A 72,089-nucleotide genomic window follows, 5' to 3' on the forward strand; every position below is an offset into this window, starting at 1 on the left:
GGCTTTGGTGCCGAACATCGTCGTCGTAGGAGGCCTAACAACGACACAAAGAGTTATTTATTTTTTACAAGTTGCTTTTAGAATCGAGTGCCTTTTCATACGCCCTCGTAGCAATTGTTTTTACGAAAAGTTTTTTTTTGCTACGTATTTTCTTCATGCGTGGGCACCGAGGCTGCTGTGCCTGACCAACAGGTCAGACAGCAACTTCAGCGCCCAGCGAGGGGTGTGAGAAATTTCGGCGCCCAGCCGGGGGCGTTGAAAATGCGTCCCTGGCTGGTTCTCGTTTTCTGTTTGCGTATACTTTTGTTTTTGCGACTTTAGTTTTGCGTGCTTGCCTTATGACGTCCCTTACGCGTTGTGCATCGTTTGTGGGATTCGTTACAGGCCATCCCGAGCGTCGCTTATTTTTGCGGCGATCGTTCGGGCTTGCGGAACACGTATGTTGGTAAAACTCTTTGGCCAATTGGTTCATGAATGTTTGGGCAATTTTTAAGGTCGTTGGTTTTCTAGCATTATTTGTCTAGCATTATTTGTACGCACAGTCATAACATAGTCACATAGTTCGCTACACATAACTACATTACAAACATGGATTTGAAAATTGAATATGTCACGTAGTTTATGATAGGCTTCTATGGTAGTATTTGCGCTTGGCTTGGTACCGCTTCTATCGTAGATCCAACACATGCCCCGGTCGAGGTAGTGTCTTCAACAGACGAATTTCGCCCAAGAGGCCAACCCGCAAGTGCATGCCAAGGGGGCATGCAGGCGAGAGGGACCTAATGGGCGAGCGATTGGGTTCGGGATAGGTGTACTACCTGCACAAGTACCGAGTGGGCGACATGCGCGGCGTATGCACCCCCCTATTGGCGGAAAAAGGTATCCTTAGTCCCAACTCCTGAGGGAGCCGAGATTCGTTATGCGGTTCTACCCGTTCACATTAATATGCTGATTTTCAGGTCGTCCCAACTTGATGGGGAAATAAACGCGGGGTAGGATCGTTTCACCCTTCGGCTATTTTGATTACCTACAAGCACGAGTATTTCCTTCACTATCCCCAGTGGAGTCGCCACTGTGAGGGGGTCGAAAAAGCACGAGGCTAATGCGTGACCTCGTCCCTCATGGGTGTGACGATTCTTTTTATTCAATCAAGTGTAATTGGATTTCCTGTGAGTATACACCCAATTGACTAGTAATATAGGAGTCGCCATTCAGTTTTTAACGACAATGAGAAAAACTGACAAAACCCGGTTATCGTGACATAAAAGGAGTGCAATTATGTTTGACCACGACGGCCGTAGGTTCCCTTGTGATCCCTGGTGTGGGGATCTCTCAATATACACCCGCAAGGTAGAGATTGAGGGTTCGGGGGACTGTAACTACCGAGAGGAGTACTTCTCTCGTCGATAACTCCAGAGGCAGGATATCCTTAGTAGCTCAGCATAAATAATTGAAGGGACATGCGTTAACTATTAAACAAATCTGAGTTGATTTTAGCAATATGCAACATATAATACTAATTCGATCGTGATTATCTGATTTAAATAGCATTAAGGGACCTAGCATGATAATCCGATTTCCCAAAAATATTATATTTGTTAGGCGTGCTAGAACAATCAGATTAGGTTAGTTTAACAGTTCATAAAAAGGGCGAGGAAAGCAGTTAAATCATCGAAAAGGGACACATTACGACGCACCCTTGAGAGGTGCGTCACGGTTCTCAGAAAACTAACCACTTTGACTCCGATCAGTGAGTTTTAATGGATATTGAACTCACAAGTTACTCTTGACTGAACCTACAAGGTCACACCAATGACACGTAACAGATCACCGGATTAAATGAATCGGAAATTCATTTAATAGCTTTTCGGGAATTAGTTGGAAAACGTATTATACGATACGACCTTGCATCAGAATCGTATATCGTATCACGAATATTCGTAAGCTAGGCGAAACGAATAAATCGTATCGTACGACGGTGATTCGTCGTACACGAAACGATAAATAATATATCGGAAATATATTAATCGCGGATACGGAAAGGGGCAACGCTGCCAGCCCAACGAGCCAAGGCGCGCAAGCGCGCAAGGCCCCTTGGGCGTAGCAGCGAGCCAGCGCGCAAGGCCCAATCCTTGGCTGGGCGCGCGCGCGCACGCGAGGTCCAGCAGCAGCAGCGCACACAGCGCGGCCCAAGGCCCAGCGCCTGTGTGGCTGTGCGCGTGTGGGCTTGCACGGACGTGGCTGGCTGGCGCATGGCCTATGTGCCTTGGCCGGTTGATATTATAACCTAAGGGTTATAATATTATTCCAACTCACGTTTTCCAATAACCTAATGCAAAAATCAGATTCTAACCTAAGGCAAGAGAAACCCTAAACTCTCTGGGCCTCCATTAGAATTATTCTTCCCAAAAGCACAAACTCTTAATCGATTGTCTAAGCTACGATAATCAAGACGGATCTGATCGTGTCGGTGAACCAAGTAGAGGAAATACAAGTGGAGTTCTTTGTTCGTGTTCTTTGAAGGGTTATTGTGGAAAACACGCTTCGAATGTAAGTTTGCTTAATCTGTGCTTTATACATGTTTCCTGGCTTTGGGGATTGTTCCGCACATGTTATTATGTTTAATTGTATTCCCCTTCAGTGGTATCACGAGCCTTATGTATTCAAAGCATGAATTAGCATGATTTTTTATTGTTTTTGCATTGTAGAAATTTTTGGAATTTTTGTTGATTTTTTGGAATTTTTTCGAATTATGGGATTAATTCCGAAATTGGCAGTTCCGAAATCAAAAATATTCGCTTTTTCGATTTTTAAAACACTAATCTGATGGAAAACGATTTTCTAAGATCAAATCATGAGAATAGAATTGCGAAAACAGGCCCCGAAGCATCGTTTTTTGGGTGTTTTTGTTAATTTTTCATTAAAAATTAAAAGTGTCGGACAGTAACTCAATTAAAAGGTCGACCTAAACTACTCGGAATTGCTTGAAATTTTGACACAATGTTTCTGGGTACATGCTTGATCTATGGTAAAAATTTCAGATTTTTCGATAAGTATAAACCCTAATTTTTCCTTTCCCTAATTCGTAAAATTTACAACCCTAATTGAATTTTAATTAATTTTGGTTTAATAATTCGGTTAATTGGGGAAGGGGTATAATTTCATAGGTCAGTGGCTAATTTGAAAAATTATTGGATTAAAATTTTAAATGGTTTCGTTAATTTTAATCGCACTTAAACCAAATTATTAATAATCTGAAATTTAATTGTTTATGAACGATATAAAGTTTCGGATTTTATTAATTAAAAGTTCAAACTTTAAAGTTGATTCGATCGTTCTTGAAAGTTTGAATATTGTTAGCCCTTGATTTATTAATTTTACGAAATTGGATTGTCGTTAAAGTTTATTAAATCGTTAAAAATCGTTGTTTTTCGAAAATTAAATCGTAACTTTTTTTTGAAAAATAAATTTAATGCAAGTTCGTGAATTAAATTTAATTTTAATTATGTTGGTCCGTATTACGAACCAAAAACACGAACACGCGCATGGTGGAAGTATGGCTCGTCGAGCCATACGAGGCCATTGTGCTCTCCTAGCCATGCGACACGGGCAGCAGCAGCAAGGCTGCGTGCCTCGTGCGCGCTAGGCAAGGAAGGGGCAGGCGAGGGCGCTTGCGGGGCTGCGACGAAGCAAGGGCAAGCCTTGCGACGTCCAGCACACTCGATGCACAACACACGCAACGCAGGGGCAGCATGGCTGCGGGTACGCGGTGCGCATGCAGTGCGATGGGCCTGGGGCGCGCGGGCATTGCTCGTGTGCTCTTGGGCCGCACGCACGATGGGGCTGGGGGTGCGCGGGCAATGCTCGTGTGCTCTTGGGCTTCACGCAAAGCGGGGCTGGGCGCAAGCCTAGCCCGATTAGGCAATTGAACTTTTTTTAAAATCGTTTAATTCGTTGGGCTTCGTATATTTGCATTAATTTGGGCTAACGGGATATTTAATTTAATATTTTATTTGCTTGGGCCGGGCCGCCAGTTTTAATTTAATATTTCATAATTAATTTTCCGGAATAATTATTGGTTTGAGTGGAAGCCACTAAATGAAATTAAAATGAAATAATTATTTTAATTATTTCGTAGGTCGCATTATTTTAATTAAATTCAATTTTAATTAGAATAAAGTCTAAGGATTAATAATTTGAAATTGATTAATCTTTTAGGACGCGTTTATGTGAACGTGAATTTTAATTAATTCATGTAAATACTTGCATATTAACATGGGCCATTCGTTTTAGCATACGAATGGGTGAATGCGTAGAATATATATTTTATGCAATGCAGGTACACCAAGTGACTAGTATGCCCAAATTTAGGATAGTTAAATACGGTCTGCGCACCGTTCTATCTTTGAATGTAAAGTTTTAAATATTGTCTGCGTACCATGGAAATTTTGATGTAATTTATTATTTTCAAGTATTTCTAAGTTTAGAACTTTAAGTTAGCATTTGAACGAAGATTCAAGACGATGCCAAGCTAACAAGGAGGTGATGAAGATTGGATGCTTCAAGACAAGAAGTTTTGGGCCATACTAGATCACCAATTATTTATGCAATTTAATATATATATATATTATGCGTTGATTATGGTTACAACTCAAACAACAATGGCATTAAGTTGTGGCAATGGGATAAATTATGGCATTAATTTATTAACCAAGAGTAATTTGGAGATTACTAGCAATAGGTTTTGCTTACCTAAAATCTTAAAATACTTAAGACATGCTAAACCTGCTTAAGGATTTAGGACTTTTGGGGTCTTGGAATCGTTTCATTCATTTTGGACCATGTTTTTGCTTTTTGCATGAATGAAATGTTTTAATAGCTTTAATGATTGCATGTTTTGCTTTTATTTCAAAGTTATTGAATTGTATGAATGGTTATTTATTGCAAATTCTTTTCAATTGTAGTAATCAAAAATGGCCGCAAACAATAACACTTTCAACTTGCGTTCAATTCTCGACAAAGAGAAGTTGAATGTCAACAATTTCCTCGACTGGCAAAGGAACTTACAAATAGTTCTTATCCATGAGGAAAAAGAATAGGTCATTGAGAAAGAGTTACCGGAAGAGGCTGTGCCGGAGGTAACTCAAGATGCCCTTAATCGTTGGATTCAGGCCAACAGGGATGTCAAATGTGTGATGCTTGCATCCATGAGTCCTGAACTTCAGAAAACGTTCATTACCTCGGATGCTTACCAAATCATCTCGGAGTTGAAGAACATGTTTCAGGACCAAGCCAGAATCGAAAGATTCGAGACTCAGAGGTTGATCCTTGAGACTAAGCTCAAGAAAGGAGAACCAGTGAGCCCACATGTTCTTAAAATGATTGGACTCTTTGAGAACATGAGAGCTCTAGATTCTGACGTCTCAAATGAAATGGCTATTGACATCATTCTCCATTCGCTTCATAATGTCTATGATCAGTTCAAGTTGAATTACAACATGAACAACATGGAGAAATCTCTTACTGAGCTTCACGGTATGCTGAAAACCGCTGAAAAGACGCTCAAGCAAGAGAATAAGCATGATATGCTTATGGTGCGTAAGGGCAAGAACTTCAAGAAATCAGGCAAGAACAAGGGAAAGAAGGGTAAGGGCAAGGCTTCGCCCTCATCCAAGTCCAATGGCGCCGGTTCTGGTAAACAGAAAAGGGCAACTCGTTCTCCTGCCGACTCTGAATGCTTCTACTGCAAGAAGAAGGGGCATTGGAAGTTAAGAGGGATTGCTTGAAGAAAAAGGAAGATGAGAAGAACGGGAACGTTCCTTCTACTTCAGGTATGTATGTTATACATTGTAATCTTGCTAATTCTACTTCTTGGGTATTAGATACTGGTTGTGGCTCACACTTATGTTCCAATTCACAGGGACTAAGGAGAAGTAGAAAGCTTGATAAAGGCGAGATGGATCTACGCGTGGGAAATGGAGCACGGATTGCTACATTAGCCGTAGGATCTTATTTTATTTCTTTGCCCAGTGGGTTTGTTTTGGAACTAGAAAACTGTTACTATGTTCCTAGTATCACCAGAAACATCATTTCCGTTTCAAGTTTGGATTCTAAAGGTTTTAGTTTTCAGTTTAAAGACAATAGTTGTTCTTTTGCTTTGAATGGAATGTTTTATGGTTCAGCACAACAAGAAAATGGTCTTTATGTGCTAGATACGAGCAAACACATTTATAACATAAATACCAAAAAGGCTAAAACTGGTGATTCGGATCTCACATTTCTGTGGCATTGTCGATTAGGCCATATAAACATAAAGCGCATGGAATTACTTCAACGGAAAGGAATTCTAGAATCATTCGACTTAGAGAAGATTGATCAATGCGAATCTTGTTTACTTGGCAAAATGACAAAGAAACCTTTCTCAAAGGTGGGAGAAAGAGCAAGCGAACTACTAGGGCTAATACATACGGACGTATGTGGGCCTATGAGTACGAAAGCTAGAGGTGAGTTCAGCTATTTCATAACGTTTACGAACGACTTCAGTAGATATGGATATATTTACTTAATGAAGCACAAGTCTGAATCGTTTGAGAAATTCAGATAATTTCAAAATGAAGTAGAGAATCAACATGTCAAGAAAATCAAAGCTCTAAGATCAGATCGAGGAGGTGAATATTTTAGCCACGAGTTTGATGACCATCTAAAAGAATGCGGTATTCTTTCTGAATTGACTGCTCCGGAGACACCTCAATGGAATGGAGTGTCGGAACGGAGAAATAGGACCTTACTCGATATGGTCAGGTCAATGATGGGTCAGGCCGAACTTCCTTTACGGTTCTGGGGACATGCGTTGCAAACTGCAGCACTCACACTGAATCGTGCTCCGTCAAAAGCTGTTGAAAAGACTCCATACGAATTATGGACTGGGAAACTTCCAAAGTTGTCTTTTCTGAAGATTTGGGGTTGCGAAGCATATGTCAAGCGATTAATTTCGGACAAGCTACAACCTAAATCTGACAAATGTTTCTTCGTTGGGTATCCAAAAGAAACTATGGGGTATTATTTCTACAACAAGTCAGACAACAAGGTATTCGTTGCTCGTGACGGTGTCTTTTTGGAAAGAAATCATATTTCCAAATTGACAAGTGGGAGAATAATAGACCTCGAAGAGATTCGAGACGAACAACGAACTCAGAACTCTTTAGAAGCAGTTCAAGTTGATGAACCTCCAAGGTCTTTAGAAGAGCAAGTGGGAGTAGTTCCTCAAAACGTTGTTGCCCCTCGTAGGTCAAATAGAACTATTTTTTAGCCGGACAGATGGACAGGCGTCCTCTTGACTGAAAACTTAGACGTTCTCATATTGGATAGTGATGAACCTTTGACTTACAAGCAAGCTATGACGAGCCCAAGCTCCATTAAATGGTTAGAGGCAATGCAATCTGAACTCCATGTCTGAAAATCAAGTCTGGGATTTGGTTGATTTGCCGGATGGGTTCACACCTATCGGCTGCAAATGGGTCTTCAAGTTGAAGAAAGACAAAGATGGAATTGTATACATATACAAGGCTAGATTGGTAGCAAAAGGTTACAGGCAAGTTCACGGTGTTGACTACGATGAAACCTTTTCTCCAGTCGCGATGCTTAAGTCTATTCGGATAATCCTTGCGATTGCCGCTTTTCATGACTATGAAATATGGCAAATGGATGTCAAAACTGCCTTCTTGAACGGTGTTCTTGAAGAGACTGTGTTCATGACACAGCCGGAGGGTTTTGTCGATCAAAAGAACCAAGGAAAGGTATTCAAGCTTAAGAAGTCCATCTACGGACTAAAGCAGGCATCAAGGAGTTGGAATAAACGATTTGATGAAGCAGTCAATAAGTTTGGCTTCATCAAGAATCAGGAAGAATCTTGTGTATACAAGAAGGTCAGTGGGAGTAAAATTGCATTCCTAGTCTTGTATGTTGACGACATACTACTTATTGGAAACGACATTCCTATGTTAGAGTCTGTAAAGACTTGGCTCGGGAAGTGTTTCTCAATGAAGGACTTAGGAGAGGCACAATACATATTGGGCATCAAGATCTATAGGGATAGATCTAAGAGGATGATTGGACTAAGCTAAAGCACTTACATTGACAAAGTGCTAGCTAGGTTCAATATGATGGAAGCCAAGAGAGGCAATCTACCCATGTCACATGGCATATATCTAAGCAAGAATCAGTGTCCCAAAACATCTGATGAGCGTAGAAAGATGAGTGGAATTCCATACGCTTCGGCTATTGGATCCATCATGTACGCTATGATTTGTACAAGGCTGGATGTTTCGTTCGCACTCAGTGCAACGAGCAGGTACCAGTCAGAACCAGGTGAGGCGCATTGGACTGCTGCCAAGAACATCTTAAAGTACCTGAAGAGGACTAAGGATCAGTTTCTGGTTTATGGTGGTATAGATGAGTTGATTGTTAAGGGATATACGGACGCAAGCTTTCAAACCGACAGAGATGATTTCAGATCACAGTCTGGGTTTGCGTTCTTCCTCAACGGCAGAGCAGTAAGCTAAAAAACTGCTAAGCAAAGCCTATTGCGGATTCTACAACTGAAGCCGAGTACATTGCTGCCTCAGAAGCAGCAAAGGAAGCTGTTTGGATTCGGAAGTTCATCGAAGAACTTGGTGTTGTCCCCTCCATTAAAGGACCAGTGGCTTTGTATTGCGACAATAGCGGAGCCATTGCCGAGGCAAAGGAGCCTAGGAGCCACCAGAAGTCCAAGCACGTACTGCGGCGATTTCATATACTTCGAGAGATCATTGAAAGAAAGGAAATCGAGATTTGCAAGGTTGGAACTGACGAAAACGTCGCGGATCCATTGACTAAACCGTTGCCACAAGTGAAACACAACGCACATGTAGCAACCATGGGAATCAAGCATGTTGGAGAATGGATTTGATTTTCTAAGTATTGTTTTAGAACATCTGTTAGATCTATGTTTAAAACAATTGGTTTAACCATTTCATATTTATGAAATTTATTTATTTCATATTCATTTAATTGTGGTTTAGAATTAAATGATAAGTCCATGTGATTCAAATCATTCAAATGGGATGTCGAGATGGATTCTTTGACAAAGAAACACCCATAAGTGAACTTGAATATTGAAGTCACAAAGGATCCCTAATCCAGGTCATTGAAAGGTGGAGGACTAATGACTAATAAAGATTAGATTGCAAGTAGTTTACTTAGTTCTGTTTCTTGAACTAGAGTGACTGGATGTCAGAATCTTTTGCATAGATACTTATTGGATCTTGTATCGGATTGACCATGAGAACGCTTTTAGAGATTCAAGTCATGTCATAGGTAGTTCTCATTAATGGTGATTAGAAACCGTTCCTCAGAACATGAGCGATTATGTCTGCTCGTTTGAGAATTAGTTCGCTTTGATACTAGCTAAACGTCGCACCGTAAAAGGAGGCTATAAAAGCAGTTATTGGGCGTACTATGAATCAAAGTGAGTATTCATAGATTACAAGAGTGGATTGTCCTCCTATCTTTGATAGGATATGGTGTTGTTGTGTAACAAGGCCTCTCGGAGAGTTAGATACTGTAAAATGCATGGCCGTGCTCAGAATGGTTAGGCTTAACCTTCTGCAAAAGTTTGACAATTGAACTCTGTAATCCGAGAAACACTTCTCGACCTAATAAGGATGGCTTGGATCTTACCTTATGTTCAGTAAGTAACACTAAGTGACAAAGGAATGTGGATGCACACTTGTCTGAATGACAAGTGGGAGATTGAAGAAAATAAGTCTTTCACCCAAGGTGCATTAAGTCTAATACCAAGGTTCAGATTAATTGCGAACAATTAATTCAGTGAGATCAAGTGATCAGAACAGCTAGCTGGAGCAATGCTTCCGATCAGTGAGTTCTAATGGATATTGAACTCACAACTTACTTTTGACTGAACCTACAAGGTCACACCAATGACACGTAACATATCACCGGATTAAATGAATCGAAAATTCATTTAATAGCTTTTCGGGAATTAGTTGGAAAACGTATTATTCGATACGACCTTGCATCGGAATCGTATATCGTATCGCGAATATTCGTAAGCTAGGCGAAACGAATAAATCGTATTGTACGACGGTCATTCGTCGTAGACGAAACGATAAATAATATAACGGAAATATATTAATCGCGGATACGGAAAGGGGCAACGCTGCCAGCCCAACGAGCCAAGGCGTGCAAGCGCGCAAGGCCCACTGGGCGTAGCAGCGAGCCAGCGCGCAAGGCCCAATCCTTAGCTGGGCGCGCGCGCGCACGCGAGGTACAGCAGCAGCAGCGCACACAGCGCGGCCCAAGGCCCAGCGCCTGTGTGGCTGTGCGCGTGTGGGCTTGCATGGACGTGGCTGGCTGGCGCATGGCCTATGTGCCTTGGCCGGTTGATATTATAACCTAAGGGTTATAATATTATTCCAACTCACGTTTTCCAATAACCTAATGCAAAAATCAGATTCTAACCTAAGGCAAGAGAAACCCTAAACTCTTTGTGCCTCCATTAGAATTGTTCTTCCCAAAAGCACAAACTCTTGATCGATTGTCTAAGCTACGATAATCAAGACGGATCTGATCGTGTCGGTGAACCAAGTAGAGGAACGACAAGTGGAGTTCTTTGTTCGTGTTCGTTGACGGATTATTGTGGAAAACACGCTTCGATTGTAAGTTTGCTTAATTTGTGCTTTATACATGTTTCCTGGCTTTGGGGATTGTTCCGCACATGTTATTATGTTTAACTGTATTCCCCTTCACTTAGCAGCAGTCCAATGTGCCTCTCCTGGGTCTGACTGGTATCTACTCATAGAAATGAGTGCATACAAAACATCTGGTTTGTACATATAATAGAATACATTAATGAACCAATCAATGATGCATATGGTATCCCACTCATTCGTCTTCGCTCATGTGGTGTTTTTGAAGGAAATAATGCCCTTGGTCCAAGTATGCATTTAATGTTAAGTCTAATAAATGCGGTTCAGTATTAATTAACAAGTTAATAATTTAGTAAGATCAAGTGAGCTGAATGCCTAGCTAGAGGCCGCTTCAGTTCAAGTGGAATTAATGATATTAATCCACAGCTTACTCTTGACTGAACCCGTAGGGTCACACAAATAGTACGTAAACGGATCAAGTATTTAAAGGCATTAAATACTCCATCTATGGATATTCGGAATCGACGGATCTTGGTTTCAGTGGGAGCTGAGATCGTCACAAGCAAGAAATGAATACTCCGGAAACGATGATATTGCCGGAAACGGAAATATGGATCGTATCGGAAATATAAATATTATCCAAGTCGTAGATGTTGCCGGAAACGGAAACATGGTACGTATCGAAAAATATTATCGGAAATGGAAATATTGCCGGAATCGGAAATATTCCCGGAAACGGAAATATTGTCAGAATCAGAAATATTATCGGAATCGGAAAATAATTCCGGAAACGGAAATATTAAATATTTGTTCGAAACGGAAATTAATTCCGGAATCCGAAATATTAAATATTGTTCGTATCGGAAATGAATTCCGGAACCGGGAAATTAATCGGAAGCGCATCGTACGAATTAGCATCGGACGAGGCTTGCTAGACGAAGGCCCAGCACGAAGCCAAGCCCACGCCCAGCAAGCTGAGCGCCCAACACGAAGGTCACAAGCCTCGCCAGGCCCAGCGCAAGGCCAGGCCCAGTAAGGCTGCTGGCGCGCGCGCTGAGCGTGCTCGTGGGCTGCGAGGCAGCGCTCATGCGTGTGGGCCGCAAAGCCTGCGCGGTGCGTGCTTCCCTCGTGGTCATGCGATGCTCGTGTTCGTGACGAATCCTAATCCTATCGGAATTCGTGCATTGATTAAATCCTAATCCTAAAAGATTAAATTTATTATTTAGAGTTCTAATTGGATTCTAATTAATAAATCCATATCCTAGTAGGATTATAATTCCTTTCCATAAACTCTATAAATAGGTGCCTTGGGTCACATATTTACAGAGAGATTTGAAGTATTCAAAAGGTAAGATTTTCAAGCAAAAATCAGCCAAACACTTGCAACCCATATTAGCCGAAATTCCTAGTAACCTTAAGGGCGCTTCTAGTTGGTCAAGCTTAAGGCGGATCCGGACGTGCTGTGGACTATCTACGGAGGGACGACACTTGGAGTCCTAAAGACTTGTTCTTGTTCGGTTCGGGCGCAGCTAGGGAGGGCACGCTACAAAGTGTATGCATCTAAATTATGCTAAATGATTATGTGTAAATAATATGTTTCCTGGCTTTATGGTTTTTCCGCATGATTTATGTTTATTCATATGTATCATAACCTAACAGTGGTATCACGAGCCTCTTATTATTTTCATAATCTAAATTGCATGAACATGGTTAAATTTTACAAATTTGCGAAGAATTAAAGGGGTGATTAATTTTCGTAATTAATTGCAAATTGCGTTTATTTTATTTAATTGACAAAAACACTATTTTTCGGCCGAACCCAGAATTCCCAAATTTGAAGTCTAACTATGACTTTTCGGAGGTTTTAGTTTTTCGAACGCAAAAGTTTGTAAATTAAGATGTTAAATTAAGTATTTGCGATTCTTGTTAATAAATCTTGAGTTTTTTTTTTGGCAATTAATATTAGGATTATATTAATACCAAAGATCAAGGGAAAAAAAACCCAAGAATTACATGGAAACCAGACCACAAAACCTCAAAGTACAAGAAACAATTAATCTTGCAGCAATCTACTTCTTAGTTCATCAGAACTTCTACAAGCCACTCTAAACAAAATTTCTTTAACAAGGTACTCAGACGATTTTACATGACTCTTGAAAACAACAGAATTCCTCATAAGCCATATGCTGTAGATTGCTTCTGTGAAACACATAACATAAAGCTTAGCAATGCAACCAGTTTTCTTGCTAGCTTTAGCTGCCTCTCCAAGCTCATAAGCAAGACTTGCACTTCTCCTATGAATTCCCAGTTTCTTCAGCACAGCTTGCCAAATTGTAGCAGAGAAAGAACAAGCAAAAAACAGATGTTCTGACTCCTTTCCACCAGAACATAACACACAATCATCAGAACAGTTCAGACCCCAGTTTTTCATTCTATCAGTAGTATATAGCCTATTCAGAACTGCCAACCAAGTAATAAAGATGCTTCTAGGAGTAGCTCTATTATAACACAACACCCTCCACCAAGGAACCTTTTGGAAAGTTCCTTGCAGATTTCTATAGACTGTACTAATTGAGTATTTCCCTTTCACAACAGTCTTAGTCCAGCCACCAATCTGAGATATGAAAACCTGACTATTAAGAATCTTCTTAAGAGACCAGGAACAGGAACTAGGAGCCACAAAATGCAGAGGATCTTGTCCTTTCATATAAAAGCTGTCCACCCATTGAACCCACAACTTATCTTTCTTGAAAGCTAAAGCCCACAGAAGTTTGCCAATTGCTGCTTTGTTCCAAAGGGCTATGTTCTTCACATTCCAACCCCCAGCAGATCTAGACATGTATAACTTGTCCCAAGCCACTAGAGCTTTCTTAGAATTTGCAGTATCACCAGTCCACAGAAAAATCCTACAGAAAGCTTCAACCTCTTTAATAATTCTTTTGGGAAGAATAAAAATCTGGCACCAGAAGGTTTGCATCCCAAACAAAATAGTTTTGATGAGTAAGAGTCTCCCTGCATAAGTAAGGAACTTAGCAGACCAAACTTTTGCTCTAGCAAGAATTTTATCCACCAGGGGTTTGCACTGATGGTAGTTGAGTTTTTTAGAGCAAAGAGGCACCCCTAGATATCTGAAAGGTAAGCTGCCTTCTAGTAATTCAGTTGTGTCAAGAATATCACCTTTTTCAGCAGTAGAAACACCCCCAAAGTAAATGTTGCTTTTGTTCATGTTGGCCTCCAACCCTGAGACAGTAGAGAACTTACTAAAAGCATCAAGAAGCAACTGCACTGAGATCTTATCAGCTCTGGCAAACAATAGCAAATCATCAGCAAACATCAAGTGAGTGATGTTTAGCTTTTCACACCTAGGGTGGAAATTGAAATCTGGATTCAACTTTAACTGATTCATACATCTGGAGAGATACTCCATCCCAATAGCAAACAGAAAGGGTGAGAGAGGATCACCTTGTCTCAAACCTTTTTTTGCTTGAAAAGGAGTACTGGGGAACCCATTGATAAGCACTGAGTAAGAAACAGTAGTGATACAAGCCATGAGTAATTGCACAAACATCACTGGAAAACCCAATTCAAAGAGCACAGTTTCCAAGAAAGTCCACTCCACAGAGTCATAGGCCTTTTTGAGATCAATTTTTAACACACATCTAGGGGAGAGGTGAGCTTTACCATAACCTTTGATCAGCTCAGTTGCTAAAAGAATATTATGTGTGATGTTCCTACCAGGAATAAATCCTGATTGATATTCACTTACAACTTCTGTGATTACTTTCTGTAGTCTTGCTGTAAGAACTTTAGAAATAACCTTGTAAACCATAGAGCAACAGCCTATAGGTCTGTAATCTTTCACATAGGAAGCATTCACCACCTTAGGAACCAGAGTAATAGATGCACAATTCATACCAGGAAACATCTCCCTAGTTTGGAAGAAATAGAACACAGCCTTATACAAATCTTCTTTAATCACTGGCCATGCAGCTTTAAAAAACACAGCATTATACCCATCTAGCCCTGGGGCCTTACCATCATCTATACTATGAAGGGCATCATCAATTTCCTTTATTGTCACAGGTTGGCAAAGAAAATGAGCAGCATCAGAAGACAGCCTAGGTCCTGATCTGATAGTTGGTAGATCAACTTTAGGTAAACTAGAAGCTGTAGTGCCTAATAAGGAGATATAGAATTTCTTGATTTCTGCAGTAATATCTCCTGGATCAGTCAACTTGTCCCCTTGATCATTATACAATAGAGCAATTCTATTTGAGTTCCTCCTTTGCTTAACTGAAGCAAAGAAATATCTAGAGTTAGAATCTCCTTCAGAAAGCCATTGAATTCTAGATTTTTGTCTTAATGCTGATTCCTCTACTGAAAGCCATTTCCTCAACTTCTCAATACCCAACTTCTCATCAGCTTGCAACAACAAATCTGTGGGTTTTGAACTAAGAAGCTGTTGAATACCTTCTAACTCATTATGAGCTTGCTGAATTCTTGAATGAATCCCTGCAAACTCCTCCTTATGCAGCTGTTTCAATTGCCCTTTTAATCTCTTAAGCTTGTACCAGAATCTTTTAAGTGGGTTGCCTGACATAGGTTTACCCCAATCTTGCATTACCACCTCCTGAAATTGAGAATGCTCCACCAGAAAATTGAAAAACTTGAATGGCCTTCCACCCTCCTTCTGATCATCATCAAACTTCAACAATAAAGGGGAGTGATCTGAAATGGAACTGTTTAAATAATCTACTGAAAGATGCCCATATTTCAGCATCCAACATCCATTTCCTAAAGCTCTATCAATCCTGCTAGCAATTCTAGCATCTCCAAGACTTTTATTAGTCCAAGAGTAAAAATGCCCTGTACTCTTTATTTCCCCCACACCAGAGTTGACCAAGAAATCTTCAAAGTCTTGTGTTTCTGCCTTGCTAACAGCAACACCATTAATTCTGTCATGACTGGCTAGCACTGCATTGAAGTCTCCAAGAATAAGCCAAGGTGATTGAGATACACCAGTAGCTAATCCTGTCAAGGAAGACCACAAAGCTTTCCTAGTATCCACTGTGTGAAGACCATACACAACAGTAATAAAACAAAGGAATAACCCTTTATTGTCAATGATTTGAGCATGAATAAATTGCTCATGAGTAACCAAAATGTTCACATTTGCATTGACCATTCTCCACCCCACCCATATTTTGCCCCTGGGGTTGCAATTAGAGTTACAATGCCAACTCCAACCATTACCCAACTTTTGCTGAATTCTAGTAGTCTTATTATGTTTAACTCTAGTTTCTAACACAGCCATTACATCCACTTTATTCTGAGACAAAAACTTAGTAAGAGTTCTTGTCTTATTAGGGTCATTTAGACCCCTAACATTCCATGAACACACTATCATCAGGGAGTTTGGATGTAATTCCAGGGGGATCTTCTTCCACCTCTTCCTCTGCATCCAACTCCTGCCCATGGGATAGAGCTCTAAAAGAGTTCTGAATAGGGGTATCAGCTGTTGAAGATTTCTCAGCCCTATGTTTAGTCCTTCTAGTGTCAACTTTCCAACCTGCATCATCATCTGAATGGATCACAACATTGGTGCCAGGGGGTGTGACTTGAGCAGTTTGCACCTGTTGCCCTTGTTGAACCTTTTTTGGCACCCACTGTTTAGTGGTCACCTTAGGTTGAACATGAACTGCATTACCTTTCTTGTAATTACAATTATGCCCAACCAAGCAGCACTTCTTACAATATGGTGGCTTCCAGTCATATGTTACAGCTTGTTCAAATTGTTGACCAGATGGGTCAGCAACTGTGATGCTATTAGGAAGAGGTTTAGTGACATCAACTTCAATAAGAACTCTAGCAAATGATACCCTAAGCTGCTGAGTAGTGCATTCATCAGCAAACATTGGAACTCCAATCACACTACTCAATCTACTCAATGAATCCTCTCCCCAGCAATTCAAAGGGAGATTTGGAAATCTAACCCATAAGGGAATGATTTTCAGAACCTCTTCATGGAACTTAAAGTGAGGGGACCACTGCTTGATAATAGCTGGCTTGCCATAAAGAATTGAGGGCCAGCAAACAGCATGGCATCCTTATCTTCCTGGGAATTGAATTTCAACACAAAGTAACCTTCATCATGAAGGAAAACTTTGGGGGTTGAAATCTGATTCCATTCCTTAGCTAAGAATCTCATCATAGAGGCAATAGTAGGTGTTTCACCCAATACAAACAACACAACAACATTCATCCATGAGGCAGTACATTTATCGATTTCAACTTGTTGTAACTGGGCAATAACTTGGCCATCCGTACACACAGGGGCTACATACTTCAATGGTTTCCCTTTCATGGCAAGAGAACTACCCTTAAACATGTTAACCCAAGGTTCTTGAGGTTTCTGAGGTGCTGCACTCTCACCTCCCCCCCCCCCCCCCCCATATGCAATTTCCTACTCACTATTCGTATAGTTTCAGGGTTCACAGAAGTGGGTTCATCAATGGCATTCTAAACTCCAGATCCATTTACCAAATGAGAGTGAGATTTTTGGTATTCACGAATTACCTCTTGAAGCCTAAGAGAAACTGGTCCAGCACTTGGATGCACTAACCTCGGGTCTGCCATTGAAACAGGTTCATCAAATGGGTCATCCTCCATAGTCAAAATCGGGGTTTGAGTGTTCTCCAAGTTTTGGGTATTCGCCTGAGAATGAGAGTGAGAGCTATTATGAGAGCCGCTAGCTGAAGGAGAAGGTCCTCCATTGTTGCCGGATTTACTGGCCGGCGCCGTCTTCTTCTTCCTCCCCATTGCTGGAAGTTAGTGCAGGATAGTGGGTTTTCCTAAATGTGCGCCTCGTCCATGAGAGAGAGTGAGAATGAAATAATCTTGAGTTTTTTATTGACCTACTGTATATGTTTAACAATTATGAATGCCTAGACTTGTTAATTATACAACCTAATTTGTAATTATGATTAATTTGTTGAAATTCGAATAATTTAGAATTGATTTGATTTTCATGATTAATTAATAATTTAATTAGGTACCAATGATTAAAATCCACCATAAAAATTGTTAATTCATGTTAAATTTTTAATTTTTATGACCTAGATTTGAATCCATGTTAATCGGAAATTAAATGATTAATAAATTTTTGATTTTTCGCCCTGAAATTATGAAATTAATATGATTTATTAATTTGTCATTAATTTTGGAAATAAAAGTTTTAATTTTTATGCAATTCGCTCATAAAACTTGCACGCACAAAGCAATGGACGCTACGTGTTACCCTTAAGGGGTGTTGTATAGTGCGGGCATGCGACGACGAGCAAGGGAGCTCATCGCCCATGCGGTACGATGCAACGAGCAAGAGCCATGGCACACGAGCACAAGGCAGCACGCTGCCCTGTGTCGAGTGCTGTGCGCATATGGGCGAGTGGGCAAGGGCGAAGCGAAATTTTCTTGAGGATTCACCTCTCCCTCCTTCCATGTCTACCCTCTCATATACAAAAGAAAATCCAGGAAGGGAGACATGGCAGCACGCGTGCTCTGTGTCTAGTGCTGTGCGCATATGGGCGAGTGAAATTTAGAAATAGGACAACTTTCTCAACTATTTCTGCTACTGTTATGATTTTGTTGTCAATAAATATGAAATGATGATTTTGTGGTGCTAGAGTTTGAGTCTTGTTTAACCTTGAATGCTACACTTAGTTAAAGATATGTTCTCCAAGTATTTTTGCTCCTATAGTTAGAATGATACCAATTTCCAGATTATAATAATAAAACCATGCTGTGTATGTATTTCTTATAATTTGGCATTGGGATCGATGCTTGCTTGTTCTTATCATAAAGAGGCTAATCATGGAATAAAAATTCGTGTTCTTGGCAATTGTAAATACAAAAAAGGTTGGTGATTTGAATTCATTTTTGTTTGGACACGATTTCTTGGTAGTTGCTTGAATGTTATACATAAACGACTGAACTCTTTCCATTACGAGTAATGATAGTGTGAGGGTTTGAGCTATGCTAGCAAGAGTCTGGTGGTTCGATCTATTTGAGAAAGGGATAGTGTTATGTAGTGTATGTGAGAGAGTGCAGTGGTTGTATTGTCAGGGAAGTATGCGAGAAGTTGTATGCTTTTAGTTATACCTTTATGTATAAAAGTAACCCTTATGTAGTTGCATTTTTAAGTACAAAAATAATTGGGCATTCTGCATTTTTATGGTAAGACCGAGTTCCATTTTAAGATGGGATTCTCTTCTAAATTTACTTGCATTATGTACAATTTTCTCCTATTATACCTCAGATTTCACCTGTCGTAAAAAAAAGGTAAAGAATTGAAACTGCTATTTTTTTTGTTGAAGTCTTAGTTTTGTTGTTTATGCTGCTGTCTATGCTGGTTTTTATGAGACTCACCTGTAACATATTCTAGAAAAAGTTATGCTCACTACAACTCTAGAAAAATATATTACATTAATGAAAATGTTAGAGTTTTGTCACTTGGCAATATGAGTCGTATGACATGTAAAAATTTCCTGTTCCATATATGCCGTGTGCGATGCAATCATTTTTAATCTTAGAAACTAGTATCTCATTATATCATTCTAATGCTTCCCAAAAATACAGTGGAAAGTGAAACAAATTAGAGGCAATGAAAGGAAAGATAAACGTTTCATACGATAAGTAAAAAGAAATAAACTGACTAGTGAAAGAGAAACTACACTATTCAAAATTTTGGACCTGAATTTTTTTGAGGATTCACCTCTCCCTTCTTCCATGTCTACCCTCTCATATACAAAAGAAAATCCAGGATGTAAGACCAACCACAATTTTACATGAAAACATTTGATCGTAATCAAGAAAGACATGACCTTGCATCCTGTAGGCTGTTAGTATGCTCAAGCTTCATCACTGCCGCTGTTAAAGATCTGAGAAATAGAATATTATTATTATTATTATTATTATTATTATTATTATTATTATTATTATTATTATTATTATTATTATTATTATTATTATTATTATTATTATTATTATTATTATTATTATTATTATTATTATTATTATTATTCATCATTATTGTTATTATTATGTAAGTGAACTTTTAATCAGGAAGTGGAAAAAAATAGACAATTGAACAACACTTGCCTCAGCCAGTACAACTTTTGAGAGCTTAGGCTTGTCTTTTTCAGCTTTCTCTGCAATAGGTTTCTTCTAGGAGAACGGGCGTATTACTTTGTGTTTTTGCTGCTCATTTGGGCCTTCTAAATCCACACCATTTTGGAGTTTTCGTTTCTTAATATGGTTACAGAAATATAGCGGAAGTATTATTTTTACTTGTATTGATATATTTGCTTACTTGGTTAGCCTTCTCTTTTCTGCATCTTGTCTCTCTGTTATTGGCATTCCTTCAATTATTAGTGTTTTTCTATGTCCTTAATCCTTATGTATTTAAGCTTTCTGTTAGTGTTCAATCTGAAGATTACCTTTTACATTGGCTGGAAACTTATCATGATCCTGTTTTAGGCTATTTCAACTGGGGACAATTAGTTTAGTTTTTTATGACAGTGAAAAAGGAAACGTGGTCTCTTTTCTGTGTTTATAATGACCTTGCCATCTTTTTCTTTAGTTGTACTCTCTCCTTTTCTCTATTGATAGGCAATACTTCTTCGATTTGGATTGCCTACTGGCTGAAGCCAATTGTCATTCAAAACTGCAGTTTTCTAAAATGATCAAGTATAGTTTTCAAACTGCATAGATTCACCAAGTTGATCACTGGAATTATTCTGTTCTGATCTATTTTTTTCTTCATATTTGGAAATTCATATGCTTGTAGTGTTTAAGCTTTTTCCGTGAAAATTGAGCTTAAAGTCCCGTTTCCTGATTCAAGTTGGCAATCGTAGCAGTATGTTCTATAAGGGAGTAATTAGAGTACGTTTTAGTTGTTAAAAAAGGTTGAGTGATCAAAATCAATATCCTAATCTGCACCATATGACATATCTAGTTCTGCTTTCTCACATGTTGATTTGTTTTGTATGTTAACTGTTAAGCTCCTCGTGATCCTAAATTTATACAAGATCCTAAAAGCAAAAGTCTCCTACGACTCTAGCTACATAGCTCTTTCTTTGTTTTATAGCTGGACCATCTGATGGTTCATACAGGTGAAAACTGCAGCCGGACCAACTTAAATTGTTTGGGTCACGAATAAACATATGCTTGGTTCGATGGGTTTATCTCTGGTGTTGAAGTACATTGAGAATCATATACAAACAGAGTCCCAGTTATGTGCATTTCATTTCTAAATCACTTAATTTCTTCTCCTTGGATATGTTTTTATTATCCTTTTCTATTGTGGTCTATTGCTTACATGTCATTTTAGTAGTAACTTTTGTCGTATCTAGGTATTGCTTACTTTATTTTTGTGAAATTTCATGTTTTTATTTAAGTAAACATAAAGGTTATTATAATATTCATTGTGTTTTAACTAGTGTACCATTTTTAACTTGTGGCCATTTGTGATTTACACTTGCAGGAGCATGGGAGAAGAAATATAGATCTAGCTAATGAGATGGTGGAGGTTCTTGTTTGTTTTTGGGTCATTTTGTGATTAATGTTGAATTTGTTTCTATTGATTTTAATTTTATGTATTTTTGTCATTAAAAACACTAAATTAATTCTTGATGAAACTATTTTGTAATGTATGTGTCCTATGGGCATTAATATTGTAATATATTACTCTTAAAGTCAATGAAAACTTTTTGTTCTTGGCATCCTTTCTTAAATTATAATAATAATAATTATTATTATTTATTATTATTATTATTATTATGAACAAATGAACCCGTTGCATTAGGTGCCCAAAAGATGTTTTTGACAAAAAAGTACCGTTGCATTAGGGAAAAGGCGTTGCATTATTTCAACAAACCATTGTAGATACCCGTCGCATTAGCTAAAACTTCCGTTGCGTTAGCTCAATTACCCGTTGCATTAGCTCAATTACCCGTCACATTAGCTCAATTACCCGTCGCATTAGCTACAGAACTAATGCGACACTCTATCTATGGCCCGTCGCATTAGGTGTCCACCTAATGCAACGGTATTAATTTGGCGTTGCATCAGGTCACTGAACGTTGCATTAGGCCTAATGCAACGCCACCAGATGCAAGGGTCATTTGGCGTCGCATTAGGTCTAATGCAACGGATTTTCATGCCTATTGCAACGATTTTAGGCGTTGCATCTGATTAGAAATGTAGTAGTGAAATAGTTGTAATTAGTTTAATTATAGCTTATCCTATTTGAAGAAAATGGCGCCTCCCACGGAGATTTTCAAGACGGACTTTGAAGTTGAAGCTTCAAGATGAAGTCGGGCCATACTAGATCACATTTATCTTATGCATGCTTTAAGTTATTTATTGCTATTAAATATGTCTTAAATATGCATGAGATCAAAGCTTGATTATGTTGCATGATTAAGGATTTTAGTTCACTTAAAATCTAACCAACATAGTAAGAGCCTTAAGTTCCAAACTTAAAAATTGAGTTAAAAGGTGCCATGCCAAAATAACACTTACTTGGATATCCTTTACATCGATCTTAGTAATAGTTTTCCGCCATAGCGAGGTGTTACTTATCGATACTAAAGGGATAAGGTACACAAATAATTGTGAGTACAAGTTAGTTTTGGTGAAACTCAACGATATAAGTAAGGAGTCCTTTTATGTCGTGGCAAAATCGATAGGTTTACCTAATAAGTTCTTAGACGTACCTATCAACCAAGAGTAGTTTCTAGACTATTAGCAAAAGGCTTTTGCTTACCTAAAATGTTTTAGAATTGAGTCAAAATACATAATGTGCTTAATTCTTCAATGGTTTTAGGATCTTGGAATCATTTTATTCACACCTGCCGGAACATTAAATTCGAATAAAATGCTAATAACTTGTTTAAATTGCATGAATGCTTTAATTTTCAAGTTATTACTCATGATAAATGTTTAGACTTTGCATGCTTCAATGTATGTTTTAATTATTGTTTATAATTAAATATCTTGCACTGCAGTAAACCCTTTTAGAAAGGTAACAGTAAATTTCCTCGATTGGTAGTGAATCCAAGAACGATTCACGGAAATGAGAGAAAATGAGCAATTTAAAATGTACGTTTCTTATAGCGACTTTTATGGTTGTCTTCGAGTATTAAAATCGAATGGCAAACCAATTGGTGCTTGTGAATTCAAAATACACTGTAGTTTTGAGATCATAAAGCATTGAGCTTAAACGCTCAGCTTTACCAATGGTTAACAACCTAACATCTTTGTCCATTTAATTCTCGAATGAGTCTAGTCCCTAGACATTCGAATAGATCGATGCTTAGAGAACTTTAGAAGCTTCTGGTAATATCATCTAGTTGAAACAAAATATTCAACATAAATTAAAATGGTAAGAATCTTGTTGGAGTGACACTGGACATGTCTAAACAAAATATAAAAGTCAACACTAAAGAATACAATTCTTAAGACTATAAGAAAGGGTACAAGAAATAGGAAAACAAGGAACAAATGAAAGAAATTTTACGATTTCGTTTCTACCTATAAGTTTATGTTTAAAGAGAAGTGACCTAGCGATCAAACTTCCTTGGTATCATATACCGCTTGAGGTTCTTACTTCGGTAATAACTCAAACTATGGAAGCTAGACTACACTAATGTCCTACAAGTGGGAAATGAAGCATGGCAATGTTACATTAGTTGTAGGGTCATCTAGTTTGTTTTAAGTCCTTTCAAAGGCTGGAACTTAATGGCTATTTTGTTCCATAATTAGCATACCTAAATTTCAGCTTTCAAACACAGAAAGACTCACATTTAGAAGAACAAAAACAATGTTTGTTTGTTTGAATGAAATGGTCATTTACGGTTTGAGTCAATATGCTTGATTAAAAACAAATAACTCTTTAACAACAAAACTCTACTAGGTTCAAATCAAACCTTTGATTTGAGTTCCACTAAACTTTGGCATTGTTGCTTAGACCATATCAACAAGTTAACATTCATAAGCTCTATTTTGATGGACTTTTGAAAGTTGATTGATTTCTAGATCAATTCAAGACAAGCTAGTCTTACTTGTTGAAAGTAACAAAAGATATGAACTATTGTTAGAACGCCTAGACGATAGAGTTCAAAGCTAAAGAAAGGTTTTATGACTTTATTATTTCACATAGATTTGAGTGAATATAGGTTTATTTACTGAAATGTGATATAAGTTTGAATCTGTTTGGCTAGTTCAAAGATTCAAAAGTATAAAATCCACTTGGCAAGAAATCATAAAGATCTAAGTTAGATCATGTCGATAATTACTTTAAGACCAAATATGATCATCAATGATTGTGTGTTGTAATTTCACGATCTAGCTCCATAAGATATGGCATATCTAAGTTGGAATGATCGAAGTCAATTAGTACTTGATTCGATCAATGATGAATCATAAAGAACTTTCCTATAATTTCTAAAAACAAAATGCTCAACTACCACCAAATTAAACCAAATTCGTCAAAGCTATTAAAAAGTAATTTCAGAATATCTTTTCATAATATATATCTAGAGAGTTGCTAAACTCAGTGGGAGCTTAGTGTTTTTCATTTGACAAACTAAGGCCCAAGTATAGATATATGTTTCATTGTGATTTATTCAAATGAGACACAAGGTATTGTTTCTACCACGAATTTTTGAAGACGTAATGTTTGTTTGCTCGAAATAATGTCCTTTTGTAGATTCGTTTCCAAAATGACAAGTGGGAGAAAATAGACCTTGAAAGTCTTCAAGGCGAACAACAAACATAAACGGACATTCAGGAGGCTTTTCGAAGTGCTTCAGAAAATCCGAACTTATTCTTTAAGGACTTTAGAAGTGGCTTTAAAGAATAGACATCTCTTAGAAGACTTTACAAGTGCTTCAAGGAGAACAGAATATTCAAAGGACTTTTAAGTGGCTATTGATATTTTATTTGTTTGATGTTATATACCCAAGTAGGCATAGAGTTCAAGTCACTAAAACTATGAGATTCTTATATTAGATAATAAAGAAACATGGAGTTCAGGCCACTGAAGCTATGCGATTCTTCTATTAGACAGTGAAGAAACCTACAACTTGCAGTCAAACTATTATCACGTAGATTAATGAGTTTGTGACTTGTGAGAAACCTATGACGAAATATAGATTCCCTAAAATGGTTAGAGGCCATATATAGACTCAAATGTTTTAAATGGTTAGAGGCCATAAAACATACTCAATGTTTTGATGACAAAATTGAAATTTTGTTGATTTGCAAGAATAGTTTCACACCTATTGATTGCAATTTTGTTTTAAGGATAAAAACCATCAAACATAAAATTGTGTTCACACACAAAGCTAGATTAGTTGCTAAAGGTTACAAGAAAATTCACGGCGTGGATTGTGTTGAAACCTCATGCATAATCGTAATGCTCAAGTCTATAATTCAAGCAATGATTGCATATTGGTACATATGGCAATTGGATGACAAGAACGAATTCCTCAATCAAATGTTGGAAGAAATTATGTACATGGTATGTCATAAGATTTGTGGATCCAAATAAATTCTTAAAAAGAAAAGCTAGCTTATAAAATCTAAGTACAGATTTAAGCAAGCAATTGGGAATTGGAATTGTATTTTAGTGAAGCTAATAAGTATTTTAGTTTCATAAAATGTACATGATTCTTAAAGATATATAAGAAGTTTAGTGGGAGTACGTAAAACTTAATTGGTCTTATGTGTATCACACACATATCTCTCTATTGTGAAATAACATTCAAATGCTAATGACTTAGATTTGAGATTATTCATCAATGATGGACCATGGCAAAACTTAGTACATACTGGGTATTAAGATCTATTTACAAAGATCTTATGATATTGTTTTAGATTAAGTAATGGCATTTACTAAATCAGACACGAAAGACTCCATTGGAGATATTCGACCCATATGAATAAATCTAAGTAAAGAATGTTTGAACTATGTATAAGCATTTACTAAGTTAAACATCAAAGGATCTAGATTAGATTCTTCACGTATATTATATGTCAAAGAATTTAGCTGGATTCAGTACCTACCGAAATTGAATGAGCTAAAGTTACATGAATAGAATTCAATTGAGAATTATTCTGCAAAAGAATTTATCATGTATGATATAATATGAGGATCGCCAAAAATGTATCGTATGGCTTTAGGCATAACGAACATATACCAATCTCTATTGATCTAAGTGAAGATCAACTAGATTGAGATCAAGAAAAACTTATGGTACTTGAAAAGGTACATAGGAATAGTTCTTGATTCAAGGAAATAAAGATATGCTAAATATTAATGCTACACGCATAAACACTGGCAAAGGATCAAGCAAGATTCCCTTGGAGTTAACCATTGGCAAGGACGAGCTATAGAGCATCGTGTTTTGAAATGGCAACATGGATTGGAGACCATGAGTTGTTGCGTGGGAAATTAAAATATTAATTTCTATGTTCTAAGATACAGCTGGAAAGTATTCCACATATCTATGAACTGCTTGGATAAGTAAATCCAAACAAAGCATCACTAGCAACCTAAACAGCTGAAGTAAAAGTACTTATTGCCTAAGAAGCAATAAAACAGAGTTGTTTATATTAATGAGTTCTTCATTGAACTTGGGAAGATCACATGTTCGTTGACTTAATGGTTCTTCATTGCAAAATGCGTAGAACCACTATTGTAGCAAGAAAGACTAGATCACAAAATAAACATACTCAAAAGATCTTATCATCTATCTCGAAGAACATTCGATGAAAAAGGATATTAAGATTGGCAAAGCATGATAACCTAACCTATGCAACAAGTGAGAGGCAACACTCACATTGTAGCACTGGAAATCAAGCATAGCTTTGATTTCCATGAACTGTTTTAAAAATGGGTTTGAGGCCCATGGTTGTAAAACATTGGGGTTGAACATTTATCATATATGAAATGTATTTTCATATTCCATTTAATCTTGGTTTAGTATTAAATGATGAGTCCCTTCAATTTGACGAAATATTCAAGATAGAATGTTAGGACCAGTCCTGTGACTAAGAAATGCCTATCAAGTGAACTTGAATGTCGAAAGTTGAAAATGGTCCCTGGTCGTAGTTTTCTATAAAATTGGACGCATCGAAAGTTATGTTTCTTGAACTATGTGGACATGGCAATGTCGTAATCATTTGCATAGATACTTACTTTGGGAAGACTAGTATCGGACAGACCTATGAAACTTTACTGTAAGAGATGAAAATATGTCATAAGTAAATTTCATTAAAATTATTAGACACTAAATCCTCAATACCTGAGTGATTTGAGATTACTTGTTTGAGAACTGGTTGCTTTGACGTTGACCAACCGTCGCACCGGAAAAGGAGGATATAAAGGCAACGCTCGGGTAATCACCTATCAAACGAAGTCTAATCTCAAGATCACAAGATTGGGATTGTCCTCCCATAAATCGGGATGAGATGCTGAAAGTTGTACAAGGCCACTCGGAGAGCTAGAAACTGTAAAATGCATGGCCGTGCTCAAATGAATCATAGGCTATGATTATCTGTTTTATTTGATCAGTTGAACTCTGAAACCGAGAAACACCTCTGGACATAATAAGGATGACAACTCTTACCTTAAGTTCAAGAGCAAGCATCGAGCGACAAAGGAATTAGGAAATGCACACTTGTCCCTAAGGACAAGTGGGAGACTGAAGGAAATAATGCCCTTGGTCCAAGTATGCATTTAATGTTAAGTCTAATAAATGCGGTTCAGTATTAATTAACAAGTAATAATTCAGTAAGATCAAGTGAGCTGAATGCCTAGCTAGAGGCCGCTTCAGTTCAAGTGGAATTAATGATATTAATCCACAGCTTACTCTTGACTGAACCCGTAGGGTCACACAAATAGTACGTAAACGGATCAAGTATTTAAAGGCATTAAATACTCCATCTATGGATATTCGGAATCGACGGATCTTGGTTTTAGTGGGAGCTTAGATCGTCACAAGCAAGAAATGAATACTCCGGAAACGATGATATTGCCGGAAACGGAAATATGGATCGTATCGGAAATATAAATATTATCCAAGTCGTAGATGTTGTCGGAAACGGAAACATGGTACGTATCGGAAAATATTATCGGAAATGGAAATATTGCCGGAATCAGAAAATAATTCCGGAAACGGAAATATTAAATATTTGTTCGAAACGGAAATTAATTCCGGAATCGGAAATATTAAATATTGTTCGTATCGGAAATGAATTCCGGAACCGGGAATTTAATCGGAAGCGCATCGTACGAATTAGCATCGGACGAGGCTTGCTAGACGAAGGCCCAGCACAAAGCCAGGCCCACGCCCAGCAAGCTGAGCGCCCAACACGAAGGCCACAAGCCTCGCCAAGCCCAGCGCAAGGCCAGGCCCAGCAAGGCTGCTGGCGCGCGCGCTGAGCGTGCTTGTGGGCTGCGAGGCAGCGCTCATGCGTGTGGGCCGCAAGGCCTGCGCGGTGCGTGCTTCCCTCGTGGTCGTGCGACGCTCGTGTTCGTAACGAATCCTAATCCTATCGGAATTCGTGCATTGATTAAATCCTAATCCTAAAAGATTAAATTTATTTTTTAGAGTTCTAATATGATTCTAATTAATAAATCCATATCCTAGTAGGATTATAATTCCTTTCCATAAACTCTATAAATAGGTGCCTAGGGTCACATATTTATAGAGATATTTTAAGTATTCAAAAGGTAAGATTTTCAAGCAACAATCAGCCAAACACTTGCAACCCATATTAGCCGAAATTCCTAGTAACCTTAAGGGCGATTCTAGTTGGTCAAGCTTAAGGCGGATTCGGACGTGATGTGGACTATCTACGGAGGGACGACACTTGGAGTCCTAAAGACTTGTTCTTGTTCGGTTCGGGCGCAGCTAGGGAGGGCACGCTACAAAGTGTATGCATCTAAATTATGCTAAATGATTATGTGTAAATAATATGTTTCCTGGCTTTATGGTTTTTCCGCATGATTTATGTTTGTTCATATGTATCATAACCTAACAGTTTTTGGACACTAAGTCTTACTAAGAGTCATTCCATGAGACATGGGTAGGTATCCTCTTTTGGAGTCAACCATGTAGAACCTATCAAGTACCTTATTGATATAAGTACTTTGACTAAGTACAATCATCTTCTTTGATCTATCTCTGTTGGTCTTGATGCCCAATATTGAAGGAAATAATGCCCTTGGTCCAAGTATGCATTCTATGATAAGTCTAATAAATGCGGTTCAGTATTAATTAACAAGTTAATAATTCAGTGAGATCAAGTGAGCTGAATGCCTAGCTAGAGGCCGCTTCAGTTCAAGTGGAATTAATGATATTAATCCACAGCTTACTCTTGACTGAACCCGTAGGGTCACACAAATAGTACGTAAACGGATCAAGTATTTAATGGCATTAAATACTCTATCTATGGATATTCGGAATCGACGGATCTTGGTTTCAGTGGGAGCTGAGATCGTCACAGGCAAGAAATGAATACTCCGGAAACGATGATATTACCGGAAACGGAAATATGGATCGTATCGGAAATATAAATATTATCCAAGTCGTAGATGTTGCCGGAAACGGAAACATGGTACGTATCGGAAAATATTATCGGAAATGGAAATATTACCAGAATCGGAAATATTGCCGGAAACGGAAATATTGTCAGAATCGGAAATATTACCGGAATCGGAAAATAATTCCGGAAACGGAAATATTAAATATTTGTTCGAAACGGAAATTAATTCCGGAATCGGAAATGTTAAATATTGTTCGTATCGGAAATGAATTCCGGAATCGGAAATTTAATCGGAAGCGTATCGTACGAATAAGCATCGGACGAAGCCTGCCGGACGAGGGCCCAGCACGAAGCCAGGCCATCGCCCAGCAAGCCAAGCGCGCCACACGAACAGCCAAGGCCACGCCAGGCCCAGCGCAAGGCCAGGCCCAGCAGGCCGTGGCAGCGCGCACAGCGCGCGCAGCGCGCGCAGGAGCTACGTGGGCTTGTAGCTCGCGTAGGCCTCGCTGCGTGGGCTGCTGCTCGCACGCACGCATGGGCGGCCCATCGAGGCTGCCGTGTGTGTGTGCGTAAGTGTTTGTGTTCGTGCACGTTTCCTAAAACATGCAGAGTTCGGTTAATGATTAAATTCCTAATTCTATTTGATAAATTAATTAAATTAGAGTTCTTGTAGGATTCTAGGTTTAATTAATTTGTATCTGAATAGGATTCCAATTCCCTTTCCATAACCCTATAAATATGTGGCCTGGGTTCACAATTTATAACGAGTTTCAAAAGTATTCAAAGTGAGTTTTTGAGAGAAAAATTCAGCCACACATCTTGCTCAAAAGTGCCGAAAATTCTAGTACCTTAAGGGCGATTCTAGTTGGTCAATCTTAAGGCGGATCCGGACGTGCTGTGGACTATCTACGGAGGGACGACACTTGGAGTCCTAAAGACTTGTTCTTGTTCGGTTCGGGCGCAGCTAGGGAGGGCACGCAACAAAGAGTATGCATCTAAATTATGCTATATGATTATGTGTAAATAATATGTAATCCTGGGTTAATGGTTGTTTCCGCATGATTTATGTAATATCATATGTATCATAACCTAACAGTGGTATCACGAGCCCCTTATTATTTTCATAATCTAAATTGCATAAACATGGTTAAATATTACAAATTTCCAAGAATTAAAAGGGGTGATTAATTTTCGTAATTGTTAATTAATTGCAAATTGCGTTTATTTAATTAAGTCCTTTCAAAGGCTGGAACTTAATGGCTATTTTGTTCCATAATTAGCATACCTAAATTTCAGCTTTCAAACACAGAAAGACTCACATTTAGAAGAACAAAAACAATGTTTGTTTGTTTGAATGAAATGGTCATTTACGGTTTGAGTCAATATGCTTGATTAAAAACAAATAACTCTTTAACAACAAAACTCTACTAGGTTCAAATCAAACCTTTGATTTGAGTTCCACTAAACTTTGGCATTGTTGCTTAGACCATATCAACAAGTTAACATTCATAAGCTCTATTTTGATGGACTTTTGAAAGTTGATTGATTTCTAGATCAATTCAAGACAAGCTAGTCTTACTTGTTGAAAGTAACAAAAGATATGAACTATTGTTAGAACGCCTAGACGATAGAGTTCAAAGCTAAAGAAAGGTTTTATGACTTTATTATTTCACATAGATTTGAGTGAATATAGGTTTATTTACTGAAATGTGATATAAGTTTGAATCTGTTTGGCTAGTTCAAAGATTCAAAAGTATAAAATCCACTTGGCAAGAAATCATAAAGATCTAAGTTAGATCATGTCGATAATTACTTTAAGACCAAATATGATCATCAATGATTGTGTGTTGTAATTTCACGATCTAGCTCCATAAGATATGGCATATCTAAGTTGGAATGATCGAAGTCAATTAGTACTTGATTCGATCAATGATGAATCATAAAGAACTTTCCTATAATTTCTAAAAACAAAATGCTCAACTACCACCAAATTAAACCAAATTCGTCAAAGCTATTAAAAAGTAATTTCAGAATATCTTTTCATAATATATATCTAGAGAGTTGCTAAACTCAGTGGGAGCTTAGTGTTTTTCATTTGACAAACTAAGGCCCAAGTATAGATATATGTTTCATTGTGATTTATTCAAATGAGACACAAGGTATTGTTTCTACCACGAATTTTTGAAGACGTAATGTTTGTTTGCTCGAAATAATGTCCTTTTGTAGATTCGTTTCCAAAATGACAAGTGGGAGAAAATAGACCTTGAAAGTCTTCAAGGCGAACAACAAACATAAACGGACATTCAGGAGGCTTTTCGAAGTGCTTCAGAAAATCCGAACTTATTCTTTAAGGACTTTAGAAGTGGCTTTAAAGAATAGACATCTCTTAGAAGACTTTACAAGTGCTTCAAGGAGAACAGAATATTCAAAGGACTTTTAAGTGGCTATTGATATTTTATTTGTTTGATGTTATATACCCAAGTAGGCATAGAGTTCAAGTCACTAAAACTATGAGATTCTTATATTAGATAATAAAGAAACATGGAGTTCAGGCCACTGAAGCTATGCGATTCTTCTATTAGACAGTGAAGAAACCTACAACTTGCAGTCAAACTATTATCACGTAGATTAATGAGTTTGTGACTTGTGAGAAACCTATGACGAAATATAGATTCCCTAAAATGGTTAGAGGCCATATATAGACTCAAATGTTTTAAATGGTTAGAGGCCATAAAACATACTCAATGTTTTGATGACAAAATTGAAATTTTGTTGATTTGCAAGAATAGTTTCACACCTATTGATTGCAATTTTGTTTTAAGGATAAAAACCATCAAACATAAAATTGTGTTCACACACAAAGCTAGATTAGTTGCTAAAGGTTACAAGAAAATTCACGGCGTGGATTGTGTTGAAACCTCATGCATAATCGTAATGCTCAAGTCTATAATTCAAGCAATGATTGCATATTGGTACATATGGCAATTGGATGACAAGAACGAATTCCTCAATCAAATGTTGGAAGAAATTATGTACATGGTATGTCATAAGATTTGTGGATCCAAATAAATTCTTAAAAAGAAAAGCTAGCTTATAAAATCTAAGTACAGATTTAAGCAAGCAATTGGGAATTGGAATTGTATTCTAGTGAAGCTAATAAGTATTTTAGTTTCATAAAATGTACATGATTCTTAAAGATATATAAGAAGTTTAGTGGGAGTACGTAAAACTTAATTGGTCTTATGTGTATCACACACATATCTCTCTATTGTGAAATAACATTCAAATGCTAATGACTTAGATTTGAGATTATTCATCAATGATGGACCATGGCAAAACTTAGTACATACTGGGTATTAAGATCTATTTACAAAGATCTTATGATATTGTTTTAGATTAAGTAATGGCATTTACTAAATCAGACACGAAAGACTCCATTGGAGATATTCGACCCATATGAATAAATCTAAGTAAAGAATGTTTGAACTATGTATAAGCATTTACTAAGTTAAACATCAAAGGATCTAGATTAGATTCTTCACGTATATTATATGTCAAAGAATTTAGCTGGATTCAGTACCTACCGAAATTGAATGAGCTAAAGTTACATGAATAGAATTCAATTGAGAATTATTCTGCAAAAGAATTTATCATGTATGATATAATATGAGGATCGCCAAAAATGTATCGTATGGCTTTAGGCATAACGAACATATACCAATCTCTATTGATCTAAGTGAAGATCAACTAGATTGAGATCAAGAAAAACTTATGGTACTTGAAAAGGTACATAGGAATAGTTCTTGATTCAAGGAAATAAAGATATGCTAAATATTAATGCTACACGCATAAACACTGGCAAAGGATCAAGCAAGATTCCCTTGGAGTTAACCATTGGCAAGGACGAGCTATAGAGCATCGTGTTTTGAAATGGCAACATGGATTGGAGACCATGAGTTGTTGCGTGGGAAATTAAAATATTAATTTCTATGTTCTAAGATACAGCTGGAAAGTATTCCACATATCTATGAACTGCTTGGATAAGTAAATCCAAACAAAGCATCACTAGCAACCTAAACAGCTGAAGTAAAAGTACTTATTGCCTAAGAAGCAATAAAACAGAGTTGTTTATATTAATGAGTTCTTCATTGAACTTGGGAAGATCACATGTTCGTTGACTTAATGGTTCTTCATTGCAAAATGCGTAGAACCACTATTGTAGCAAGAAAGACTAGATCACAAAATAAACATACTCAAAAGATCTTATCATCTATCTCGAAGAACATTCGATGAAAAAGGATATTAAGATTGGCAAAGCATGATAACCTAACCTATGCAACAAGTGAGAGGCAACACTCACATTGTAGCACTGGAAATCAAGCATAGCTTTGATTTCCATGAACTGTTTTAAAAATGGGTTTGAGGCCCATGGTTGTAAAACATTGGGGTTGAACATTTATCATATATGAAATGTATTTTCATATTCCATTTAATCTTGGTTTAGTATTAAATGATGAGTCCCTTCAATTTGACGAAATATTCAAGATAGAATGTTAGGACCAGTCCTGTGACTAAGAAATGCCTATCAAGTGAACTTGAATGTCGAAAGTTGAAAATGGTCCCTGGTCGTAGTTTTCTATAAAATTGGACGCATCGAAAGTTATGTTTCTTGAACTATGTGGACATGGCAATGTCGTAATCATTTGCATAGATACTTACTTTGGGAAGACTAGTATCGGACAGACCTATGAAACTTTACTGTAAGAGATGAAAATATGTCATAAGTAAATTTCATTAAAATTATTAGACACTAAATCCTCAATACCTGAGTGATTTGAGATTACTTGTTTGAGAACTGGTTGCTTTGACGTTGACCAACCGTCGCACCGGAAAAGGAGGATATAAAGGCAACGCTCGGGTAATCACCTATCAAACGAAGTCTAATCTCAAGATCACAAGATTGGGATTGTCCTCCCATAAATCGGGATGAGATGCTGAAAGTTGTACAAGGCCACTCGGAGAGCTAGAAACTGTAAAATGCATGGCCGTGCTCAGATGAATCATAGGCTATGATTATCTGTTTTATTTGATCAGTTGAACTCTGAAACCGAGAAACACCTCTGGACATAATAAGGATGACAACTCTTACCTTAAGTTCAAGAGCAAGCATCGAGCGACAAAGGAATTAGGAAATGCACACTTGTCCCTAAGGACAAGTGGGAGACTGAAGGAAATAATGCCCTTGGTCCAAGTATGCATTTAATGTTAAGTCTAATAAATGCGGTTCAGTATTAATTAACAAGTAATAATTCAGTAAGATCAAGTGAGCTGAATGCCTAGCTAGAGGCCGCTTCAGTTCAAGTGGAATTAATGATATTAATCCACAGCTTACTCTTGACTGAACCCGTAGGGTCACACAAATAGTACGTAAACGGATCAAGTATTTAAAGGCATTAAATACTCCATCTATGGATATTCGGAATCGACGGATCTTGGTTTTAGTGGGAGCTTAGATCGTCACAAGCAAGAAATGAATACTCCGGAAACGATGATATTGCCGGAAACGGAAATATGGATCGTATCGGAAATATAAATATTATCCAAGTCGTAGATGTTGTCGGAAACGGAAACATGGTACGTATCGGAAAATATTATCGGAAATGGAAATATTGCCGGAATCAGAAAATAATTCCGGAAACGGAAATATTAAATATTTGTTCGAAACGGAAATTAATTCCGGAATCGGAAATATTAAATATTGTTCGTATCGGAAATGAATTCCGGAACCGGGAATTTAATCGGAAGCGCATCGTACGAATTAGCATCGGACGAGGCTTGCTAGACGAAGGCCCAGCACAAAGCCAGGCCCACGCCCAGCAAGCTGAGCGCCCAACACGAAGGCCACAAGCCTCGCCAAGCCCAGCGCAAGGCCAGGCCCAGCAAGGCTGCTGGCGCGCGCGCTGAGCGTGCTTGTGGGCTGCGAGGCAGCGCTCATGCGTGTGGGCCGCAAGGCCTGCGCGGTGCGTGCTTCCCTCGTGGTCGTGCGACGCTCGTGTTCGTAACGAATCCTAATCCTATCGGAATTCGTGCATTGATTAAATCCTAATCCTAAAAGATTAAATTTATTTTTTAGAGTTCTAATATGATTCTAATTAATAAATCCATATCCTAGTAGGATTATAATTCCTTTCCATAAACTCTATAAATAGGTGCCTAGGGTCACATATTTATAGAGATATTTTAAGTATTCAAAAGGTAAGATTTTCAAGCAACAATCAGCCAAACACTTGCAACCCATATTAGCCGAAATTCCTAGTAACCTTAAGGGCGATTCTAGTTGGTCAAGCTTAAGGCGGATTCGGACGTGATGTGGACTATCTACGGAGGGACGACACTTGGAGTCCTAAAGACTTGTTCTTGTTCGGTTCGGGCGCAGCTAGGGAGGGCACGCTACAAAGTGTATGCATCTAAATTATGCTAAATGATTATGTGTAAATAATATGTTTCCTGGCTTTATGGTTTTTTCCGCATGATTTATGTTTGTTCATATGTATCATAACCTAACAGTTTTTGGACACTAAGTCTTACTAAGAGTCATTCCATGAGACATGGGTAGGTATCCTCTTTTGGAGTCAACCATGTAGAACCTATCAAGTACCTTATTGATATAAGTACTTTGACTAAGTACAATCATCTTCTTTGATCTATCTCTGTTGGTCTTGATGCCCAATATTGAAGGAAATAATGCCCTTGGTCCAAGTATGCATTCTATGATAAGTCTAATAAATGCGGTTCAGTATTAATTAACAAGTTAATAATTCAGTGAGATCAAGTGAGCTGAATGCCTAGCTAGAGGCCGCTTCAGTTCAAGTGGAATTAATGATATTAATCCACAGCTTACTCTTGACTGAACCCGTAGGGTCACACAAATAGTACGTAAACGGATCAAGTATTTAATGGCATTAAATACTCTATCTATGGATATTCGGAATCGACGGATCTTGGTTTCAGTGGGAGCTGAGATCGTCACAGGCAAGAAATGAATACTCCGGAAACGATGATATTACCGGAAACGGAAATATGGATCGTATCGGAAATATAAATATTATCCAAGTCGTAGATGTTGCCGGAAACGGAAACATGGTACGTATCGGAAAATATTATCGGAAATGGAAATATTACCAGAATCGGAAATATTGCCGGAAACGGAAATATTGTCAGAATCGGAAATATTACCGGAATCGGAAAATAATTCCGGAAACGGAAATATTAAATATTTGTTCGAAACGGAAATTAATTCCGGAATCGGAAATGTTAAATATTGTTCGTATCGGAAATGAATTCCGGAATCGGAAATTTAATCGGAAGCGTATCGTACGAATAAGCATCGGACGAAGCCTGCCGGACGAGGGCCCAGCACGAAGCCAGGCCATCGCCCAGCAAGCCAAGCGCGCCACACGAACAGCCAAGGCCACGCCAGGCCCAGCGCAAGGCCAGGCCCAGCAGGCCGTGGCAGCGCGCACAGCGCGCGCAGCGCGCGCAGGAGCTACGTGGGCTTGTAGCTCGCGTAGGCCTCGCTGCGTGGGCTGCTGCTCGCACGCACGCATGGGCGGCCCATCGAGGCTGCCGTGTGTGTGTGCGTAAGTGTTTGTGTTCGTGCACGTTTCCTAAAACATGCAGAGTTCGGTTAATGATTAAATTCCTAATTCTATTTGATAAATTAATTAAATTAGAGTTCTTGTAGGATTCTAGGTTTAATTAATTTGTATCTGAATAGGATTCCAATTCCCTTTCCATAACCCTATAAATATGTGGCCTGGGTTCACAATTTATAACGAGTTTCAAAAGTATTCAAAGTGAGTTTTTGAGAGAAAAATTCAGCCACACATCTTGCTCAAAAGTGCCGAAAATTCTAGTACCTTAAGGGCGATTCTAGTTGGTCAATCTTAAGGCGGATCCGGACGTGCTGTGGACTATCTACGGAGGGACGACACTTGGAGTCCTAAAGACTTGTTCTTGTTCGGTTCGGGCGCAGCTAGGGAGGGCACGCAACAAAGAGTATGCATCTAAATTATGCTATATGATTATGTGTAAATAATATGTAATCCTGGGTTAATGGTTGTTTCCGCATGATTTATGTAATATCATATGTATCATAACCTAACAGTGGTATCACGAGCCCCTTATTATTTTCATAATCTAAATTGCATAAACATGGTTAAATATTACAAATTTCCAAGAATTAAAAGGGGTGATTAATTTTCGTAATTGTTAATTAATTGCAAATTGCGTTTATTTAATTATACGTACGCAGTTTTTCGGCAGTTTCTTAGTTACTCATCCAAATCGAGTGATTTTTGTGTCAATTCCGCATGTAAAAGGCATTCTAAAATTTTGACAAAATTAGTATTTTTCTGCCGAACCTAGAATTCTCAAATTCGAAGCCTAACTATGACTTTTCGAAGGTTTTAGTTTTTCGAATGCAAAAATTTCGTAAATTTAAGATGTTAAATTAAATATTTGCGATTCTTGTTGATAAATCTTGAATTTTTGATTGACCTACTGCATATGTTTAACAAGTTTGAATGCCTAGTCTTGTTAATTATGCAATCTAATTTGTAATTATGATTAATTTGTTGAAAATTAGAATAATTTAGAATTAATTTGATTTTCATAATTAATTGTAATTTAATTAGAAACCTATGATTAAAAACCACCATAAAAATTGTAAATTTATGATAAATTTTAAATTTTTATGACCTAGACTTGAATCCATAACAATCGGAAATCAATTGGATAATAAATTTTCGATTTTTCGCCCTAAAATTATGAAATTAATAATATTTATTAATTTGTCATTAATTTTATAAATTTTAAATTTTTTATGCGATTCGTTCATATAACTTGCACGCACAAAGCAATGGACGCTTCGTGTTACCCTTAAGGGGTGTTGTATAATGCGGGCATGCGACGACGAGCAAGGGAGCTCGTCGCCCGTGCGGCACGAATGCAATGAGCAAGGCATGGTGCACGAGCACAAGGCAGCAGCCCTGCCTTGTATCGTGGGCCACGAGCTATGAACAAATGGGCATGGGCGAAAGGCAAGCCAAGGCAGTCGCGTGTGGGCAGCAAGCGAGCTGCGCCACAACGCGCACTGCCTCGCGCAAGAGCGCGCAGCCTCGCGCGCAGCGAGCGCAAGCTCGCGTGCCACGAGCGCTGCGCTCAGCGTTGCTCGCGCGCACAGCGAGCGATGTCGCGCGCCCAGCGAGCGATGTCGCGCGCACAGCGAGCAATGGCTTGCGCGCACAGCGAGCGCTGGCGTGCGCGCACTGCGAGCGATGGCTCGCGTGCGACGAGTGCTGGCGCGCGCGCAGCAAGCACCACAGCGTGCGATGGCTTGCGATGGAGATGCAGCAGCTATGCGACGAGCGCATGGGCTGCGCGCACATGGCCAGCAATGGCTGTGTGCGTGCGGCCCATGGGCGTGCAATGCGTAGGGTGTTTGCGTTACGATTAGATCGCTTTGAATGTTTAATTTGAAAATTTCAGTTCACGTAATTTTAATTAATTTTAAAATTAATAATTTAAATTAGTTTCTTGGATTTTAATTTTGAATATTGTAATTATAATAAATATTATTTATTCTAATTATTTTACTAAAATTAAAATCATGAATTAATTTAAATAACGACTGAAATTAAATTAAACTTCTTGGATTCAATTATAAATTCATATGAGCTTTAAATTTTAATTAAATTTGTATGTTTCCGGTTAGACTAGAAATACATTTTTATGTTTAAAATTAGTAAAGCATATGAATTTATTGGTTTAAGTGGGAGCGCTTTTTAGTCATAAACTCTTGATTAGGTCTACAAATCCTTAAGGTTAAAACAACTTGATTAGAATTAATAAGGACTGAATAATTGGTAGATTATTGGTGCCCTTGATTAATTGCTGCAAATGTTTACGTGATGCATAATGTGGTTTACTAACCAGCTATGTGGGCGATTCATGATAATGAATGGGTGAATGGTATATATTGTATATGTACTGTTTTGCAGGTTATGAAGTGACTAGTAAGGCCCAAATAGGATGGAAAATATGGTCTGCGTACCATTAATTTGAATGTAATTGGTCTAAAGTACCAAAGTTATTTTTAAATTCAAATATGGTCTGCGAACCATCAAATAGTTGTAATTAGTTATAGCTTATCCTATTTGAAGAAAATGGTGCCTCCCACGGAGATTTTCAAGACGGACTTTGAAGTCAAAGCTTCAAGATGAAGTCGGGCCATACTAGATCACATTTATCTTATGCATGCTTTAAGTTATTTATTGCTTTAAATATGTCTTAATTATGCGTAAGATTGTGGCTTGATTATGTTGCATGATTAAGGATTTTAGTTCACTTAAAATCTAACCAACATAGTAAGAGCCTTAAGTTCCAAACTTAAAAATTGAGTTAAAAGGTGCCATGCCAAAATATACACTTGCTTGGATATCCTTTACATCAATCTAGTAATAGTTTTCGCTCAGCGAGGTGTTACTTATTGGTCCTAAAGGGGCAAGGTACACAAATAATTGTGAGTACATGTTAGTTTTGGTGAAACTCAACGATATAAGTAAGGAGTCCTTTTATGTCGTGGAAAAATCGATAGGTTTACCTAATAAGTTCTTAGACGTACCTATCAACCAAGAATAGTTTCTAGACTATTAGCAAAAGGCTTTTGCTTACCTAAGATGTTTTAGGATTAAGTCGACAAACTGTGCTTAGTTCTTCAATGATTTTAGGATCTTGGAATCATTTTATTCACACCTGCCGGAACAATAAAATCGAATAAAATGCTAATAACTTGTTTGAATTGCATGGTTGCTTTAATTTCAAGTTATTATTCATGATAAATGTTTAGACTTTGCATGCTTCAATGTATGTTTTAATTATTGTTTATAATTAAATATCTTGCACTGCAATAAATCCTTTTAGAAAGGTAACAGTAAATTTCCTCGATTGGTAATGAATCCAAGAACGATTCACGGAAATGAGAGAAAATGAGCAATTTAAAATGTACGTTTCTTTTAGCGACTTTTATGGTTGTTTTCGAACATCAAAGTCGAATGGCAAACCAATTGGTGCTTGTGAATTCAAAATACACTGTAGTTTTGAGATCATAAAGCATTGAGTTTAATACGCTCAGCTTTACCAATGGTTAACAACCTAATATCTTTGTCCATTTAATTCTCGAATGAGTCTAGTCCCTAGACATTCGAATGGATCGATGCTTAGAGAACTTTAGAAGCTTCTGGTAAGATCATCTAGTTGAAACTTAATATTCAACATAAATTAAATGTAAAGAACCTTGTTGGTGACATTGGAATGTCTAACAAAGTATAAAAGTCAACACTAGAGAATTCAATTCTTAAGACTATAAGAAAGGGTACAAGAAATAGGAAAACAAAGGAACAAATGAAAGGAATTTACGATTCCGGTTCTACCTATAAGTTTATGTTTAAAGAAAGGTGACCTAGCAATCAAACTTCCTTGGTATCATATACCGCTTGAGGTTCTTACTTCGGTAATAACTCAAACAATGGAAGCTAGGATACACTAATGACCTACAAGTGGGAAATGAAGCATGACAATGCTACATTAGTTGTAGGGTCATCTAGTTTGTTTTAAGTCCTTTCAAAGGCTGGAACTTAATGGCTATTTTGTTCCATAATCAGCATACCTAAATTTTTGTTTTTCACCCAGAAAGACTCACATTCAAGAAAAACAAAAACAATGTTTGTTTCTTTATTTGAATGAAATGGTCAATTACAGATTGAGTCAATATGCTTGATTAAAACAAACAACTCTTTAAAGAACTTTACTAGGTTCAAATCAACTTCTTGATTTGAGTTCCACTAATCTTTGGCATTGTTGCTTAGACCATATCAACAAGTTAACATTCAAAAGCTCTATTTTGATGGACTTTTGAAAGTTGGTTGATTTCTAGATCAACTTAAGACAAGCTAGTCTTACTTGTTGAAAGTAACAAAGAATATGAACTATTGTTAGAACGCCTAGACGATAGAGTTCAAAGCTAAAGAAAGGTTTTATGACTTTATTATTTCACATGGATTTGAGTGAATATAGGTTTATTTACTCAAATGTGATATAAGTTGAATCTGTTTGGCTAGTTCAAAGATTCAGAAGTATAAAATCCACTTGGCAAGAAATCATAAAGATCTAGGTTAGATCATGTTGATGATTACTTGAGACCAAATATGATCATCAATGATTGTGTGTTGTAATTTCACAATCTAGGTCCATAAGATATGGCATATCTTAGTTGGAATAATCGAAGTCAATTAGTACTTGATTCGATCAATGATGAATCATAAAGACTTTTCCTTTAATTTCTAAAACAAAATGCTCAACTACCACCAAACTAAACTAAATTCGTCAAAGTTATAGAAAAGAAATTTCAGAATATCTTTTCGATAATATATATATCTAGAGAGTTGCTAAACTCAGTGGGAGCTTAGTGTTTGTTATTCAACAAACTAAGGCCCAAGTATAGATATATGTTTCATTGTGATGAGACACAAGGGTATTATTTCTACCACAAATTTTTGAGAACATAATGTTTGTTTGCTCGAAATGATGTCCTTTTGGAGATTCGTTTCCAAAATGACAAGTGGGAGAAAATAGACCTCGAAAGTCTTCGAGGCGAACAACAAACATAAACGGACATTCCGGAGGCTTTTCGAAGTGCTTCAGAAAATCCGAACTTATTCTTTAAGGACTTTAGAAGTGGCTTTAAAGAATAGACATCTCTTAGAAGACTTTACAAGTGCTTCAAGGAGAACAGAATATTCAAAGGACTTTCAAGTGGCTATTGATATTCTATTGTTTGATGTTCTATACCCTAGTAGGCATAGAGTTCAAGTCACTGGAACTATGAGATTCTTCTATTAGATAGTGAAGAAACATGGAGTTCAGGTCACTGAAACTATGCAATTCTTCTATTAGATAGTAAAGAAACCTACAACTTGCAGTCAAACTAAAAGAAGTGACTTGTAAGAAAGCTATGACGAAACCCAGATTCCCTAAAATAGTTAGAGGCCATATATAGACTATATGTTTAATTGGTTTTGATGACAAAATTGAAATTTTGTTGATTTGCAAGAATAGTTTCACACCTATTGGTTGCAAGTTTGTTTTAAGGATAAAAACCATCAAACATGGAATTGTGTTCACACACAAAGCTAGATTATTTGCTAAAGGTTACAAGCAAATTCATGGCATGGATCGTGTTGAAACCTCATGCAAAATCATAATGCTTAAGTCTATAATTCAAGCAATGATTGCATATTGGTACATATGGCAATTGGATGACAAAACGTATTCCTCAATCAAATGTTGGAATATAATATGTACATGGTATGTCATAGAATTTGTGGATCCAAATAAATGCTTGAAAAGGAAAGCTAGCTTATAAAATCTAAGTACAGATTTAAGCAAGCAATTGGGAATTGGAACTGTATTTTAAGTGAAGCTAATAAGCATTTTAGTTTCATAAAATATACATGATTCTTATAGATATATAAGAAGTTTAGTGGGAGTACTTAAAACTTAATTGGTCCTATGTGTATTACACACATATCTCTCTATTATGAAATAACATTCAAATGCTAATGACTTAGATTTGAAATTATTCATCAATGATGGACCATGGCGAAACTTAGTACATACTGGGTATTAAGATCTATTTACAAAGATCTTATGATATTGTTTTGGGTTAAGTAATGGCATTTACTAAATCAAACACGAAAGTCTCCATTGGAGACATTCGACCCATGTGAATAAATCTAAGTAAATGATGTTTGAACTATGTATAAGCATTTACTAAGTTAAACATCAAAGAGTCTAAATGAGATTCTTAACCTATATTATATGTCAAAGAATTTAGCTGAATTTAGTATCTACTGAAACTAGATAAGCTAAAGTTACATGAATTGAATTCAATTGGGAATCATTCTGCAAAAGAATTTATCATGTATGATATAATATGAGGATCGCCAAAAACGTATCGTATGACTTTAGCCATGACGAACATATACCAATCTCTATTGATCTAAGTAAAGATCAACTAGATTGAGATCAAGAATACTTATGGTACTTGAAAAGGTACATAGGAATAGTTCTTGATTCAAGGAAATAAAGATATGCTAAATATTGATGCTACACGCATAAACACTGGCAAAGGATCAAGCAAGACCCTTTGGAGTTAACCATTGATAAGGACGAGCTATAGAGCATCGTGTTTTAAAATGGCAACATGGATTGGAGACCATGAGTTGTTGCGTGGGAAATTAAATAATAATTTCTACGTTCTAAGATATTAGTTGGAGAGTCTTCCACATATCTATGAACTGCTTGGATAGGTAAATCCAAACAAAGCATCACTAGCAACCTATACAGTTGAAGTAAAAGTAATTATTGCCTAAGAAGCAATAAAACAGGGTTGTTTAAAGTTCTTCACTGAACTTGGGTAGATCACCTATCTGCTGGCTTGATGGTTCTTCATTGAAAAATGCGTAGAACCACTCTTGAAGCAAGAAAAACGTCTGCTAACTTGATGGTTCTTCATTGCAAAATGAGTAAAACCACCATCGAAGTAAGAAAGACTAGATCATATAATAAACAAACTCGAAAAGATCTTATCATCATATCTCGAAGAACATTCGATGAAAAGGATATTAAGATTGGCAAAGCATGATAACTAAACCTATGCAACAAGTGAGAAGCAACACTCACGTTGTAGCACTGGAAATCAAGCATAGCTTTGAATTCCACGAATTGTTTTAGAAGATGGGTTTGAGGCCCATGGTTATAAAACATTGGGGTTGAACATTTATCATATATGAAATGTATTTTCATATTCCATTTAATCTTGGTTTAGTATTAAATGATGAGTCCCTTCAAATTTGACGATATATTCAAGATAGACTGTCAGGACCAGTCCTGTGACTAAGAAATGTCTATCAAGTGAACTTGAATGTCAAAGGTTGAAAATGGTCCCTAGTCGGAGTTTTCTATAAAATTGGACGCATAGAAAACGTTAGACGATTAGAATGCAAGATGACTAGTAGTTCTGTTTCTTGAACTATGTGGACATGGCAATGTTATAATCATTTGCATAGATACTTACTTTGGGAAGACTAGTATCGGACAAGACCTATGAAACTTTACTGTAAGAGATGAAAATCTGTCATAAGTAAATTTCATTAAATTATTAGACACTAAATCCTCAATACCTGAGTGATTTGAGATTACTTGTTTGAGAACTGGTTGCTTTGACGTTGACCAACCGTCGCACCGTAAAAGGAGGCTATAAAGGCAACGCTCAGGTAATCACCTATCAAACGACGTCTAATCTCAAGATCGCAAGATTAGGGATTGTCCTCCCATAGTTCGGGATGAGATGCTTAAAAGTTGTACAAGGCCACTCGGAGAGCTAGAAAATGTGAAATGCATGGCCGTGCTCGGATGAATCATAGGCTATGATTATCTGTTTATTTGATCAGTTGAACTCTGAAACCGAGGAACACCTCTTGACATAATAAGGATGACAACTCTTACCTTATGTTCAAGAGCAAGCATCGAGCGACAAAGGAATTAGGAAATGCACACTTGTCCCTAAGGACAAGTGGGAGACTGAAGGAAATAATGCCCTTGTTCCAAGTATGCATTCTATGATAAGTCTAATAAATGCGGTTCAGTATTAATTAACAAGTTAATAATTCAGTGAGATCAAGTGAGCTGAATGCCTAGCTAGAGGTCGCTTCAGTTCAAGTGGAATTAATGATATTAATCCACAGCTTACTCTTGACTGAACCCGTAGGGTCACACAAATAGTACGTAAACGGATCAAGTATTTAATGGCATTAAATACTCTATCTATGGATATTCGGAATCGACGGATCTTGGTTTCAGTGGGAGCTGAGATCGTCACAGGCAAGAAATGAATACTCCGGAAACGATGATATTACCGGAAACGGAAATATGGATCGTATCGGAAATATAAATATTATCCAAGTCGTAGATGTTGCCGGAAACGGAAACATGGTACGTATCGGAAAATATTATCGGAAATGGAAATATTACCAGAATCGGAAATATTGCCGGAAACGGAAATATTGTCAGAATCGGAAATATTACCGGAATCGGAAAATAATTCCGGAAACGGAAATATTAAATATTTGTTCGAAACGGAAATTAATTCCGGAATCGGAAATGTTAAATATTGTTTGTATCGGAAATGAATTCCGGAATCGGAAATTTAATCGGAAGCGTATCGTACGAATAAGCATCGGACGAAGCCTGCCGGACGAGGGCCCAGCACGAAGCCAGGCCATCGCCCAGCAAGCCAAGCGCGCCACACGAACAGCCAAGGCCACGCCAGGCCCAGCGCAAGGCCAGGCCCAGCAGGCCGTGGCAGCGCGCACAGCGCGCGCAGCGCGCGCAGGAGCTACGTGGGCTTGTAGCTCGCGTAGGCCTCGCTGCGTGGGCTGCTGCTCGCACGCACGCATGGGCGGCCCATCGAGGCTGCCGTGTGTGTGTGCGTAAGTGTTTGTGTTCGTGCACGTTTCCTAAAACATGCAGAGTTCGGTTAATGATTAAATTCCTAATTCTATTTGATAAATTAATTAAATTAGAGTTCTTGTAGGATTCTAGGTTTAATTAATTTGTATCTGAATAGGATTCCAATTCCCTTTCCATAACCCTATAAATATGTGGCCTGGGTTCACAATTTATAACGAGTTTCAAAAGTATTCAAAGTGAGTTTTTGAGAGAAAAATTCAGCCACACATCTTGCTCAAAAGTGCCGAAAATTCTAGTACCTTAAGGGCGATTCTAGTTGGTCAATCTTAAGGCGGATCCGGACGTGCTGTGGACTATCTACGGAGGGACGATACTTGGAGTCCTAAAGACTTGTTCTTGTTCGGTTCGGGCGCAGCTAGGGAGGGCACGCAACAAAGAGTATGCATATAAATTATGCTATATGATTATGTGTAAATAATATGTAATCCTGGGTTAATGGTTGTTTCCGCATGATTTATGTAATATCATATGTATCATAACCTAACAAATATGTATTGTGCTTCTCCTAGATCCTTCATCGAAAAACATTTCCCAAGCCAAGTCTTTACAGAGTTCAACATAGGAATGTAATTTCCAATAAGTAATATGTCATCGACATATAATACTAGGAAAGAAATCTTGCTCCAACTGACCTTCTTGATACACAAGATTCGTCTTCGTTGTTGAAGAAGCCAAAGTCGCTGACTGCTTCATCAAAACGTATATTCCAGCTCCTTGATGCTTGCTTCTATCCATAAATGGATTTCTTAAGCTTGCATCCCTTTTTAGCATTCTTTGGATCCTCAAAACCCTCGAGCTATGTCATGTACATAGTTTCTGTTAAAACGTCGTTTAAGAAAGCGGTTTTGACATCCATTTTCCATATTGCATAATCGTAACATACAGCGATTGCTAACATTATCCGAATAGATTTTAACACTGCAACTAGTGAAAATGTTTCATCGTAGTCCACGCCGTGGACTTGCCTGTATCCTTTTGCAACCAATCTAGCTTTGAAAACTTCTAGTTTTTTGTCCTTGTCCTTTTTCAACTTGAAAACCCATTTTCTTCCTATGGCTTGGTAGCCATCTGGCAAATCGACCAAATCCCAAACTTGGTTTTCAGACATGGAGTCTATTTCAGATTGCATGGCTTCTAGCCATTGCTTGGAGCTAGGGCTCGTCATAGCTTGTTTGTAAGTCGCTCGCTCTTTGCAGAATTGGCGCCATTTTTCTTAGGTGGGATAGCTTTCTTGTCAGCCTTCTTAGCATTCCTCTTCTTGCCAAATTTCTTGAGCTTGCCCCCTCGCACCATAAGCACATATTGCTTATTATTCTTGAGGGTCTTTTCAGCGGTTTTCAGCATACCGTGAAGCTCAGTTAGCGATTTGTCCAAATTATTCATGCTCTAGTTCAGTTTGAACTGGTCATACCCGCTATGAAGAGAGTGGAGGATGGTATCTACAGCCATTTCTTAGGAGAATTGCGGGCCAGTCTACTCATATTCTCAATGAGTCCAATCATTTTGAGAACATGTGGACTTACGGGCGCGCCTTTCTTGAGCTTGGTCTCAAGAATTTCCCTATGGGTTTCGAATTTTTACTCTAGCCAGATCTTGAAACATGTTCATCAACTCACTGATGATCGTGAAAGCATGTGAGTTGATGAACGTTTTCTGTAGATCCGCTCCCATAGTAGCAAGCATTAGGCACTTGACATCCTTGTTGGATTCAATATATCCAACGATTGAGGACGGCCTCAGTGACCCCTTCTCCAGCGGCTTCGGGCATCTCCTCATCCAGGACATACTCCTTCCCTTCCTGCATAAGAACTATTTGCATGTTCCTTTTCCAGTCAAGGAAGTTTTTTCGGTCCAACTTCTCCTTTTTGATAATTGATCGAATGTTGAATGAATTGTTATTTTGCATAATAAAAACTACAAATGAAAAGAATAAACAAGTAAATAACCATTCATACATGCTCTTAAAATTAAATTCAAGAAATCATGCATAATTCAAAGTTATTAAGCATTTTATTCAAGTGAATTAGTTCCGTTAGGTGTGAATAAAATGAATCCAAGATCCTCAAAACCATTAAAGAACTAAGTATGCTTTGCATGACTTAATCCTAAAACTTTTTTAGGTAAGAAAACCCGTTGCTAATATTCTAGGAACTACTCTTCGTTGATAAGTACGTCTAAGTACTTATTAGGAAAACCTATTCCATTTGCCATGACATAAAATGACTCCTTACATATATCATTGAGTTCAACCAAAATCAACATGTACTCACAACTATTGTGTACCTTACCCGAATTAAATCAAGAAATGACGCCTCGCTTTGGCGGAAAACTATAACTAACTTGACATAAAGGTGAAAAAGTAAGTGTTATTTTTGAATGGCACCTTTTAACTTAATTTTATACTTTGGAACTTAAGGCTTTTACTATGTTGGTTAGATTTTAAGTGAACTAAAATCCTTAATCCTGCAACATAAGTAAGCCATAATCTCATGCAAAATATCAAGACATATTTAAAGAAATAAATATCTTAAAACATGAATAAGATAAAATTTGTGATCTAGTATGGCCCGACTTCATCTTGTTTCTTCAACTTCAAACTACGTCTTGAAAAATGGATTGGAAACTCCGTTCTTGAATTTCACCATGGGAGGCGCCATTTTCATTAAATAGGATTTACAACAAATTAATGGTACGCAGTGAAGGAAATAATGCCCTTGGTCCAAGTATGCATTCTATGATAAGTCTAATAAATGCGGTTCAGTATTAATTAACAAGTTAATAATTCAGTGAGATCAAGTGAGCTGAATGCCTAGCTAGAGGCCGCTTCAGTTCAAGTGGAATTAATGATATTAATCCACAGCTTACTCTTGACTGAACCCGTAGGGTCACACAAATAGTACGTAAACGGATCAAGTATTTAATGGCATTAAATACTCTATCTATGGATATTCGGAATCGACGGATCTTGGTTTCAGTGGGAGCTGAGATCGTCACAGGCAAGAAATGAATACTCCGGAAACGATGATATTACCGGAAACGGAAATATGGATCGTATCGGAAATATAAATATTATCCAAGTCGTAGATGTTGCCGGAAACGGAAACATGGTACGTATCGGAGAATATTATCGGAAATGGAAATATTACCAGAATCGGAAATATTGCCGGAAACGGAAATATTGTCAGAATCGGAAATATTACCGGAATCGGAAAATAATTCCGGAAACGGAAATATTAAATATTTGTTCGAAACGGAAATTAATTCCGGAATCGGAAATGTTAAATATTGTTCTTATCGGAAATGAATTCCGGAATCGGAAATTTAATCGGAAGCGTATCGTACGAATAAGCATCGGACGAGGCCTGCCGGACGAGGGCCCAGCACGAAGCCAGGCCATCGCCCAGCAAGCCAAGCGCGCCACACAAACAGCCACGCCAGGCCCAGCGCAAGGCCAGGCCCAGCAGGCCGTGGCAGCGCGCACAGCGCGCGCAGCGCGCGCGGGTGCTTGCGTGGGCTTGTGGCTCGCGCAGGCCTCGCTGCGTGGGCTGCTGCTCGCACGCACGCATGGGCGGCCCATCGAGGCTGCCGTGTGTGTGTGCGTAAGTGTTTGTGTTCGTGCACGTTTCCTAAAACGTGCAGAGTTCGGTTAATGATTAAATTCCTAATTCTATTTGATAAATTAATTAAATTAGAGTTCTTGTAGGATTCTAGGTTTAATTAATTTGTATCTGAATAGGATTCCAATTCCCTTTCCATACCCCTATAAATATGTGGCCTGGGTTCACAATTTATAACGAGTTTTCAAAGTATTCAAAGTGAGTTTTTGAGAGAAAAATTCAGCCACACATCTTGCTCAAAAGTGCCGAAAATTCTAGTACCTTGAGGGCGATTCTAGTTGGTCAATCTTAAGGCGGATCCGAACGTGCTGTGGACTATCTACGGAGGGACGACACTTGGAGTCCTAAAGACTCGTTCTTGTTCGGTTCGGGCGCAGCTAGGGAAGGCACGCAACAAAGAGTATGCATCTAAATTATGCTATATGATTATGTGTAAATAATATGTAATCCTGGGTTAATGGTTGTTTCCGCATGATTTATGTAATATCATATGTATCATAACCTAACAGTGGTATCAGAGCCCCTTATTATTTTCATAATCTAAATTGCATAAACATGGTTAAATATTACAAATTTGCAAGAATTAAAAGGGGTGATTAATTTTCGTAATTGTTAATTAATTGCAAATTGCGTTTATTTAATTATACGTACGCAGTTTTTCGGCAGTTTCTTCGTTACTCATCCAAATCGAGTGATTTTTGTGTCAATTCCGCATGTAAAAGGCATTCTAAAATTTTGACAAACCCAGAATTTTCAAATTCGAAGCCTAACTATGACTTTTCGAAGGTTTTAGTTTTTCGAATGCAAAATTTCGTAAATTTAAGATGTTAAATTAAATATTTGCGATTCTTGTTGATAAATCTTGAATTTTTGATTGACCAACTGCATATGTTTAACAAGTTTGAATGCCTAGTCTTGTTAATTATGCAATCTAATTTGTAATTATGATTAATTTGTTGAAAATTAGAATAATTTAGAATTAATTTGATTTTCATAATTAATTGTAATTTAATTAGAAACCTATGATTAAAAACCACCATAAAAATTGTAAATTTATGATAAATTTTAAATTTTTATGACCTAGACTTGAATCCATAACAATCGGAAATCAATTGGATAATAAATTTTCGATTTTTTCGCCCTAAAATTATGAAATTAATAATATTTATTAATTTGTCATTAATTTTATAAATTTTAAATTTTTTTTATGCGATTCGTTCATATAACTTGCACGCACAAAGCAATGGACGCTTCGTGTTACCCTTAAGGGTGTTGTATAATGCGGGCATGCGACGACGAGCAAGGGAGCTCGTCGCCCGTGCGGCACGAATGCAATGAGCAAGGGCGTAGTGCATGAGCACAAGGCAGCAGCCCTGCCTTGTGTCGTGGGCCACGAGCAATGGACGAATGGGCATGGGCGAAGGGCGAGCCAAGGCAGTCGCGTGTGGGCAGCAAGCGAGCTGCACCACAACGCGCACTGCCTCGCGCATGAGCGCGCAGCCTCGCGCGCAGCGAGCGCAAGCTCGCGTGCCACGAGCGCTGCGCCCAACGTTGCTCGCGTGCACAGCGAGCGATGTCGCGCGCCCAGCGAGCGATGGCTCGCGCGTACAGCGAGTGATGTCGCGCGCCAGCGAGCGATGTCGCGCGCCCAGCGAGCGATGGCTCGCGCGCACAGCGAGCGATGGCTCGCGCGCACAGCGAGCGATGTCGCGCGCCCAGCGAGCGATGTCGCACGCACAGCGAGCGATGTCGCGCGCCCAGCGAGCGATGGCTCGCGCGCACTGCAAGCGATGGCTCGCGTGCGACGAGCGCTGGCGCGCGCGCAGCAAGCACCACAGCGTGCGATGGCTTGCGATGGAGATGCAGCAGCTATGCGACGAGCGCATGGGCTGCGCGCACATGGCCAACAATGGCTGTATGCGTGCGGCCCATGGGCGTGCAATGCGTAGGGTGTTTGCGTTACGATTAGATCGTTTTGAATGTTTAATTTGAAAATTTCAGTTCACGTAATTTTAATTAATTTTAAAATTAATAATTTAAATTATTTTCTTGGATTTTAATTTTGAATATTGTAATTATAATAAATGTTATTTATTCTAATTTTTTATTAAAATTAAAATCATGAATTAATTTAAATACGACTGAAATTAAATTAAACTTTTTGGATTCAATTATAAATTTATATGAGCTTTAAATTTTAATTAAATTTGTATGTTTCCGGTTAGACTAGAAATACATTTTTATGTTTAAAATTAGTAAAGCATATGAATTTATTGGTTTAAGTGGGAGCGTATTTTAGTCATAAACTCTTGATTAGGTCTACAAATCCTTAAGGTTAAAACAACTTGATTAGAATTAATAAGGACTGAATAATTGGTAGATTATTGGTGCCCTTGATTAATTGCTGCAAATATTTACGTGATGCATAATGTGTTTTACTAACCAGCTAAGTGGGCCATTCATGATAATGAATGGGTGAATGGTATATATTGTATATGTACTGTTTTGCAGGTTATGAAGTGACTAGTATGGCCCAAATAGGATAGAAAATATGGTCTGCGTACCATTAATTTGAATGTAATTGGTCTAAAGTACCAAAGTTATTTTTCAATTCAAATATGGTCTGCGTACCATCAAATAGTTGTAATTAGTTATAGCTTATCCTATTTGAAGAAATTGTGCCTCCCACGGAGATTCTCAAGACGGACTTTGAAGTTAAAGCTTCAAGATGAAGTCGGGCCATACTAGATCACAAATATCTTATGCATGTTTTAAGTTATTTATTGCTTTTAAATATGTCTTAAAATGCATGAGATCAAAAGCTTGATTATGTTGCATGATTAAGGATTTTAGTTCACTTAAAATCTAACCAACATAGTAAGAGCCTTAAGTTCCAAACTTAAAAATTGAGTTAAAAGGTGCCATGCCAAAATATACACTTGCTTGGATATCCTTTACATCAATCTAGTAATAGTTTTCGCTCAGCGAGGTGTTACTTATTGGTCCTAAAGGGGCAAGGTACACAAATAATTGTGAGTACATGTTAGTTTTGGTGAAACTCAACGATATAAGTAAGGAGTCCTTTTATGTCGTGGCAAAATCGATAGGTTTACCTAATAAGTTCTTAGACGTACCTATCAACCAAGAATAGTTTCTAGACTATTAGCAAAAGGCTTTTGCTTACCTAAGATGTTCTAGGATTAAGTCGACAAACTGTGCTTAGTTCTTCAATGATTTTAGGATCTTGGAATCATTTTATTCACACCTGCCGGAACACATAACTTGAATAAAATGCTTAATAAACATTGAATTATGCATGTATGCTAGAATTTAAGTTTATTAAGAGAAACTGTGAATGGTTATTTATTTGTTTATTCTTTTCAATTGTAGTTTTAATATGGCAAACAACAATCAAAACATCATCATGGGTTCTGAGCTTATGGTCAAGCTGAACCTGACAAATTTTCTTGAATGGGAAGCTAAGCTAGTTGAAATAGTCAAACTCAATGGACTTGAGTATGTACTGTCACATCCCATGCCAAGCTACTATGCCAGAGACATGACCCCTGAGAGATTTTACGCCTGGGATGCGGATCTCAAAAAGGTTATGAGTCTCATGCTGAACAATATCCCTGATGATTGGGCAAAAAGGTTTGTAGCCTATGAACCTTTTACGCTCATCAAGAATCTGAGGGATATCTGTCGTGGAAGTACGGAGGACAGGGACCTGAACGTCCATGAGTTGATTGAATCAATGTCTGGTCTAAAGGTTAGTTCTCCCAACAGGTGTTATAGGATGGAGGTCCAAGAAACACATGTTCAGCTCCTTCGCACTAAACAGAGGGTAGGCGTCCCACTGAGGTTCCATGTGGATCTTATGTGTTCATATTTTGATCGCCTAAGTCTACTAGGAACACCAATAAGCGAAAGGATGGCAGTCTCTGTCTTGCTCAATTCACTACACAGTGGGTTTGGTCGCTTCAAGCAACTATACCTAAGTGAACCAAGAGAAGAAACAGTTGCAGAATTTATTCACCTTGTCAGAAAGGCTGAAATAGTACTGGACTGTGAAGCCAAAGATTTACTCAAGGCTAAAAAGAGACCATTCAAGAAAGGTGGAAAGTCCAAGGGCAATGCTAAATCAAAGCAGGACAAGTCCACATCAAGCTGTCTTTATTGTGATGGAATAGGCCATTACAAAAGAGAATGTCCAAAGCTAAAGGAAGATCAGAAGAACGGAACAGTCGTTCCATCTTCAGGTATTTTCGTTATAGACTGTATACTTGCTAATTCAACTTCTTGGGTATTAGATACAGGTTGTGGCTCACACTTATGTTCCAATCCACAGGGACTAAGAAGAAGTAGAAAGTTAAGCAAGGGTGAAGTCGACCTACGAGTGGGAAATAGAGCACGGATTGCTGCATTAGCTGTAGGAACTTACTATTTATCGTTGCCCTCCGGGCTAGTTTTGGAACTGGAAGAATGTTTCCATGTTCCAAGTCTTACTAAAAACATCATTTCAGTTTCTTGCTTAGATGCTAAGGGATTTTCCTTTTTAATAAAAGACAAAAGTTGTTCGTTTTATTTTAAAGAGATGTTTTATGGATCTGCTAGATTAGTCAATGGACTTTATTTATTAGATCACGACAAACAAGTATATAACATAAATACCAAAAGGCCAAAAAGGATGATTCAGATCTCACCTATCTGTGGCATTGTCGATTAGGCCATATAAACTTGAAACGCTTAGAAAGACTTCAAAAGGAAGGAATTCTAGAACCATTTGACTTAGAGGATTATGGTAAATGCGAATCATGTTTACTTGGCAAAATGACAAAGCAACCTTTCTCTAAAGTTGGAGAAAGAGCAAATGAACTATTGGGTTTAATCCATACAGATGTATGTGGACCAATGAGTACAAATGCTAGAGGTGGTTTCAGCTACTTTATCACTTTCACTGATGACTTCAGTAGGTATGGTTATGTCTACCTAATGAAGCATAAGTCTGAATCCTTTGACAAATTCAAGGAATTTCAGAGTGAAGTAGAGAATCAATTAGGCAAAAAGATTAAGGCACTGCGGTCTGATAGAGGCGGTGAATATCTGAGCTATGAATTTGATGACCATCTGAAAGAATGTGGAATTCTATCAGAGTTGACTCCTCCTGGAACACCACAATGGAATGGTGTGTCGGAACGGAGGAACAGAACCTTGCTAGACATGGTCAGGTCAATGATGGGTCAGGCCGAACGTCCATTAGAATTTTGGGGACATGCACTAAATACAACTGCACTCACTATAAATAGAGCTCCGTCTAAAGCTGTCGAAAAGACTCCATACGAATTATGGTTTGGAAAGCCTCCAAATGTGTCTTTTCTTAAGATTTGGGGATGTGAAGTATACGTCAAACGATTAATTTCAGACAAACTTCATCCAAAATCTGACAAATGTATCCTTGTGGGCTATCCAAAGGAAACAAAGGGGTATTACTTCTACAATACATCTGAGAACAAAGTGTTTGTTGCTCGAGATGGTGTCTTTTTGGAGAAAGATCATATTTCCAAAATGACAAGTGGGAGAAAAACAGACCTCGAAGAAATTCGAGTCGAACAACAAACTCTAGAGAATGCTCAAGATGACATTCAGGATGAAACTCAGAGATCTTTAGAAGAATCTGGTGAGAATCATGGTCAATCTAGAAATGTTACCCCGCGTAGATCGCAAAGATATAGATCTCAACCGGAAAGGTACTTAGGTATTTTGACGAACGAGAGCTATGACGTTCTATTACTTGAAAGTGATGAACCTGCGACTTGCAAACAAGCTATGACGAGCCCTAGCTCCAAGCAATGGCAAGAAGCCATGCAATCTGAATTAGACTCCATGTCTGAAAACCAAGTATGGGATTTGGTCGATTTGCCAGATGGCTATCAAGCCATTGGAAGCAAATGGGTTTTCAAACTGAAAAAGGACAAGGATGGAAACTTGAAGTTTTCAAAGCTAGATTGGTTGCAAAAGGTTACAGGCAAGTCCACGGTGTGGATTACGATGAAACCTTTTCACCAGTTGCAATGCTAAAGTCTATTCGAATAATGTTAGCAATCGCTGCATATTACGATTACGAAATATGGCAGATGGATGTCAAAACTGCTTTCTTAAACGGCATTTTAACAGAAACTGTGTTTATGACACAGCCTGAAGGTTTTGAGGATCCAAAGAATGCTAAAAAGGTATGCAAGCTAAAGAAATCAATCTACGGATTGAAGCAGGCATCCAGGAGCTGGAATATACGTTTTGATGAAGCAGTCAGTGACTTTAGTTTCATCAAGAACGCAGACGAATCTTGTGTATACAAGAAGGTCAGTGGGAGCAAAATTGCTTTCCTAGTATTATATGTCGACGACATATTGCTTATCGGAAATGACATTCCTATGTTGAACTCTGTCAAGATTTGGCTTGGGAAATGTTTTTCGATGAAGGATCTAGGAGAAGCACAATACATATTGGGCATCAAGATTTACAGAGATAGATCTAAAAAGATGATTGGACTTAGTCAAAGCACTTATATCAATAAGGTGCTTGATAGGTTCAAGATGGCGGACTCCAAGCGAGGCTACCTACCCATGTCTAATGGAATGACTCTAAGCAAGACTCAGTGCCCAAAAACACTTGATGAGCGTAGACGAATGAATGGGATTCCATATGCATCATTGATTGGTTCAATAATGTATGCTATGATATGTACACGCCCGGATGTTGCGTACGCACTCAGTGCTACGAGCAGATACCAGTCAGACCCAGGAGAGGCGCATTGGACTGCTGCCAAGAACATTCTGAAGTACCTGAAAAGGCACAAAGATGACTTCCTGGTCTATGGTGGAGATGATGAATTAATTGTTAAAGGCTATACGGACGCAAGGTTCCAAACCGACAAAGATGATTTCAGATCACAGTCTGGGTTTGTCTTCTGCCTCAACGGAGGAGCAGTAAGCTGGAAAAGTGCTAAGCAAAGCACCATTGCGGATTCTATAGCTGAAGCGGAGTACATTGCTGCACATGAAGCAGCAAAGGAAGCTATATGGCTAAGGAAGTTCATAGGTGAACTTGGTGTAGTCCCCTCCATTAAAGGACCAATAGCCCTGTATTGTGACAATAACGGAGCTATTGCACAGGCAAAGGAGCCTAGACACCACCAGAGAGTCAAGCATGTACTTCGTAGATTTCACCCTCTACGAGAGTTCGTTGAAAGAAAAGAAGTCGAGATAAGCAAAATTGGAACTGATGACAACATATCAGATCCATTAACTAAACCTCTGCCGCAGGCGAAGCACAACTCGCACACTGCAGCTATGGGAATCAAGCATATTGGAGAATGGCTTTGATGTCTCTGTTTAATGTTTTAAAGTTTTAGAGTTTAAATCTTTGTAAAACATTTTTGGTTAATCATTCACAATAAATGAAAAGAATTCATTTTTCCATTTAATTTGTGGTTTATTAAATGATGAGTCCCTTCAATTTGACGATATATTCAAGATAGACTGTCAGGACCAGTCCTGTGACTAAGAAATGTCTATCAACTGAACTTGAATGTCAAAGGTTGAAAATGGTCCCTAGTCGGAGTTTTCTATAAAATTGGACGCATAGAAAACGTTAGACGATTAGAATGCAAGATGACTAGTAGTTCTGTTTCTTGAACTATGTGGACATGGCAATGTCATAATCATTTGCATAGATACTTACTTTGGGAAGACTAGTATCGGACAAGACCTATGAAACTTTACTGTAAGAGATGAAAATCTGTCATAAGTAAATTTCATTAAATTATTAGACACTAAATCCTCAATACCTGAGTGATTTGAGATTACTTGTTTGAGAACTGGTTGCTTTGACGTTGACCAACCGTCGCACCGTAAAAGGAGGCTATAAAGGCAACGCTCAGGTAATCACCTATCAAACGAAGTCTAATCTCAAGATCGCAAGATTGGGATTGTCCTCCCATAAATCGGGATGAGATGCTTAAAAGTTGTACAAGGCCACTCGGAGAGCTAGAAACTGTGAAATGCATGGCCGTGCTCGGATGAATCATAGGCTATGATTATCTGTTTATTTGATCAGTTGAACTCTGAAACCGAGGAACACCTCTGGACATAATAAGGATGACAACTCTTACCTTATGTTCAAGAGCAAGCATCGAGCGACAAAGGAATTAGGAAATGCACACTTGTCCCTAAGGACAAGTGGGAGACTGAAGGAAATAATGCCCTTGGTCCAAGTATGCATTCTATGATAAGTCTAATAAATGCGGTTCAGTATTAATTAACAAGTTAATAATTCAGTGAGATCAAGTGAGCTGAATGCCTAGCTAGAGGCCGCTTCAGTTCAAGTGGAATTAATGATATTAATCCACAGCTTACTCTTGACTGAACCCGTAGGGTCACACAAATAGTACGTAAACGGATCAAGTATTTAATGGCATTAAATACTCTATCTATGGATATTCGGAATCGACGGATCTTGGTTTCAGTGGGAGCTGAGATCGTCACAGGCAAGAAATGAATACTCCGGAAACGATGATATTACCGGAAACGGAAATATGGATCGTATCGGAAATATAAATATTATCCAAGTCGTAGATGTTGCCGGAAACGGAAACATGGTACGTATCGGAAAATATTATCGGAAATGGAAATATTACCAGAATCGGAAATATTGCCGGAAACGGAAATATTGTCAGAATCGGAAATATTACCGGAATAGGAAAATAATTCCGGAAACGGAAATATTAAATATTTGTTCGAAACGGAAATTAATTCCGGAATCGGAAATGTTAAATATTGTTCGTATCGGAAATGAATTCCGGAATCGGAAATTTAATCGGAAGCGTATCGTACGAATAAGCATCGGACGAGGCCTGCCGGACGAGGGCCCAGCACGAAGCCAGGCCATCGCCCAGCAAGCCAAGCGCGCCACACAAACAGCCACGCCAGGCCCAGCGCAAGGCCAGGCCCAGCAGGCCGTGGCAGCGCGCACAGCGCGCGCAGCGCGCACGGGTGCTTGCGTGGGCTTGTGGCTCGCGCAGGCCTCGCTGCGTGGGCTGCTGCTCGCACGCACGCATGGGCGGCCCATAGAGGCTGCCGTGTGTGTGTGCGTAAGTGTTTGTGTTCGTGCACGTTTCCTAAAACGTGCAGAGTTCGGTTAATGATTAAATTCCTAATTCTATTTGATAAATTAATTAAATTAGAGTTCTTGTAGGATTCTAGGTTTAATTAATTTGTATCTGAATAGGATTCCAATTCCCTTTCCATACCCCTATAAATATGTGGCCTGGGTTCACAATTTATAACGAGTTTTCAAAGTATTCAAAGTGATTTTTTGAGAGAAAAATTCAGCCACACATCTTGCTCAAAAGTGCCGAAAATTCTAGTACCTTGAGGGCGATTCTAGTTATTCAATCTTAAGGCGGATCCGGACGTGCTGTGGACTATCTACGGAGGGACGACACTTGGAGTCCTAAAGACTTGTTCTTGTTCGGTTCGGGCGCAGCTAGGGAAGGCACGCAACAAAGAGTATGCATCTAAATTATGCTATATGATTATGTGTAAATAATATGTAATCCTGGGTTAATGGTTGTTTCCGCATGATTTATGTAATATCATATGTATCATAACCTAACACGCATACCATATTTAAATTAAAAACCATGGTACTTTAGACCATATTTTACATTCAAATTAATGGTACGCAGACCATATTTTCTATCATATTGGGGCCATACTAGTCATTTTCTGCAACCTGCAAAACAATATATGTACAATATACCATTCACCCATTCATTTATCAAAGAATGGCCCACTTAAGGAGGTTAGCAGAAAATATGCATCACATAATAATTGCAACAACTAATTAAAGCTCAAGAATCTACCAATTGTTTGACCTTATTAGTTCTAATCGAGTTTATTAATCCTAAGGTAACAAGGACCTAATTAAGAGTTTTAACCATTCATGAATAAAAGCTCCCACTCAAACAAAGAATTATATGCTTTACTAGTTTTAAACATAAAAATGTCTTTCCATGTCCAATCGAAAACCACATATTTAATTAAAAATTTATAGCTCATATAATTAATATTTTAAATCCCTTTTAATTAATTTTAGTTGATTAAAATAAATTAATCATAATTTATTCAAGGTTTTAATTTTATTAAATAATTAGTATAAAATTAATTATAATAATTAAACTAATAAAATTAAATTGGGAGAAAAAATTAAAAGCACGAAATTAAATTTAACTAAATTCGTCGCTTAACCGGAATTAAACTGAACGTTGGGCCAAGGCAAGGAAACGAGCACGAAGCCCATCCCTTGCCTAGGCCATTGCACGACAGCAGCCATGGGCCGCGTGCATTGCAACAACGACCATGTGCTCGTGTGGTACAAGGCAGCGCGCCTAGACGAGGCCAACGCCCACCTGTTGCTGCGCGCACATGCAATTGGCACGCAAGGCAGCGTGCACAAGTGCGCTTGCCCAGCGATGCTTGCCTTGCCTCGTTCTCTCTCCATTGCTTGTTCACTCGCACATAGCACACACGCACAGACCGTAGCCCATGTGCGTGCTTTGTGCCTTGCTCATTGCTATGGTACCGCATGGGCGAGGAGCTTCCTTGCTCATCGTCGCATGCCCGTATCATTGCAACACCCCTTAAGGGTAACACTAAGCTATCCGTTGCTGCGTGGATGCAATTTTTGTGACCATTTATAAAATCAAAATTTTATATATTTCAAAAATTTATGAAAAATTAATAAATCATATTAATTTCATAAAAAATTTAGGCGACTTATCGAAAACTCATTAATTAAATAATAATTTTCGATAAACTTTTGGGATTTAAAATTAGGTTTCATAAAATTTTAAAGTTTCACACTTTAACAAATTTTAGGAGGTGTTTTAGTCATAAGATCCCAATTAAATTACTAATTAATATGAAACTCAAAACAATTCCAAATTACTTGAATTTCAACAAATTAATTATAATTACAAATTAGGTAGCATAATTAATGAATTTAAATCTTGAATTTTTTAATCATATGTAGTAGGTTTTTTATTAACTCAAGATTATTAAACAAGATTCGCAATTATTAATTTTTAATATCATTAAAATTATAATTTTGCATCAGAAAAACTAAAACCTCCGAAAAGTCATAGTTAGGCTTCGAATTTGAGAATTCTTAGTTCGGCCGAAAAAAATGTGTTTTTGTCAAAAATTTAAATACATAAGATTCCTAGCATTATTGACAAAACTTTAAAACGCCGTTTACATGTGGACTTCACTATAAATACATAAGATTCTTAGCATTATTGACAAAACTTCTGAAAATCCTGCGAACGTATTAACTAAATAATAATCGCATGAATTTGCAATTAATTATACCAAATTAATTCACCCCTTTAATTCTTTGAAAATTTATAATATTAATCCATATTAATTTTAAATTATTATGCAATTAATTAAAGGCTCGTGATACCACTGTAAGGTTATGAACAATCTAATTGACATGCGGAAAAACAATAAATGCCAGAATCCAAATTAAATGCACATAATCATTTAGCATAATTTAGTCAACGCACTCTTTAATGCGTGCCCTCCCTTGCCGCTCCAGAACCGAACAAGAACAAGTTAGAATGCCAAACGTCGTCCCTCCATAGTAAGTCCGCAGCACGTTCGGATCCGCCTTAGATCGGACCATCTGGATATAATATAAGGTTTATCATTTCGGGATCTCACTTTTATGTGATAGGCAAAGAGTATTGAATTGTGTTTCAATTGATGTTTTTATTCATGACCATAGGCCATGTATTTATAGTAAATAGGAAAAACCCTAGGAGCCAAAACCCTAGCACGATTTTAGGAAAGTCTAGGAATTATACCAAAAACCAATATTCCTAAAAAGCTTGAGCTGGCCGGCAGCTGGCAAGGGAAGCCAACCGACCAGCTGCCTTGCGGCCCAAGCGAACTTGCGATGCAGGTAAGCTTGGCGCCATGGGCCAAGCAACGCACAAGGCAAGTAGCTACACGATGGGCGCTAAGGCGCTGGGCCTATGTTCCTGGCGTGCTAGCGTTGGCGCTGGGCCTTGTTGTTTGGCGCTTGGCTTGGCACATCGAGCGATGGGCCGTTGATTCATGCAACGGTCCGTCGCTCGTTTCGTACTTACGATTCGTTTTTTGATTCGAACCATATTTACGTTTTCGATAATATTTTCGATTCCGATAATATTACCGATTTCGACAATATTTCTGATTCCGGTAATATTTCCGTTTCCAGCAATATTTCCGATTCCGGCAATATTTCTAGTTGCGATAATATTTCTGATATGAACCATATTTCTGTTTCCGGCAATATATTCGACTTCGGTAATATTTATATTTCTTTTATGAACTGTATTCTCGTTTCCGGCAATATCTTTATTTTCGGTAATATTTCTATTTCCGTTGTGAACCATATTTCTGTTTTCGGCAATATCTTCATTTCCGGTAATATTCCTTTCTTTGCCTTTTCACATTTTGTTTAGCTCCCACTAAAACCAACATCCGTCATTTTCGAACATCTATAATTAGAGTATATCGTGAATACTTGATCCGTTCACGTACTATTTGTGTTACCCTACGGGTTCAGTCAAGAGTAAGTTGTGGATTAATATTATTAATTCCATTTGATCTGAAGCGGCCTCTAGCTAGGCATTCAGATCACTTGATCTCACTGAATAATTAACTTGCTTAATTAATACGGAACCGCATTTATTAGACTTATCATTAAATGCAAACTTGGAACAAGGGCATTATTTCCTCCACTACTGAGATAAACGAATAAGTTGCACCAGAATCAAATAGTACTTTAACTAAAATCGAGTTAATAGAAAAAGTACCAGTTGTGATGTCAGAGGAAGTTTCTGCTTCTTGCCTAGAGATCACATTCATCTTTGCTTGGGCAATTCCTTTGTTGTAGCCACCTCCATTGGCATTCCCATTGTTGTTTCTATTCCCATTCTTCTGTTGATTTCCTCCTTATTTTCCATTATTCTGGTTATTGCTGTTATTGTTACCACCTTGGTAACCCCTCTGGTTCCCTCCATTATTACTAGCACTTCCCCATCATAACCTTGTTTTGGTTGTTATTCCGATTATTGTTGTGGTGATTGTTTTGGTTAGGCTTCCCATTCTTCGCATAATTCATATTCTTTATGGCTCGACTTACCACAAAACCTACTAATCGCCGCGTTACCATCACAGTCCTTTCCAGGGTGGTTCTTATTACAACGCCTATATTCGTAACTTCTCACCCCATTTCTCCCAGACTGGTTCCCGTTTCCATTGTTGTTTTTATAATTGTTGTTGCGGTTTCCACCGTTGTTCCCCCTGAACTGGAAATTGTTATTCCCTTTGTTCTTCTCAAAGTTCCCTTGATTTTGTTGGTTACCTCCATGCCCTTGGTTCCCAATATCCTTCCTTTTCTCACCAGTGTTTTTCCTCAACTGTAGTCCATACAGAAAGCAGCCTTTCCATACAGGGTATCTACTGAAGTAAAGGTTTCCCTAGATAGCAACAACTGAAAATCCATTGACAGTCCATTTTTAAACCTTTCAGCCCTAATCTCCTTCATTGCCACCACTTCAGGTGAAAACCTAGACAACTCTATGAACTTAGAATAGTATTCAGTCACAGACAACCCATCCATCTTCAGCTCAATGAACACTTGGACTTTCTGCCTTTTTAGGTACGGTGGGTAAAACTTGTTTCACAAGGAAACTTTGAATGATTCCCATCCAAATTTTTCAGGTGTAGCCCTTAAAGCATTCTCATACCTTTGCCACCACATATCATCTTTTCCCCTAAGGTAATACACAACACTATTAACCCTAAGGTTTTCGGGACAGTTCATAACCACTATCAACTTATCAAATTCCCTTAGCTAGTTTTCTAGTACACTTGGGTCAGACTCCCCTTGGTATAGTGGAGGCTTACTCTAAGCTACCTTTTTGAACATTTCCCCAGCCGGATCATGAACTGGGTTCTGCCTAGCATGTGCTAGATTTTGAACTACCTCAGCTAGCTGCCTCACCACATCAGCTATTCCTTGGTTAGCCATATCTATTCTCCTGAATGAAATAAAAAACTAACTTTAATGACTGGGTTTGACATAGACAATACTAAGGTTGTAGTTCAAACAAGGCAATCAATTTCCATGCAACAAAGCGTCAAACATTCCAAACATATGGGAAGAAGTGGCACCACCCATAGCCTTTCTTCCGATTCGTTCGTATCATATAGTCAAGTGGTATACAAGTACACTACAATGCAATTACATTTTCATTAAAGAAATAAGCATAAAATCCCTTCGCGTTAATCACTCAAACTCACTTGAATTGGAACAACTTAGAACTTAGAACTTGAAGAAATACGAAAGAAGCTAAATACTTTTATTGCTTTAATAAGAATTCTACATCCTTTGAATAAAAAATGATTGCTCAACTAAAACCATAAATAGTATCTTTGCTACTTTATTGTCTAATAATAACTGAAAGAATGAACTAAAACAATAAAATATTCAAAAATTAGTGGCATCACGTATATCATCTCTCTCTCTATAGTGCTCTAGAGTGAAGTCTTGATCTTCAGGATCATCCATGATTTCTTCTGGATCATAATCTACATCCATAACCTCATCTTCTTTCTTTGGCACACTATTGACTTCATTGTTAGCTCCAGGCTCTGCCTCAGTTCCCTAGATATCTCAATAGTAGGTTCGGGAATCACTGGGTCCGGATTAGCGATCTCAACAACATCAGCATCACGATCATCATTCACATCCTCATCCTCATTCATTGCATTCTCAATATCATCATCAACTTCCACATACTCCAAACCTAGACTCTCAGCAAGTCTACCATCCTCATAACAACTCTATGCTAACTCCAAAGTAGTAGTCTTGACCTCAGTGTCATACCTCCATCTACCGTCCCAGTACCACACTCATGCCAATTAGGCGTACGACCCTCATAGTTTATGTCATAGTTTATGTCATAAAACTTATTCCAAAGCGCTATGTATGGTGTCCGATGAGGTAAACAATAGATGATCATTTCAGCAATAACATCCCTATTCCTCAAATGTGGCATGTCCTTGAATGTTGCAAAATAGTTGCATGCAAATTCAATCTTCTTCACATACAAATGCGGAGTGTCACTATCAAGCTTCTCTTACTGTCAAAGGTTGGAAAAATTTGAATGCAAGATTCTTAATTCCTGAAAACACACAACGTAAAAAGTCTTACTAACGTGTTCCCGTACAAGAAATCAACCCCCAAAAGAAAGCAAATTAAGTTCGTGGAGCCAAACAATTTAAATGCACAAGTACATGGTTAATCATGAATTATGATGTAATTAATAACATAAAGAAAAACAAAACATATCAAAACTTTAAACAAGTTCACTCAAATAAACACTTAGCACATAAAAGACACTTATATGTATACTTTAACTAAATATGTCCTTCTTAATCTACCCTTTCCTCACTTAAGATAAATAATAATTTTTGAAAATATTTAAGAAATAACTCCTAAATAATCAAAATTATAAAAATTAAAATCCAAATTATTATTAAATAATTGAATAATTAAGAATGCTTAAATTCGAATTTAAATAAATATTTTTCCGAAATTTAATAATAAAATAAATAAATAAATAAAATATCAGAATTTTTTCCCCGAAAAATTCGAAAAATAGTTTCGAATTGAATTACGAAATTTAAACAAAATTTAAAAAATCCAAATTAAATCAATAATAATTAAATAATAAAAATTCAACTTAATTTCAAATAAACTTAAATACTTGGTATTCGACTTTTCAAAATATTGAGTACTAAAAAATAACATTTTGACTCTAGGAAAATAAATTTTCAAATTATCCTAAAGTTGTGCAAAACCACTCAAATAGTATGAATTACTATTAAGTAGGTTTTTAAATTCTAGTTTAAGGAATGACCACTTTGCACTATTATTTAATGGAAAGAAGCTCTTAAACTAGAGCTCTGCAAGTACCACTCTGTACACCCTAATAATTCCCCGCTTTTATAAAACCATTTTTCAACTTAAAATAAAGGAATTTCTAAAGCGTTACCACCACCATGATAACGGCTAAGGCTTGTACCAGAATTACGCAGCGGGAATAACTAACTTTAAAACATTAAATAATATTTAATGACCTCCATACAAGTTGGAACCATAACGGCTCAAACCATAATACTTTAAAACATAATCCATTAACTAAATCAAAACGTTATAGTCTAGACTAATCAAATACATAGAGTTTAAAACAATGCAAGAGAGAACAACTCGCTCAACCAATCCCCCATGCCAGATAAATTCTCTTGCAAGTCATCTCTACAAACATGTTATTAAGACTCTACTCCCCAACAATGCAAATGCAAATGATGGATCATCATAGGGTCATTAAGGCAAATACCATTACTAAATCACAAACACGTAATCAGCGAAAGCCGAGTACAAACAAGCTAGAATGATATCTTACATATAACTTGTTTCATTCCAACGATAAATTAAATCACATGCTGTAGGGGTTTTTTTATGTGCAAAACTTGTTTCCTGTTCTACAAGAGGGGCGGTTCTTTAGAAAACCATAAAATTTTTGTACCTCGAAGGAGTCGCCACCAAACATTGTTTAAAGTCTCGTTTGGAAAGACCGCAAGTGACTCTATTTTGGATAAGGCTTTGAATCCTTGAAACGGTTGGGTGAGATCCGGGCACGGGAACAAAAATGCTTATTCCGCGAGCTTTAGAAATATTCAAGTACGTTGGCACAACATTTTTTCGAAAATATACCCTAGATTAGACTATGTGGGTTTGAATTTAGAGAAAATAGAATCTCTAATTGTATGGTGGTCACTTTGCTTTAAAGATTGATTTAAGGAACTGTTTTGGGCAAATTCGACTTAGAGACGAGTTTGCCTTGATGATGGTGCTAACAATCGATCGAGCTAGATAATTGAAAATGGTGAGAGCAAGTTGTATTAGCATGGAATGACAATATGTTTATTTCTTAGAAATCGTGTATCTAAAATAGACAAGATTAAGCCATTTTATAGGCATTTACAATGAAAGTGTAACGTTTATGCTTAATTGCACATAATTAGACAACGGCTAATACAATGAAAGGGTTTACAACGGCTGTTTTGATCCCAACAGTTGAGAGTGAGTCCGAACGGTGCCACCATGTGCCTTGCTGGCAGCCACGTATGCAATGCTTTGCCATGTTTGCCTACTTCACCAAGAGGGTATTTTCCCCCCTAACAATTGTCCCCAAACCCATTTTGAATTTATTCCGGGAAGTTCAAAAGGAAAAATGGGTTTCACGGAAGGAAAATGGAAACCGCCTCTCAACCTCCCCAATGCTGATGGCAATAGAGCAATGATGACTTTTGCCTTGGAAAGACCAACCGCCCAACTGCGCCAATAAATAGGGCTGTGCACCCAACCACCCGTACTCACTTCTGCAATCTCTCTCTTCTCTTTCCCAGAAAAGAAATCGGCACTCTTTCTCTCTCCTTTCTTCAGGTAACTGCTTGGCTTCCATCCTCTTCCCTTCTTCTTTCTTTCTTCAATTCCTTCTATGTCGCAACGAATGGGAACGAAATCCACCCGTGCGAAGAACAAAAGGGCGGTGGTGGAGTGCGACCTGGTTGAGGGGCCAATCTTCAGCCCTACCCACATTCTGGACAGAAAGAATGCTCGGCCGACCACTTGGGGGAAGCAAGATGCGGAGGCGCTCAATGAGGAGTGTGGTTTCCCTCCGTCGGCGGTAATTCGCTTGCCGCAGCCGGATGAACGGGCCGATTGAGTATCGGACGGTTGGGTGGGTTTTTATGAGTACCCCTTCAGAATTGGGTACACTTATCCTTTCTCGCCACTGGTGCGAGGAGTTCTGATGGCACTGGCTGTGCCGCCGGCGCAACTGATGCCGCAGGTCTGGAGGGTAATGCACCTGGTCGACCATTTGGCCGGCAAACTGGATATGGAATTCCGGGTTGAGGACCTTGTTTACACCTACAAGGTCCAGAATTATGGGGCTAGTAGATACTTGCTGCATGTCAAGGATGACAGGGAGGCTCTTCTTGGCGCGGACAAGTCGAACGACCGCGGGTGGATGGGTCGGTTCTTTTTTGTGGAGTTGGCTAGTTTAGGGCCCGACTCCGACTTCTTGACGGGGGAATGGATGGCTAGAGGTATTTTTGTTTGTTTTTTGTGTTTTTTGGGCTTGTTGATTTGACTTTGTCTCACTTTCTTGTTTTTGTAGGTGCATCCTTCGACACAGTTGGAGTCAGTGCCGAAGCCATAGAAAAGACTGCCGTACTGTTGGGAGTCCCTCTAAAGGACAGAGCTTTTATCGGCATCAAGTTTGATCGTGAGGAGACTTCTCAAGAAGAAGAAATTTCTGAGCCTGCAAACATGTCGACGTCAACAGGTAAACATGGGTTAGGGTTAGTTTACAGCTTTGGGTTCGTTGCCCTTTTCAAAACAAATATAAATTACAATTGTTGTGACGAGACTGAGTCGTCAAAAAATGCTGTCAACAGGAACTGGCCCATCGACACGCTCTGGCAAGGCCCCATCTGCGGATGCGTTGCTTAGGAAGAGGCTGGAGTCACTGGGGAGTGTGTCCCGAGCCAAACCCATCACTGTGATGTCCCCGCCGAAGCCGCCAAAGGCTTCAATTGACGCCACGGTGATGGGGGAGACCAGCTCGCTCATGCCTGCTGAGAAAAAGCTGTCGCCTCCAACCCAGAAGAGGAAGCTTGCAGCGGAGTTTCCTGACGACTACGGGTCGGCAGATGCGCCACGGGTTCAGCTTTTGCCCGAGGTTTACCATCTATGGATGCCATCAAGCCGGGAGCGTCAGGAATCCCTGTCCCCAGTTGCTTCAACTGTTGAGAGCGTCTCGGATGCATGGAGGGTATGTTTTTGCTCCTTTTTTATTTAATTCTTCGTCTCCTTACTTTCCTGCATGCCATCTTCATCTCGTCATTTTTAGTGACTTTGAGTAATTTTCTTTCCTTGTTCAAATAGGCCCTGCAATCTGCTTTAGCCACACGTCATCATTTCATAATGTTAGAAGATCAAATAGTAAAACTGAAAAACGACATGAAGAAGGCAAAGCAGGAAGCTGGTCGTCTTGGCGGTGTGGCCAAGGAGGCGACAGCCAGGGCTGAGGCGCTGCAAGTGGCGCAAGAAAAGGGGGTGCTAAGATCGCACAGTTGAATGCCGAGAAGGAGATGCCGAGATGCTGGTTGGTGAGGTTGACGAGCTGAAGACGTCTCTCTCCAAAGTAAAGGCGGGGATTTACGAGTGTGCTGGTTTTTACACATGGAAGATGAAGGCCGAGATGATGGAGGAATTCAAGGCGGGGAAACATGTGAACTGGACTCCTGATGAAGACATTGCTCAGTTCAACACTGCATTCCCCGAGGACTATATCCCCCCTGGTGCCGTTAGCGATGAAGAAGACGTTGAGGAGGGTGCAACTGCAACCAGCCCCAATGCTGAGACGGTGGCGGCACCAGGCGATGGCGAACAAGGGGAGAATGCAGGCCCAGCAGATCCTCAGGAGTAGCTCTGCCCCCCCCCCCCCCCTTCTCAAAAATTTAAAATTTTAATGGTGTGTGTTTCAAACAATGGTTTGTTTTAAACAATATTTTGTGTGTTCGGCCTTTGGAAAGGTCGAAAAAATATTTGTGCCTGTGTTTCGCCTTGATGGCGGTAGTCTTTTGGATGTTTTTGGGCTTGTTCAAGGGGGCTAGTCATGTAAATATTTTGTGGGTTTTCAATTCTGTGTTGCTTGTTTTGTGTTTGGAAAAAAATATGCTTTGGTTTGGTGTTTTGTTTTGTAGGTTGGGCACATACCTCGAGTTCGACTTTGGAGACGTCTCCAGCCTGTCAAAGGAGAACCTGCGAAAATGTATACTATAGGAAATGTAGATCTGTATTCCAGTATGTAACGTACTTTGTAGTGTACCAGGCGTTTTGTAATGGCCTAAATTGTGTTTTGTAGTTTGTAAAATTGTAATATGTGATGTATACAATTATGTTTGAATAAAATTAACAATGTTTCCTTTCACTTCGTTTTTTTTTTTTTGCACATTTGTGCTAAATTTTGAATTTTTCTTTCCTGTATGCTGTGTTGTATACTTCACTTCATCTGTTCTCCTCTTGTCGAATCCGTCATCAAGTGGGCATCATACTGTCAACATAGCAGAGCATGAGGATTGGCCGTTGGTGGAGCCAACGGCCCTCCAATGCTTAAGTCAGTATAAAGCGATATGAAAATGAGAGGGAATTACGACAAGGAGAAAAAAGAAAGGAAAGGTCAAAGAGAGATACTGGACGAAATCTAGTCGAATGCTTTATGTTTGTTACTCCTTCTAAGTGTATACTTTATGTTGGCGTCATGTTATTGTCTGCAAGACAGAACGATGGCGTGAGGATTGGCCGTTGGTGGAGCCAACGACCCTCCGATGCCTAAGTCAGTAAGGATAATAATATGTAGAGAGAAAAAGAAGTAAAAAAGGATAGAGGAGAGGGACTTAACTTCTAGTTACTTGTAAGTGTATACTGTCCGAGATGTTCTTGGTTTCATGATATGTCGTGCCCACTCTGTTTTGGGGGCGTCGTCATAATGACGGCAAATGCTAGAGTGCCTGTGTGTTAGGAAAAACTAGAAAGCGAGAAAAAGGACTTGAGTGTTTAGAAATGGTACAATTTTAGGTGTGTTGCATTCCAACATCTTGGGATGGATGTGCCATCTTTGTCAACCAACTCGTACGCACCATGACCTGTTCGTCTCACGATCTGGTAAGGACCTTCCCATGTCGGGGCCAGTTTGCCGTGTCGAGGGTCCTTTTTGTTTGGGAAGACTTTGCGTAGAACCCAATCTCCCTGCCGGAACACATAACTTGAATAAAATGCTTAATAAACATTGAATTATGCATGTATGCTAGAATTTAAGTTTATTAAGAGAAACTGTGAATGGTTATTTATTTGTTTATTCTTTTCAATTGTAGTTTTAATATGGCAAACAACAATCAAAACATCATCATGGGTTCTGAGCTTATGGTCAAGCTGAACCTGACAAATTTTCTTGAATGGGAAGCTAAGCTAGTTGAAATAGTCAAACTCAATGGACTTGAGTATGTACTGTCACATCCCATGCCAAGCTACTATGCCAGAGACATGACCCCTGAGAGATTTTACGCCTGGGATGCGGATCTCAAAAAGGTTATGAGTCTCATGCTGAACAATATCCCTGATGATTGGGCAAAAAGGTTTGTAGCCTATGAACCTTTTACGCTCATCAAGAATCTGAGGGATATCTGTCGTGGAAGTACGGAGGACAGGGACCTGAACGTCCATGAGTTGATTGAATCAATGTCTGGTCTAAAGGTTAGTTCTCCCAACAGGTGTTATAGGATGGAGGTCCAAGAAACACATGTTCAGCTCCTTCGCACTAAACAGAGGGTAGGCGTCCCACTGAGGTTCCATGTGGATCTTATGTGTTCATATTTTGATCGCCTAAGTCTACTAGGAACACCAATAAGCGAAAGGATGGCAGTCTCTGTCTTGCTCAATTCACTACACAGTGGGTTTGGTCGCTTCAAGCAACTATACCTAAGTGAACCAAGAGAAGAAACAGTTGCAGAATTTATTCACCTTGTCAGAAAGGCTGAAATAGTACTGGACTGTGAAGCCAAAGATTTACTCAAGGCTAAAAAGAGACCATTCAAGAAAGGTGGAAAGTCCAAGGGCAATGCTAAATCAAAGCAGGACAAGTCCACATCAAGCTGTCTTTATTGTGATGGAATAGGCCATTACAAAAGAGAATGTCCAAAGCTAAAGGAAGATCAGAAGAACGGAACAGTCGTTCCATCTTCAGGTATTTTCGTTATAGACTGTATACTTGCTAATTCAACTTCTTGGGTATTAGATACAGGTTGTGGCTCACACTTATGTTCCAATCCACAGGGACTAAGAAGAAGTAGAAAGTTAAGCAAGGGTGAAGTCGACCTACGAGTGGGAAATGGAGCACGGATTGCTGCATTAGCTGTAGGAACTTACTATTTGTCGTTGCCCTCTGGGCTAGTTTTGGAACTGGAAGAATGTTTCCATGTTCCAAGTCTTACTAAAAACATCATTTCAGTTTCTTGCTTAGATGCTAAGGGATTTTCCTTTTTAATAAAAGACAAAAGTTGTTCGTTTTATTTTAAAGAGATGTTTTATGGATCTGCTAGATTAGTCAATGGACTTTATTTATTAGATCACGACAAACAAGTATATAACATAAATACCAAAAGGCCAAAAAGGATGATTCAGATCTCACCTATCTGTGGCATTGTCGATTAGGCCATATAAACTTGAAACGCTTAGAAAGACTTCAAAAGGAAGG

The sequence above is a fragment of the Spinacia oleracea genome, chromosome 1, assembly GCF_020520425.1.
Source record: "Spinacia oleracea cultivar Varoflay chromosome 1, BTI_SOV_V1, whole genome shotgun sequence".
Lineage (NCBI taxonomy): Eukaryota > Viridiplantae > Streptophyta > Magnoliopsida > Caryophyllales > Amaranthaceae > Spinacia > Spinacia oleracea.